General features: G+C 38.6%; 1 protein-coding gene across 1 annotated transcript; it reads right to left on the bottom strand.

The window, feature by feature from the left end:
- Positions 1 to 2901: 2901 nt before the first annotated feature.
- Positions 2902 to 55615, bottom strand: ZDHHC13 (zDHHC palmitoyltransferase 13). The gene is made up of 17 exons (XM_072969656.1): positions 55481 to 55615; positions 43687 to 43832; positions 40559 to 40681; positions 39511 to 39588; positions 38021 to 38165; positions 36495 to 36559; positions 34681 to 34843; positions 34235 to 34360; positions 30998 to 31131; positions 27775 to 27875; positions 22679 to 22803; positions 21736 to 21798; positions 20941 to 21034; positions 12055 to 12138; positions 8147 to 8304; positions 5821 to 5918; positions 2902 to 3499 (listed from the first exon to the last, which is right to left on the bottom strand). Exons 1-17 carry the CDS (start codon positions 55505 to 55507, stop codon positions 3361 to 3363), a joined length of 1869 nt encoding a protein of 622 aa, XP_072825757.1. The 5' UTR covers positions 55508 to 55615; the 3' UTR covers positions 2902 to 3360.
- Positions 55616 to 59176: the final 3561 nt, after the last annotated feature.

Genomic DNA, 59176 nt, shown 5'->3' with positions numbered 1-59176 from the left:
AACATTAAATAAATCATACAGTATGTTAGAAGGTAGTAAGTGCTATGGGAAAAATGTAGTGTAAAAAGGAGGAAAAGGGTAAAAAAAGAATATTACAACTTTCAAAATGTGGATGAGGGCAAGCCTCCCTGAGAAGCTGACATCTGAAGGAAAGCAGGGAGGAAAGGCCCTGGGGATTTCTGGAGTTAGAGCGGTCCAGGCAGGGAAAGGCCTGAGGCAGAAGCAGCCTGGCAGGTGTGTGGGATCAGCATGAGGGAAAGCAGAAGTCAGATCCTACAGGGCCCTGCAGGCCACTGTCAGGGCTTCGGCTCTTCCTCTGGTGAAATGAAGAGCCACTGGAGGGTTCCTGAGCCAAGGAGTGACAGGATTCCACCTGCCTTGTACAAGGATCACGCTGGCTGCTTGTAGTGGGGCAAGGGTGGAAGCAAGGAGACCACATGAGAGGGCCACAGTAATCCAGGCAAGAAGTGATGGTAACTTGAGACTACAGCAGCAGTGGTGGCCAGAAGGATTCAAGTCTGGATATATTTTGAGGAGAGAGCCAATAGGATTTCCCAAAAGAAATGAATCTGGGGTATTATGAGAAAAAGAGAGTTACAAGAAAAGATTCTAAGGTTTTGGCCTTGAGTAACTGAAAGGATGGAGTTTCTGATCAACTGATATGGGCAAGACAAAGAGTAGAGAACAGGGCTGTTTATTTTTTATTTACTTATTCTTAAATTATACATTTACTTTTATCTATTTTTTAAATCAATTTTTTATTTGTGCAGGTGTGGCTGGGGTAGAATTCAGAAGTTCAGTTTCAATTTGGACATGTTAAACTTAATGCGTCTATGAGACATTAAAGTGAGCACATTAAGTACACACACAGTCTGGAGTCTGAGTACGAAGTCTGAACTGGAGTTAACACTGGGGCGTTTGGGCACACAGATCATATATGTCACCATGCAATTGGATGAGATTATCAAGGAAGAGGAAGTGAGTTTAGATAAAGGGCAAGAAGATCAAGCACTAGCTTCTGGGACATTCCAACATTAAATGGTAGGGATGGAAAAACAGCAATGGAGATGTCCGGCTCTCAAGGGCAACCAGCAAGATGAGGAGGAAACTCAGGAGTGCTCTCTCCTGGAGGCCAGGTGAGGAAAGTATATTAAGGAAGTGGGCGTGATTGCCTGTCAGATGCTGCCGGCAGGTTCTGTAAGATGAGGACTCAGGAACCGACACCGAACATAGCAACATGGAGGATGCTGGTGTGCTTGACAAGAGTGGTTTACATGCAGCGATGGGGAGGGGGGATTGTCTGACCACAGACGGGTTAAAAGGAGGACAGGAGAGAGGACTTGGAGATACTGACAATGTTTTCAAGAACTTTTAGTGACAAGAGAGTAAAGAAATAGCTTATTTCTTTACTGCTCACTTTAATCTTACAGCTCCTTAACGTTCAGGCCCCTGGTCATCTAGCTCTCATCCACCTCTCCAACTTATCGACCAAGCTCCCCACCTCAAACATTCTATAGACCCAGGCTGTCATTGTTCCGACTATACTTCAGACTTTCCTGTTGTCTTCACTTAAGAGTTCTCTCCTCCTGCTGTCTTCACTCATACAGTTCTCTCCATGAGAATGCCTTTCACTTCCAACTCCCTATTTCCAAAGTTATCACTGAAAACCTTTTCTAATGCCCTATCAGCCATAAATACTTCCTTGATCACACCCCCTGAGGCTTTCCCCAACTTTTAACTCTAACAATATTTTATTTGTACCCATCATGGCTTTTAGTGTTTTCTACATTCTACATATACATTATATATAGTCTCATTTATCTTAGCTTCCCTTCTGGACTGTAAATTCTATGATTAGCATGCCCAATTAAATGTTTTATGGCTTGCAAGACCTAGCTTGGTGCTCCATAAATATTTGTGGAATAATTTTAAAATGAATGAAATGTGCTTTTCATGTTACATATCAATTAGATGTGCTGGAAGATAGAGGCTCTGGGAATTTCAATTTTAAGTAAGTGAGTCCCAGGCCCCTACCCATCCCTATGATTCTGATCTAAATGGTCTATGGATCACAATTTGAGAGTATTTACTTGGTAGGGGTTGGTGGGAAAGGAAGGGAGAGAGAGAATATAGCCAGAAAAAGTCCTTCTGTCCCTCAGATGAGAATTGGTTGTCAAGCACAATTCTGAGCACATTGCGTCCTGCTTTAAAACCCTTCATTCACTCAAAAAGTTAATTCAAATATTTATTGAGCACATACGTGTCAGGCGGTATCTAGAAGGCTGGGACTCTAGAGTGGTTACCCCACTTAGTATCCATGAGACCTTGGAGAAGATATAAACTTCTTTAGGCTTTAGTTTCCTTATCTGAAAGGCTCTGTAGAAAAAAGGAGAACAGATCTTTGAGGAACTGAGAGGTGAAACTGTAAGGTGGTTAGAGTACGACAAGTGGTCCAAAGTAAGATGGTAAACAAAACACGGCTCTGTCCTTCAGGGCCTGTAGCTTTTACCCCAAGAGCAATGGGAACCTAAGGGAGGATTTTCAGCAGGAAGGCGTCATGTCCAGGGGCATATATATGTATTACATATACATGATACACACACACACACACACACACACATGAAAAAGTTCAAGTGGAATTAGCATTTCCTCCAGAACAAGGGAAATTAGCAATTACAATCACACCAGTGTAATATTTTGAGGGTACTAAGTACAAATACTAATTAATCTTTAAGACTTCCTATGTTCAATTTTCTAAGCAAGATGGAAAATAAAATTAAATCTTGCTGTTGGTGTTAATGGTGATCTCAACTCATTCCTGGAACTGGGAATGTTTATGTCCTATATACACCTTTCCTCATTTTAAAATTCTAGAAGTGTCAAGTATCAGAAAGTCTCAACTACAAAAAAAAATTTTTTTTATTAAGTGTGAAAGCAAAACAGGTACATCTATTTAAATATTTTTTACATATTTATAGATAAAACAAAGACAAATAATTTATCAAAAATTACAAGTTTAAAGAATAGTACTATTTTGAAACAGCCAATAAAGTATCTGAAAATACCATATTTTCTCCATAATTGGTGAATATTATCTCCAAAAAAAGGGGGAACTTGCGTTTTCTTGTGAAAAATGTTTATTTTTAGATGTCTGCCAAGAAGATTGTTTAGGAACAGTCCATCTTGCTAAATCTGAAAAAGTGTAATGTCCTTCTCAAGAACTTCTGTTTTTACCAAATGGCTTTAAAAACCACCTGTGTTTTCCTTTGGGCTTAGGTGAATTCTAAATCTTCACTTGCAGACCACAGGACATCGACATAAACACAAACAAATCAGAGTGAGAGTTTTGGGCTGTCTTCTTCATACTGAGCGAAGAACTTTCTCCTTAGCTGGGTGAAAGACCATGGTGTACTGTGACGTCCAGTCTACTGCACAGGGTTTGACCAAGCCAAAGCAGCCACACCGAAAGAAATCTGCGAGGTTCTGTGTGAACCCAAGGCTGCCAAGAAAGGAAGAGAACACGTCTTACTATGCTTCCTATTAACATTTGACAAACATTCATTCAAACCATAATCATTCACTGAGAATTTACAATGTACATCCTTTGAAGATCCTGCAGGAATAGGCAAATCAGACATTTCCTTGAATTCATGGCCCTTAAGACTGAAGCTGAGTTCCATTTCTGGACCTAAATCTCTATTTTGAGATTCCTTGGCTTCTGTCCAGTGACTTAAGTCCATTTTGGGTCCCCACTCACTAGAACAGTCACTACCATCATTAAACTTCTTTCTTTCCATTCTCACTGCTCCAATTCAGACTTTGAGTATCTCAAAGGCTAGACAGGCCAGAAAAACATATCAACAAGACAGGATTCTTCTAAATTTTCTAAGAAACCCTCTAAATGTCTCTATGTCAATTTCTTCATCTTATATACTGAAGGAGTCAGGTCCTCCAAAAACCTGTATATTCATAGCCCCTCATCTCCCAATCAAACTTCTTTAAAAACATTCCTCTGTCCAGAAGCTCAAATTCAAATTCCTTACCTTTGTATTAACAGCCCTACACAATAAAGCCTCAGGACTCCTAAGGTATTGGCTCTTTGAACTCATCTATATAGACCTTTTGTTACGGCTACCCTGGCTTTATTTTTCCCACGATCACAACTAGTGGGGCTAGTCTTCTACCCTGGAACCCACACAACCCTACTCTTCCTTTAAGTCCAACCAGTTCTCAAGGCCCAGGTATGGGCCCACTCCCCCTCTGGAGCCTTCCTGACTACATGTCTTCACCATCATTTTTTTCTCCACTGAATTCCTGAACACTATCATCTATTCCATCTACAATGAATATTTATTTTTATGCATATGCCCCATCTTTCAAGTGCCTAATCCCACGCCTTAAACACATCAGAACACAGCTGTGTGGACGGATGATTGCGCCGCTGTCGCTGTTCAGTGAGTGGGCAGGAAAGTACCAAGGCTACTCAGAAGGCAGCTTCCTAGGAAGAAGGCGGACCACATGAAGTTGATGGGGTGGAGGCAGGGAGGCACTCTGGGGATTGACAGGGCCCAGCGCAAGTGCTAGCCAGTAGGTGAAAATAACTTACGGGAAGACAAGTAAGACCAGTCTTTGGCTTGAGCAGAATTTAGAAGCTAGATTCAAAGTGGCTCCAATGCTTTACCTTTAGTTCCTCCAGTAATATTGCCATTACTCAGCAACTTCCCTACATGCCCCAGCTCTCTCACCGTTAGCCCTTTATTCAGACTCTTCTCTAGGGCTTGGAATGCCCTTCCCTCCTTCCTCATCATGCCCCACACCACATCTCTCAAGGCTCAGCTTAAAATTCCACCTCTATCACAAAGATGTCCATACTTTGGTGGAGTAAATATTTTTCTGGTTTAATCACTGAGAAAGGGACTTCATGATGACTGCCAGTTTGAAACACTGTCACAAGCTTAACATTACTCTCTACTCTTCAGCACTTTGGCTGTCTCTTCCCAATTAAGTCAGTTTCTCTCCTCTAAACACATCATAGTCATATTCCAGGCTCTGATTCCCTTGTCCAGCAGCCTAACAGTTTCATCTTGCACCATGAGTGTGCTTTAAAATAGACTGCTCATGAGATATGCGGTGAGCCTTCAAATCCCTAGAGGACTCCAGGTCACCTCTGCAGCACTCCTGGCCTCTGGATCCCGATAAGTATGACAGGGAGATAAGCTTCAAAGCCTGATCGTTTGTAGCATAAGATGATGGCCTTCCTACAAATACCCTCATTTTCAGCTGAGGACAGGATTTATACAACCAATGCTCTGGGGAGAACACATCCCAAACCTGAAAAACTAGCTTTTCCCTGACATTAGTGGGCACATTTAAACACAGAGCTGTAGGAATTACTCGTAGTAGAAAGCCAGGCTGAAAATCCTGGCAAAGCTCACAACAGAACGCTTTCTACAGAGAGTTCTGTGGCCGGCTCTCTCAGCCACGTGCTTCGTTATCTCACACTGACTTCATGCTAGCAATATGCAGTCTTGTGACCATGTGGCTTGAGTGAAGAGATTCCCCACGCTGGCAAAACTTCAAAGTCACTTACTGTTTGTGCTGAGTCCAGGAGACTAAATCCCAAATTCTTACCACCTTGGGGCTCATGACCTTATCACTCATCTCCTGTCACTGAGGCGTCCAAGAAAGAAGAGGTTCAACTCTACCAGATGGCCAGTTAGAGGACGGCAGCACAGTCACAGGTGGTGACCTTAGGTTGGGAAACCCACGGCTAGGCCAGCACCTTCCACAGACTCAGAGGGCAGAGTAGGTCTCACTTACTTGTATGGGGTCCTCCTGAGGGACAGTGTCTGTTTCATATGCCTGCTCTGCTTCAGCAGGCTGGTCTTCTCATGGGAGGTCAGGCCCAGAAAAGCAATCTGAAAAAGAAGATTGGAAGGTACATGAAAAATACCACCATGTTGAGGCTCCATCACTCTTAGCAGTGCACCACAGGACACTGGCAAACATTCAGTTCTCCCTCAAAGACGACATCATCCAGCCTTCCAACCAAGGATCATGGTGAGGGCAAGGACTCAGCAGCTCTAAACTAGACTCCCCTTTGTGTATCTAGTCACTGAGCATTTTTTTTTGATTGTCTGATTATTACTAACCTTCAAGAAAGCACAGTGCATTGACTTAGAGTCATGAAATGATTGCTTCAGCCAGGGCTTATGGTCATATTTAGATTCTTAACACATTCAGTATTCAACTTTCAGATGAATAAAACAATATAACATCAGTATTAGCATAATTATCTTAACCTGTATATGTTTCTTAGTGTGTCTTTGAAAAGCACCAAATAAAAAAGTTAATCTGAAGTGAAGAACATTTAAATCCATAAATTTGTGGTAGGGTAATACTTAAGGTAACTTAAACAACTCCCAAATGATTAAAACCCATATTATTCACTGAGATATCTCATCTAATTCTCAAAACAACCAAACATCAGGTTCCTTATATGCAAATCAGAGATTATCCAGGCATCCTCATCAGATTGTCTACGGATCTGAGATAATGTATTTAAAATATTCAGTGCAGAGGCTGATAGAGATACTAACTGGTCCAAGGCTGCACAGCTTAGAAACCGGCAGAACTGGGACAGACACCTCAGTCAGTGTGAGAATAAAACCCAGGGTCCTTGCCAGCAGTCTACAGTCAAAGTGACTCAATAACACACACAGGAGATAAAAGTCTTCAAATAACTGGATTTTATTTGACTTTACTTTCAATTCTTATATTTAGAAACTCTCCAAAACTTTGAGTCCACTTTTCTGCCTTAGAGAGTATAGACATATACACTAAAAATTAAGGATATTTTAGTCTCAAATAACTTGTTCTAAGAGTCCAGGAAAGAAGAAAAAGAATTAGAATTGATGTCTCAAATCTTAGATTCTACTTCTAACTCCACCTCCTACTGAGCCTTATGACCGTAAACAAGGAACTCAGTATCTCTTAGGCTTAGTTTTCTCATCCATAAAATGGAAACACTATTTTGGCACAGTCTGAATCTCAAGCGTTTGTGAAGCAATAGATGGGAAGGTGCTTTGGAATATGTAAAGCATGTATAAACATTAGATATTATAGATGATCACAATTAATATTAATAATGATTGATGCTAACATCCATTCTCACTATCTGAGTCTGTAGATATCAAATAGGAGATAAGGATGAATATTTAGAAACCAAGTTCAGTCAGTATTATTAATTAATTCCTTTCCTTAGAAGTTTTTTCCTTTTTCTTACTTTATTTTTGTATTATTATTGCAGAATTGGTTACTTGCCCATGAAAATGGAATACATTGTGCTTTTGTCGAGTAATGTTCTAATTATCAGAGGTCTGGCGGTAATTGGCTCATACTGATCATGGCTGTCCATTCTACGAGGGCAGGCCATAGCAACAATGAGAACTAGGTTACGCTCATAAAGGCAGGCAGGCAGGCAGCAGGGAAGGGATAGAAGCTTCAGAGAAAGCTGAAGGTGGAGGCTACCGCCTGGAGTGTGAACTTTCTAATGGTCATGACCTTCTCTGCAAGTGTAATTACCACGTCCATTGGTTAGTGATGTATCTTTCCTTCCTTCCCCACTTCTATCTACTTATGTACTGCATAATAATAAGGATAACAAACAGGGCTGGAAAAAGTGAGGGAACATAATCATCTCACATTTGCACAATTGTTTACAGTTTATACCATGCTTTCACACACCATATAACTTTATTGTATGATGGAAAAAGCCCTTGAATGGACTGTCAGAAGACCTAAGTTTCCAGCTCTCATTTTTGCCATTCACTGGGTGACCCTGAGCAACTCAATTCACCTCTCTGTACCTCTATCTATGAAATAAGGTGGTTAGATTAGATAACTCCTACACCAACAACTTATTATTCTAAACTTTAAACCATCCTGTGAGAGTAGACAGGCATTACTATCCCCATTTTATAGACAAGGAAACTGCAATTCAGGAGTCAAATGACATGACTAGACCCACAAAGTGACAAAGGTGGAATCTGAATCTAAGTCTTCTGATCTGAAATTCAAGTCTTTCTACCTCACTCTGGGTTATTAGAAATTTACTCAAAGGCATTGTAACAAAAGAAATAAATACCTGAAAGAGCTGATTTATTAATAAAAATGTTGACCATGAGAAATGGAAACTTGCCAACATGAAGATATATAAGACCCAAGGGGAACAAGCCACAATCTGATTGAGGTAGGTCCACAGTCCATCTTCTTTGAATGTCGTGGCACAATGATTTGACCAATCTGTGAATTCACAAAAAAGGAACCCATTATTTAAAAAGGCAGCAAACCAGCTATCATTCTTCACAAAGATTAAAACCACTGCAGTTCTATTTAGGAAATAGAGAAAGTAAGACATGATGGCATAGGTCAGAACTCAGCTTTAAGATTTTATCTTTCAAATGCTAGCTCAACAAAGATTTAAACAAAAAAAAGGCATCTGTTAAGGCTATGATAATATCGTGCTGGTAGTTGGCAATGAAGTAATAAAAGCAAAAAAGGTCCATAAAACCATCAATAAAATCAGCATATTCAGCATAAAATGCACTTGCCATAAGTTAATTGTTTAAGAACTTGGTAACTGAGAGTGATTATTTATTTAATAAATATTTGTCCTAGAAAATTATCTTATCCATGTTACGGCAACTTACGGGTCAATTACAGAACTGAATATAAACCTTTATCAAGGGTTCAGATCAACAGGCCATTGCTGTGGGCACAAAAAATCCTATTAGCACCTAGATACCATTGGAACACAACCTAACAACATTTACAGTTACTGAGTGTACTTCTGCATTGGTATCGTAATTAATCCCACAGCGGGAAAAAAGCCAGGTGAGGGAACTCATGAGACAAGACACCCCTAAGAAAAAGATAGAGAACACGATTCATATGGTCTCAGCTCAGTTTCTCCCCAGGAATATCTACTTATATACCAATCAACAGTGAGGCCTTCACTATGGCCTTCATGATACTGACCCCATAACTCATGCAGCCAAGAGCAGCAGTAAGGAGAATACAGGTAGGAAGCAGCAGAAATAAGGGGACAAGTTTTCAAGGTTAAGTAAAATCAATGAATTTAAATAGGTATCATGGCCATTCATAAAGGACAAATTATTCTTGAAATTAGAATTGCGTAGATTTGCACCTTGAGATTTAATAAACGTCTCTGATAATTTGGTAAGTAGTTTTAGACACTTTCCCAAAGTAGCACTTAAGAGCTCTTGGGACAGGAAGAAAATGAGTCTATAACTTTACTACCAATTGTCTGTCCATTTAAGCCCTAAAAATCTTTTTTTTTTTAACTTTTTGAGTCTCATCAACCATTTCTCATGAATATATACCAGAAGCAATCTAAGGGCAATCATCATAGAGTAACAATTAAGGTAAAAAAAAGCTAAGGGAAGTTACACTGTCTTTAGAGCTTCTCACTAGGACAGCAAAGAAAGATGCATTCCATGTACCTGATATGACAAAAAAAGAATATAATTTCCAACAGCAGGCAGAGAAAACAGCTGCTGAGGGGGAAAGAATATCTACTTTCAGCTCATGGATTTCAACTGCTCCTTTCTGAGAATTTTTTTGATAACACAGCATGACTCTGAAACTGGAATTTTCATAGGACTGATTTCAGATTTATCAAAGATAGGGCTGCAAATGGCCACATATACTCTCTTATGCAATATAACACTTTAATATGTATTAATAATACATTCTTATCAGGTAGTCATTGGCTAATGATATCTCTCCAGGTCATTTTCATCTTTAAATAGCTCTGAAAGTTACCATGTTTTTTCTAACAATGATCCAAAAATCTTTCTCCCTGTAACTTGCAGGATGCTGACACTTTGAGTTACTTACTGCCTATCCTGAAAACAGACCTCGCAAAAGAGGAAATGGATGGAGGCTGCACGGAGCCAGAGTAGCTGGAACTGTATCACACAGGGAGGCGGGTGTACAGCACCATTCTAGCACCAGGAGCATTCATGATAAACAAAGAAGGTAGTATGACAGCACAGCCTCTCTTTAGGAAAATGGGGCAAAAGTTCCTTTTTCCTATCTGTGAAATAATGATAAATGACATGATGTCCTCATTCAGTGTAAAGAAATACTGTCAGAATATAATGGGATAAAAGTAACAAAATATGTTCAGCGAGTCTATACAGTTGTAAGTGAATATACAGTGGGACTGTTTCTAAGAAACAAAACATAATGTAAAAATTGGTTGAGAGTCAGAGAATAAAGGCAAAGAGGAGGAAGGAACAAATGCATGCAACTTGGAAAGAATGAATGTGATGGAAAATTACTTCTGTCCTTATCAATACAGTCTTATGCTGGACATAGACAACAAACAAAGGTGACTATTTTTAGCAAAGAGAGAGAATGGAGAGAGACAAGAGTGTGTAAAATCTGGCTCCTCTCCCCGAAGATCAAGTCCAAGGGACAAGTGGGTCCCTGAGCCAGCTTAAAAGGGTTTTCCAGGAATATGCTTATTGTCTGGCCTTAAAAGGGCAGCTCTTTCAACAGAAAAAAGCATTGTCAAAAAATCTTTTATTTCTTACTACAGGACATAACCTAAGAGGTTTTAAAATTCCAATGCTCAGGAACACTGATGGCCTTTGACAAGAACTGAGATCAGGGATCACAACCTTCTGACTCAGGCCCACTGGAGATAGTGGCATTTGTACTGAGCTACAAAAGCTTTCCCTAGTGATTGGAGACACCTAAGGTATCTGGTGGGAAAGGGGCTGACAAGGTAACTGAGGCCCTCTCCATGTCTTTGGAAGGGCTAAAAATAGACCATTTCCTAAATATTAATTAACAATCTCTAAAAATGAAACCCTAAACAAAACTTGTAATACTGGATTTTTCTGGGGAGGGTAACTGGGAGGTTAGGGGACAGCACCGGGGGAATTATCTTCCAAAAACTAAACAAAATTTAAACTAGAGAAAAGCCAGTGGGTGAGGGGCTGGGCGGGGATGGGTGTTTAAGGAGCAGTAGGGTTTGGGATGCTAAAGGGAAAAGAAAAAATGTACTAAAAAACTTCTGACGTCTTTCTGAATCATTCCAGATTTTAGTTCAAGCAATAGATTAGTGTTCTACTGGCAAAATTTAAGACTTGAGCATAACAGGAGGGTGGATGGAAACAGATTAGTAGTGAAGCCTCTGCCTCTAGAATACAATTCTCCTGAAAGTTTAATAAATAATGAGCAGTTAAATAAAGTCAAAATAAACTACAAGCAGTGTGAGTTTTTCCAGTTAGGTAACCTAGTCCAAGGTTTGAAAAGCAAAGTCATGCAATTCTTCAGAGCTAACCAAAATCCTTCCTGCTTCAATTTAAACCCTGTTCTTAGTCGATCACCTTGGAACAGCTCAGTGTCACTCCGTGACATGAGATTCCTCAACGCCCTTTCACACTGCTACTGAGCAGTTTCCTTTCTCAGGGATACAGAATAAGTATCTAATGTTTTCTTCCAAGTTACTATTTCCAACCTTTGACTAATTGTTCTAGTTTTCCCATCAGGTCTTGAGCTGTGACTTGATATTTGTTAAATGGCACGAGCTTTCTGAGTTTTGTTCCTTAATTACTGTGACCACCTCCCTCCTCCCTCAACCTCTCTACTACCATTTTTTACCCCTATTTTATTTACTTATCACTTCCATTGCTTTATACTTGAGCAACTGATTTTTACTCATTTCAAAGTAAAATGGGGGATAAATCTGCACTTACCTTAAACAAATCTCTATTTTTGACCAGTTCTCAAATTTATCAAGGTCACTTCAGAGTACAGTCTCTTCCAAAGTACTGACAACTAACCTCTTCTAGCATTTCCTGCAGCTCCCCAATGCTGAGAGTCTTACAGGCATCCATTTCATTTTTATTAGGCATGGTTTATAGTTACCCAGCCAGAATGTGACATATAAGGGTTTACAAGAAAAAGTATGTGTGAGTGTGGGTGCATAAACTTGCTATAAGAAAAATGTATACTTACAGATGAAAGATTCATATATAATCCAGTCACACACAATGGAAAGGAAAAATAAGAAGAATATGTAATAGTGATGGTTGCCAAAACCTATATCAAAAAGAAAAACAACATATTTAATACTTTCTTACAACAATTTTCCAGATTAAGACCTTATTAACCACTTCCCTGTCAAAAATCTCCACCAAAGTAAAAAAGAAATAAACCAATGTTTTGCTTTTAAATACTACTAAACCAAAGCCAAACAGCTCTGATATGTCATGCTCAGCTGTCCACGTTAACTGAACTAATAGTTATTTACCTACTTCCTAAAAGAAGACACTTCTTCTGGACAGAACAAAGTTTACTAAGCACATATGGCTCTAGGATGGCCTATACAGGGCTGGAGGGAGGGGAGCAGGCAGGATTTTGGGCAAATCATACACTGTCTCTTCCTTGCTTCCATGTAACAAGTTTATGTAAGTAAAACTTCTGGACATCAAGGATTGACTTGGTCTCAGGAACAGACAAAATGAATATGAGGGGCAGCACTAAACAGATACATTGCAGGAGACTGGACACAGCAGAGGGGCAACCTGAAGCCTGGGAAAGGTCTATGGAAGCAAAGAAGGGGTGAGCCATGCCCCCTGTGGTACGTGCCACACTCTTGATGCCGGAGATGACAGCACTTTGATGCTAATGACACAAAAGCTCCTCAGCTACCATCATGTTCCCACTTTCTCCCGAGGTAGCAAAGCCCATCAGAAGAAGCAATTGGACTCAGGAGACCCAGATTTATGAATGACAAGCTGTGTGACTACAGGTATGTCAGTTTCTCTGATTCAGTGTTCTTATTTGACACAGGGGGACAAAATCCCTTCTACTTCACAGGCCTGTGGCAACCAAAGCAGATGATGCATGTGAAGACCCCATGTAAATGCAGTGTGAGAGAAGTGTGTGGTCTCATACTATTGTTTCTCCACTGCCATTCAAGGCTGCCTGTTACGACACCAATCATCTCATCTTTACGGTGGGATAGGGTCCATGAAGCCTGGGGGCCCAGGAATGATCTCTTCACCTGTCCTCTAGGAACAGTAGAGAACATCAGAATGCACTGAGGAAACCTGTCTGAGCTGATGAAGCCTTTTGTTCATCAGGATTATAAAAGCATATTCTCTCCTGAAGACCCATGACATAGTTCCTCTGAAGTTCCTCATAATAAAGTCCCAGCTGTACTGCGACGGGTCAGAGCAAACCCAGGGCTGCAGATCAGGACAAAGAATATTCCCTGGGCAGAAGGCAATCCCCAGATCTGCTGTCTCTGATTCTAGCTCCTACCTGAGCCTTGGAGGCAAGTAGAGAAGGTGAATGAGGGACAAGACACAAAATATGGAAAAAACTTGCTATTTGGAAGACTGATGCTACTAAAGTGACCTCAAGCAAATAATCTGACCTTTTATATATTTACAACTCTAAAATGGAGAGAATACCAACCTCTGATGATCAAATAGGATATTATATGTGAAGGTGCTTTATAAATGCTAAAATACTAAACAAATGACATTAATTATTATTATCAACATCAACAATCAGTTTTTTCACTTCCGGGCAAGATGGCGGAGTAGAAGGACGCTTGTAAGTCACCCTCTCCCACAAATACACCAAGACCCACATCTACAGACCCACTCAGCCAACCAGAGCACCTGCGGAACTCCAACAGATCATCGCCCTCTTCAAAAGATAAAGACGCCAAAAATCTGGTAGGAGAAAAGGAAAAAAGAAAGAACAACAGCAAGGGACGGGTCCCACGGGGAGGGAGCGGCAAAGGAGGACTGGCGCTTGCTCGCTGGGTCTCCCCTCTCCAATTGAGAGGCCAGCAGGACAGAGGGGGAGCCTCCGAGGCTCGGATCTGTACAGAGCAGCCCTTGTCTGACAGAACTAAGTTAAACGGGCACAGAGCGTCCCCCCAACACCCATCCTGAGACGCGGGCCGGCAGCGGCAGGCAGGGCCAGGCTGCACAAGCCGGGTCGAGGACGGGGGCGGCTGCACGGAGGCAGCTCCAGGGGACTGCAAGGGGCTGGGCGCCGGGTCTGTGGGTGTACAGGACAGAACAACCTGGGCCCTCCATAAAACAGCAAGGTTGCTGTGCTCTCGGGGGAAGGGTGCATACCCCCATCTCTGAAAACCCGCGGAAACTTTTCAGGGGAAGAGGGGCGGGGCCCAGGCAGAGCCGCCATATTCTCCGGCGCTGAGCACCCAGGCGGGGGCAGAGGCGAAACCTGCGCCCGCACCGAAGGGCTTAGCAGCCTCAAGGGCCAGACTGAGACGGGCCTACAGCCCTGGGCAGATAGGGTCCTTTCATTCTGGTCCCCCAGAGAACTTGCTCCACAAAGACAAACAAGCAGCTGGCTCTTGGCTCGGAGCAGGGACGAGGCTGCCCCTAGGTCTTCCTCAGCCCACCCGCGGAGCGCGACCAGGGCGGAGCGCCGGCGCAGAGCGCGCAGCCTTACAGAGCAGCGGAGCTACCGGCGGCGCAGGCAGGGGGAGAGCGGCCCCCCGCCTGTCGGGCAGGAACACAACCCCTGACCGAGGTGCTGGGAGGGGGCACGACCCGCCCTCCTGCCTGGCCAGTCTGCAACATCTGACTGCGGCATCCGGAGGGGCAGTGACCCGCCCGCCCGCAGCAGAGGAGAGCTGCATCTGACCCCGTGTTAGGAGGAGGCGCGATCTGCTTGCCGACAGGTGCTGGGAGCAGCACAGAAGAGGGCGCCAACGGAGGGCCTATGAAAACAAGCTGAGCTTCCAAAACAGGAGGAAGACAGAAGGACATCACATTAAAAGCACACACACTCCAGGAGAACACCGACAACCCCCCCCCCCTTTTTTTTTTTGTTTTGTTTTTGTTTGTTTTTTTGTTTTTTGTTTTTGTTTTTTTTTTAATCTGTTTTTACCTGTTCTATTTTCAATTACTCTCTTAATTTTTACTTCTTAATTCATTTCTATTTCTCTTGGGTTTTGATGTCCTGTTATTGATTAGACACAGGCTTCAAACACATATATTCATCTCCCCACCCCCCCTTTTTTTTTTAAGGGTTTTAAAAGGACGTCTCCACCCGATTAATACGCTGCTTCAACCCGCTCTTCTATTATTCATTATACATTGTTTTCAAACCCTCTTTCTCCCTTCTTTTAAAAATCTTTCTCTCTCTCTTTTTTTTTCTTTTTTTTTTCCTAAGTTCTATTCCTAAATAGGCATTAGATAGATAAAATCCTTAAGATCCAAAATAGACAACTGATACTCCATAAACCACAGTGCCAGAGAGGTTTGAGCAAGATGAAGAAGCAGAGAAACCTTTCCTAATTAAAAGAACAAGAGGAATCCCCTGAAAGAAAGCTCAATGAAATAGACATCGATAGCCTACTAGGATCAAGATTTCAAAAAAGGAGTGATCAAATTGCTGAAGGAATTAAAAGAGATAATGCTTAGAGAAATAAAATATGTCAAAAATGAAATTGAAGCTATAAAGAAGAGCCAAGCAAAATGGGAAAACTCATTGACAGAGATGAGGAATGATCTAACAGCTGTGCAAAGCCGACTAGTTAATGCAGAGGAACGAATTAGTGATCTAGAAGACAGGGCAACAGAAAGCACCCATTCAGAAGAACTACAAGATAAGCAAATAAAAAATAATGATAATAGCATAAGGGACCTATGGGATAATATAAAGCGTCCCAATCTTCGCATAATAGGGGTCCCAGAAGGGGAAGAAGGATCAAAGGGGATTGAAAAGGTTTTTGAAGAAATCATGACTGAAAACTTCCCAAACTTAAAGAAGGAATCAGATATACAAGTACAGGACGCTCAGAGGGTCCCAAACAGGAAGAACCCAAATAGACCCACACCAAGACATATCATAATCAAGATGGCCAGAGTCAAGGATAAAGAAATGATTCTAAAGGCAGCAAGAGAAAAGCAAAGAGTGAACTACAAGGGAACCCCCATAAGGCTCTCAGCTGATTTCTCTACACAAACACTACAGGCCAGAAGGGAGTGGCAAGATATATTCAAAGCCCTGAATGAAAAAAAGATGCAGCCTAGGATACTTTATCCAGCAAGGCTATCCTTTAGGATAGAAGGAGAAATAAAGAGTTTCACAGACAAAAAAAAGCTGCAGGAGTTTAGCAACACTAAACCCATGCTAAAAGAAATATTGAAAGGGCTATTCTAAATAGAAAAGCAGCAGGATGCTACAGAAATGAGAAACGTACAACTGGAAAGGTGATAACTCATGAATTACAAATAAAGAAAACACGAAATTATAAAAGAAGACATACAAATCACTGAGAGAGGGAGGCAGGGAAATATAGAATTTTTTTTCTTTCTTTTTTTAAAATTTTTTAACAGTAGGATGGGTTTGAGATCATGTTATTATCAGTTTATTAAAAACGGGTATAGGTTAATAGATTTACAAAAAAGGGTAACCACAAGTCAAAACTTTACAAGGGAGTCACAAAAATTAAATAAAATCCATGATAATACAAAGGAAAATTACCAAACCACAAAAGGAAGAAGAAAGGAACAAAGAGGATATACCAATTCAACTGCAAAGATAAGTTCAAAATGGCAATAAACACACATTTATCATTAATTACTGTAAATGTTAATGGACTAAATGCTCCAGTCAAAAGACATAGAGTGGCAGAGTGGATAATAAAGCAAGAACCTTCAATATGCTGCCTACAAGAGACCCACTTTAGGGAGAAGGACACATATAGATTGAGAGTGAAAGGATGGAAAAGGATATTCCATGCAAATGGAAAAGCCAAAAAAGCAGGTGTTGCAGTACTGATTTCAGACAAAATAGACTTTAAAACAAAGGCCATAAAGAAAGATAAAGAAGGACATTTTATAATGATTAAAGGAGTGATACAAGATGAAGATATTACACTCGTTAATATATATGCACCCAATATAGGAGCACCTAAGTACATACAAGAATTACTAACAGAGATAAAGGGCGATATTGATGGGAATACAATCATAGTTGGAGATTTTAACACTGCATTAACATCACTAGACAGATCTTCCAGACAGAAAATAAACAAGGCAACAGAGAAATTAAATACTACAATAGAAAAACTAGATTTGGTGGATATTTTCAGAGCTTTACACCCCCAAAAAATAGAATATACATTCTTTTCAAGTGCACATGGAACATTTTCCAGGATCGATCATGTACTTGGACACAAAAGAAACCTCAACAAATTTAAGAAGATAGAAATTATCTCAAGCATCTTTACTGACCACAATGCCATGAAACTGGAAATCAACAACAGAGAAACAAAGGAGAAAAAAAGAAAAGCATGGAGATTAAACAATATGTTATTGAAAAAACAATGGATCAATGAGGAAATCAAAGCTGAAATTAAAAAATACCTTGAGACAAATGATAATGAAAGCACAACCACTCAAAACCTATGGGACACAGCAAAGGCAGTGCTAAGAGGGAAGTTTATAGCGATACAGGCCTTCCTCAAAAAAGAAGAACAATCTCAAATAAACAAGTTAACCCACCACCTGAATCAATTAGAAAAAGAAGAACAAAAAGCCCCAAAAAGCAGCAGAAGGAAGGAAATAATAAAGATCAGAGAGGAATTAAATACAATAGAGATTAACAAGACCACAGAAAAAATCAACCAAACCAAAAGCTGGTTTTTTGAAAAAGTAAATAAAATCGACAAACCTCTGGCCAAACTCACAAAGAAGAAAAAAGAGAGAGCACAAATTAGCAAAATAAGAAAGGAAAATGGAGAAATTACAACAAACAAAATAGAAATACAGAATATCATACGAGAATATTATGAAAAACTATATGGAACCAAACTGGATAACCTAGAGGAGATGGACAAGTTTCTGGAAACATACTGTCCACCAAAACTGAATCAAGAAGAAACTGAACACTTGAACAATCCGATCACTAGAAAGGAAATAGAAATAGCAATTAAAAACCTCCCTACAAATAAAAGTCCAGGACCGGATGGCTTCACCGGGGAATTCTACCAAACATACAAAGAAGAACTCATACCAGTCCTTCTCAAACTCTTCCAGACGATTGAAAAGGAGGGAATACTCCCAAACTCATTCTATGAAGCCACCATCACCCTGATACCAAAACCAGGCAAAGACACTACAAAAAAAGAGAATTATAGGCCAATATCACTGATGAACATAGACGCCAAAATCCTCACCAAAATTTTAGCAAATAGAATCCAACAACACATAAAAAAGATTATACATCATGACCAAGTGGGGTTCATCCCAGGGACACAAGGCTGGTTCAACATACGCAAATCAATCAATGTAATACATCACATCAACAAGAGAGGACAAAAACCACATGATCATCTCAATCGATGCAGAAAAAGCATTTGATAAAATTCAACACCCATTTATGATAAAAACTCTCGCCAAAGTGGGTATAGAGGGAACATATCTCAACATAATAAAAGCTATATATGACAAACCTATAGCCAGCATAGTTCTCAACGGTGAAAAACTCAAAAGCTTCCCACTAAAATCTGGGACAAGACAAGGATGCCCACTATCACCACTCCTATTCAATATAGTCCTGGAAGTCCTAGCCACAGCAATCAGGCAAGAGAAAGAAATAAAAGGGATCCAAATTGGAAAAGAAGAGGTAAAAGTGTCATTATATGCTGACGACATGTTACTATATATAGAAAACCCTAAAAGGTCCACAAAAAAGCTACTAGAGCTGATCGAAGAATTCAGCAAGGTAGCAGGTTACAAAATTAATGTTCAAAAATCAGTTGCCTTTCTTTACACTAACGATAAATCAACAGAAAAAGAAAGTAAAGAAACAATCCCCTTTAAAATAGCACCCAAAGTAATAAAATATCTGGGAATAAATCTAACCAAGGAGGTGAAAGAATTACACACAGAAAACTATAAACCATTGATGAAGGAAATTAAAGAAGACTTTAAAAAATGGAAAGATATTCCATGCTCTTAGATTGGAAGAATCAATATTGTCAAAATGGTCACACTGCCCAAGGCAATCTACAGATTTAATGCAATCCCTATCCAATTACCCAGAACATATTTCACAGAACTAGAACAAATCATAATAAAATTTATATGGAACCATCAAAGACCTAGAATTGCTAAAGCATTACTGAAGAGAAAGAAAGAGGCTGGAGGAATAACTCTCCCAGACTTCAGACAATACTATAGAGCTACAGTCATCAAGACAGCATGGTATTGGTACCAAAACAGACATATAGACCAATGGAACAGAATAGAGAGCCCAGAAATGAACCCACAAACTTTTGGTCAACTCATCTTCGACAAAGGAGGCAAGAATATACAATGGAATAAAGACAGTCTCTTCAGCAAATGGTGTTGGGAAAACTGGACAGCAGCATGTAAAACAATGAAGCTAGAACACACCCTTACACCATATACAAAAATCAACTCAAAATGGATTAAAGACTTAAACATAAGACAAGATACAATAAACCTCCTAGAGGAAAACATAGGCAAAACATTATCTGACATACATTTCAAAAATTTTCTCCTAGAAGAAATAAAAGCAAGAATAAACAAATGGGACCTAATGAAACTTACAAGCTTCTGCAGAGCAAAGGAAACCAGAAATAAAACAAGAAGAAAACCTACGGAATGGGAGAAAATTTTTGCAAGTGAAACCGACAAAGGCTTGATCTCCAAAATATATAAGCAGCTCATACGACTCAATAAGGAAAAAATAAACAACCCAATCCAAAAATGGGCAGAAGACCTAAACAAGCAACTCTCCAAGGAAGACATACAAATGATCAAAAAGCACATGAAAAAAAATGTTCAATATCACTAATTATCAGAGAAATGCAAATCAAAACTACAATGAGGTATCACCTCACACCAGTCAGAATGGCTGTCATTCAAAAATCCAAAAATGACAAATGCTGGAGAGGCTGTGGAGAAAGGGGAACCCTCCTACACTGCTGGTGGGAATGCAGTTTGGTGCAGCCACTATGGAAAACAGTGTGGAGATTCCTCAAAAGACTAGGAATAGACTTACCATATGACCCAGGAATCCCACTCCTGGGCTTGTACCCAGAAGGAAATCTACTTCAGGACGACACCTGCACCCCAATGTTCATAGCAGCACTATTTACAATAGCCAAAACATGGAAACAGCCTAAATGTCCATCAACAGGTGACTGGATAAAGAAGCGGTGGTATATTTATACAATGGAATACTACTCAGCCATAAAAACCGACAACATAATACCATTTGCAGCAACATGGATGCTCCTAGAGAATGTCATTCTAAGTGAAGTAAGCCAGAAAGAGAAAGAAAAATACCATATGAGATCGCTCATATGTGGAATCTAAAAAACAAAAACAAACAAAAACAAAGCATAAATACAGGACAGAAATAGACTCATGGACAGAGAATACAGACTTGTGGTTACCGGGGGGGGGGGGGGGTAGAGGGTGGGAAGGGATAGACTGGGATTTCAAAATTGTAGAATAGATAAACAAGATTACACTGTATAGCACAGGGAAATATATACAAAATGTTATGATAAATCACAGAGAAAAAAATGTGACAATGAGTGTGTATATGTCCATGAATGACTGAAAAATTGTGCTGAACACTGGAATTTGACACAACACTGTAAAATGATTATGAATCAATAAAAAATGTAAAAAAAAAAAAAAAAACAATCAGTTTTCCCAAAGTGTAAAACAACAGAGATAATTCTCTGGCAAGGAAGAGCTACAGAATGGACCCCTTAAAATGTCTTTCCATTTTTTCTGAGTCACACCCATAACTAAACATAGCTAAACTTCAAAATGGCCTATGAAAACTTGACTCTCTCACCAATGCACCGTCCAGTCCACAGGCAGTGTTGATCGTATCGAGCCACACAGGAGTTACACACATGGCAATGGAGTGACCTTAACGGCTTCCTGATCTAAGGGGGTAATTAAGAGAAATCCAAGCAAAAATCAGAGTCTCAAAGTGGTAACAAATCACAAGCAAAATCTTATTCCTAAATCGTAAAGACACTGGCACAAATAATCCTAAATAGAGCATCAGCTCACATAGAGGCTCTGGAATGCCTTATTACTGTTTTCTTTCACATGTATCTTTTAATGAGACCAACACTAAAGGGGATCTGAATTCCAGAGCCTACTGACACTGACTGAGGGAAATGAGGCAGCACCACAGAGCAGAATGAGAATTGCACCAAGGAAAAGGGAACCCAAGTTACATTTCTGGCTCTGCCAAAAATCTGGGGAAAGTTATTTCTTCCCTTTAGGCTATGAATCCTCAGTTGCTAAATTAAAGGTTTCAATAAGTGGTTTCTAGGGTCCTCATGAACCTCTAACTCCAAGTTAGTTCTAACATATGCTTCACGGCAGGACAAAGCAAATAAAACAAAGACATTAACCACAGGCAATTTCAAGACATTATAAACATCTTTCTCCCATATATTCAAGGCAGAAAATTGTTGACAGTAATGCAAAAATTAAAAAAACAAATTTTACACCTGGTAAAAAGAAAGGTGTATAAAGATACCATGAAGACTTGACAAATGCTTACATGGGCGATGTAACCAAGAATCTGCTTTTACTATGGGAAAAACAAATTATAAAGAAAAGACTCACTCACAAGACATGATGTACAAAATGTTCTGAAGTCCAGAGAGCCGGTCTCTGCGAGAGTGATGATATTCTGAAAGACATCAAGTGTGAACTTAATGCTTGCGTTTTACTGGGGAATGGATGATGCCTGGTTATATACCATTCTCACAGCTCTCTCCAAACTGAGGTAGCTAGAAAAGCAATTTGGAAGGCTTGCCACCTTATAATTCTGTGCTTGAAATATGTGACTTTTCAAGGTTGCATTTTCAACCATAGCCAATAAATTAGAATGTACAGAAACTACACCCCTACTTCTCGCCATGAATGGTAACAATCTCCCAGTCCTAATCTGCTAGAGAAAAATAAATACACACATATACACTCATAAAGAGGAAACAAAAAACACCTGTATACATCAGAACTAACGGTTATAAGCACCAAAGGCACAGCCTTTCAGTAACATTAGCTTTAAGTAACAAAGAAGACAACAGAGCCTCCCCAAATTCTAAATGTTCACGAGCAATGGAAGACACACCATATCATCTGACATCTTCCTCACATCCAAGGAAAAGAAGGGGCATCTCCTTAGCCAGTAAGGAGAAGGACTCCCCTTAGCCCCTGCCTAGATACCCTCCATGTGTTTGATGGGGGAATTTAAGCTAAAAGATCATTATATAAGTATTATTACAAAGAAGTAGGAGCTTATATCTACTGATGGAAATTGTATCTGAAAAAGCCTTGGTAGGATATTAATGTAATAGAAAATAAAAATATTTTTTAAACTTTCATATAAATAAGCATGACAGAGGAGAAATCTCATTTGCTGATTTAATCAACATTCATGTCACATCTATTAGGTGCCAGGCACTGGAGATGCAGCCCTGGCAAAAACCAACATGGCTGTGACCTTCCGTAGTTTACATGCCCTCCTATTTTAAAAAAAAGTCAGTAATATTACAAAAAAAACTCACCATTTTCTTTTCTTCTTCAGAAGCCTTAGTGAAGCCTGGATCAGTGGCCCAAGTCTTGTAGAAAAAGTAGAGGAAAGCTGTTATGCTGAAAATGAAAACAAAATAGACAGGGGTGCCTCCTAGATGTTAAAGCCAAGTTAAGGAACATATCAGACTTCCAGGAAAAATAGCATAATTATGATGTAAGCAAATTTTATCACTGGTGCCTAAGAATCTCTTTCTCTACATTCTAGCCTCACCTTCCCTTATGTACACACATCCCTACCCTCAAAGCTGGCCCTATCCTATGTTCTAATCCTATAGGAATTGGCTCATAGTTGGCTAATAATTAATCTCTTCGCATTAGTTGAAACTCATAAAATGTTGATAGGAATAGTTGCAATATATGAAGAACCTCCTAAAAACTGAAAAACCTTCCAGATCCAAATAAGTTAATTTCTAACGGTGTAACTGTGGCTTTCCTGTGAGTATCTAAAACAATATTTTCCGATCATTTCACCAAAATCATTAAAAAAAACCCCAAACCATTTAATTCAGAGATTCCAACTAAAAATATTTCCCTATATATTAGATAAACGCTTGCAAAACTTTCCTACTGTAAAGTTTATAGTAACTTAATCCTTGTAATTGTATTAGGCTGAGTTAATCTAGAAACAAAAGAAAATGCTCTCCTTGCAAAGTGATTACAGATCAAATATTATCTGGAAAGGCAGATATTACGGACAAATTAAGATAAAATGATTCAAGGGTAAACATTACCCACTTTGAAGGGTTTTTGAAGTGGTACAAATTCTTTGTATAGGAAGTAAAATTTTGTTCCAGGGGAAGATATATGGATGTACAATAGACCAATACACCACGAGTAAACAGTTCTCCTTGCCCAGTTTAAGTCATTATTGACACAGTAACTGTATCTGCCTTCCAAGGTGTTGCTAAGATGTCTTGTGCCAAACTTCAGAGTGGAAAAGGTGGCCATAAAATACACTCTAAACCCTTGCTATTCAAAGTGTGGTCCATGGACCCATGCACATTATAGTTTGAAAAGCACTCCTCTAATCCACAAAAACTAGCACAATCACATCTGGTTCAGGGAGGCAGGAACAAATCTTGTTGGTTTAGCTTATCAGTTTATCTGCAGGTGGACCTGCAGGGGTGTAAGAAAGAGATAGGCTCTGAAAAAGTTATGTGAAATTGAAATTTTAATTACCATAAAATTCTGATCAACACACATGACACAGTGTCAAAAATATATTCAGTTGAATCATATGATAATCTCACATTGAGTGGACTGAATTTGGGGCTCCTGTTCTGAATAATCTTCAAAACAAATCCCACGAGAATCCATGGACTCTCACCTTCCAAGTAAGCTGCATTGTACTACATTCCTTCACAGAAAATCCAGACATTCATTGCTTCCATGCCCTTGCTTTGTGTGGTTCATTGCCCTTAAGTGCTCCTGACTTCACCTCATTTACTCCTAAAACCACACTTTCAGGATGTCCAAGTCCTAACTGCCTTCAAGGCCTGACTTATACCCTCCCTCCCCTTTAGGGCTTTCCTGATTCCCTACGGAAAAGGATTCTCTCCCTTCCCTGCACCTAAGAATGGTTATTCTACGGCACTTAGCCTGGTTACAGTTATTGTGGACACTTCAGCCTCCCCTGTTAGCTTGTGACCCTTCTGAAGTTAAAAAATTTCTTGACATGGATCTAAAATCTGCCTTTTGGTAACTTGGACTAACTGGTTTTCCTTCTTTAGCTCCTTTTTCTACACTGTAGGTGTACATTATAGCTGTCTTATAGATATACCCTACAGAAACTGATTCCTCTTCTGTCCAATAAATTTTGAGTGCTCATTCTGTACAATGCACTGGCTTCCAAATGACAGGCTTCCAAACGCTAGAAATCAGAAGGCAGAGCTCACACCTCCATGGTAAGCAGCAGCATCATTCCTCATACAACACGGTTTTCTGGGTACGTTTCTCTGTTCCTGCTCACATTTGCCATTGTCTCTTTTAAAAGAACAGAATTTGAAACACAGCAATTTTTTTTTTTGCTTGGACACTCAAATTCTCCTTATCTATCAGTGGACACATTAGCTTCCTTGAAAGTTGCAGCACTACCCACACTGAACTTGTAGTCAAAGCCCCCCGGCTCTTCTTCACTTGACCCAAAGCTATGTCATTCTCACCACAGTGTGTGTTTCTACACCCTGATTCTCTGAAACCCAGTATGTAAGACTTCACATGTATGCATCCTTCTTAAACTTAACCCAGTTATAGCTGGAATCAAAAATGTAATATTCAGTGGTTCACCATCTCTTTCCTGAATCTTAATCTTACTTCCAAACTCATCAGTAAGGTCCTGTCTCTCTCAAACCCACCTCATAAAAACCAAACACATTATTGCTGAACATACAAAAAGAAACTGAAGAGCTAAACTAGAGCTGCTCGTAAAATTAATTCCAACATGTAGCCTTCCCCACAGATTTTATTCATATGAGTAATTAGTAACAATAATAAAACAATAGGAATTATTTACAGAATGCCAATTATGCAATGGGGACTATGGTCAGCACTTCACAGACATCACAGCATAGTAATCCTTGCAGCCATCCTGTGAACTTGCTGTTAACCCCAATTTACAGAAAAACTGAGACTCAGTGAAGTTTTTTGCCCAGTGGTATATAACTTGTAAGAAAAGAAGCCAAAGCTCCCATTCATTCTGTCTGATTCCAAAGACCATACTCTAGGGACACAGTGCCCCAGACCCTCTTCCCATGATGGGCAAGGTGGCTGTGGGAATGGAAGCCTCATGCAACCCAGACCTGGCAGCATGGGACAAGATTAATACACATGCTCAGGATGGGTCATTCCAGGGCAGGACCTCAGTGCACACCCACAGCAGTTCAAACAGAATTTAACATTCAGCTTGAAAAACACTGATCTGATGGTGCCACCTACTGACCAACATGCTCTCACCAGCAGAAGACTCATGTGAGTACTTGGATCACATGGCTTTATGCTGTTTCATAAGAGTAAAATACCCCTCCTGTCGACTCCAACATCTGAAGATGCTGTCTAGCTGTGGAAATCAAATCAGCTCTTCTGATGTAATGGCATCTTCACAAATAGTGAACAGCAGTAACATCAACTGAATACTAACTTGAATATTAACTGAATATCTCTGTAATTGAAGTTTTGCAACTACAGTGGAGCTACATTTTTGTTAATACTGATGCTGCGGGGGGGGTGGGAAGGGATAGACTGGGATTTCAAAATTGTAGAATAGATAAACAAGATTACACTGTATATAGCACAAGGAAATATACACAAAATGTTATGATAAATCACAGAGAAAAAAATGTGACAATAAGTGTGTATATGTCCATGAGTGACTGAAAAATTGTGCTGAACACTGGAATTTGACACAACATTGTAAAATGATTATAAATCAATAAAAAATGTTAAAAAAATAAAATAAAATAATACTGATGCTGAAAATCTGAAATAATTCAATGCAAAAACTACCTCATTTTGTGCAAATTCAGAAATAATGTGAGTTGCCCAAATATTAAAAATTCATCAAGAAATACAATTTTAAAACCATACTTACTCCATTGCACATGAGTTGGCAAATAAAAATATCACCTAGCCCTCTATCATGTTGATTACCCTAGCATTTACCAACCTCGGCATTTCTACAAGTGATCAAGTATTTTTGTATCACATAATGATATCATCCCAGCCTTTAATAAGTGGTGGTAGCAAGGCTAGTGCTTAAAAAGCTGCCCTCAAGTCAATAATAACAAGACAAAGGTTAAATGTAATCAAAATCTTTTGAAAAAAGTCAGGGGACCTCCATGTCAAGTTATGCCATTCATTTAGACATTTAGACTAGAGGAATCTAAAAAATATTAGAGATAATGCTCAGAATTAAAAAGCATCATCAAAGTAAAAGCATGCTATCGTGACAGTAGATGTATGTATGCACTCTGAGAACCACATGCCTCTCTCCCTTTACATTTATTCCTATGAAAAAATATGCTTGAATTGAGTGTATGCATCTCTCTCCTAAACAGTATTCTTTATTTTCAAATGTGTCATATCAGAAAGAGAAATAACACAGAATTAAAGGAATATGCTTTAAGGTACATATCTACCACGTCCCTTCTTCTCCTACCTGTAAGGAAAGCAAGGCTCTAATAGCTTCCTAGGGTCCCTGGAAGGGGAGAAAGGAGCCCTGAAAGAGGCAGGAATCTCGAAAATTGGAGAAAATTCCTCCTTCCTAAAGGGAGCTACAAATAGCTATAAACCAAGAAGTAACCCCTATCCTCACTTCTAGGTGACTGGGCTTGGCCAATCCTAAAAATACAAAACACTCCTAAGCTAGACTTGGCCTGGGGACCCTCCTTCTCAGGAATAAGCCAATTCCTTACATTTTTTTTTTAAAACCATGGGCTGCCATCCATTAATTAATAGGTCATGAAAGAATTAAGTGGGCTATGACCAGCATTTTTAAAAAAGGAAACAGAATAGGATAAAGTAACAAAATGTCAGAGTAAAGCACACATTAGGATTATTATTTTCTGAAACTTGTTTCACATATGTTTTGGGTGGCAATGCAGATCTATTTTTACTGTGCATTGACAATCACTGCCTTGGATAACAACACTGCACTGACCGTTGCTAAGGAGGACACATTTCCTCCAATATTCCTCCCTCACAGGTCATCTTACCCAGAAGATTCATGAACCAACTATAACTGCTGACCAAGTTAAAAGAACCGTCTGACCTTAAAAAGAAAATCAAGGCACTACAACAAATTTCTATGTATCTAAGTAAAACAACTAATTATATTTTTCTTTCCTATGAGTGATAAATACTAGACACCTGCTGTTTCCATAGTGTACTCTGAGATCATTTTCAGAATTGAGTAGATTCTCAACATTAAACATCTTTAACCAGAATCATTAAATGAATATAAATTTGACTTACATTCCCTGGATTTCTTCTAATATCTAAATTTCTAACAATGGCATTATTAATTTTTAAAAGCAAAGGGAGATATGCATTTAAATTTAAGCTTGAAGGATATCAGGAAAGAATAAGATAAGCCAAGTCACAAATATCCAAAAAATGGAACTTAGCAGAAAGACTGTCGGTAAGTACACAAGACTCTTATAGGTGACCAAGAACCTAAAAGAAAAAAGGAGAAACATAGGTATTAGTGAAAACAAGTATGAATCACATTAATTTTAGTTCTAAATCCCCTTAAATAATAATAGTAATAATAATGATGCCCTCACATAACAGCATTCACTTACTGAGTGCTACGTGCCACTTTCCATGCGGTAACAGAGTGAACACCATCATCACCCCACTTTCCTTGTGAGAAAACCGAAGCACCACGACTCTCAAGTGAATGCTCTAGCTCTTTTTCTGAAGCTCCAATGGTGTCATAGTGAATATTCTAGTTCTTATAACTAACTCATACATTATTTCATTCCCAACAACTGTATATTTTCAATGAATCTTTTATTTATATTGAAACATCATACTTGTATTTCTTTTTGGGGAGCATATCGTATTTTCAAATACTCCAAAATGCAAAAGTTTAAAGACTTAGGAGATTCACCTTCACTTTTAACAAGCTTTGTTCTAGAGGCCAGAAGGATATTTTTGAAATACACTGATGCACACAACCTTGAGCACTTTCACCCCGTAATCAGCTGGAGAAGCAGACACTCAATATAAAAAGATACGTAAAGCCTAACGGTGACACAGTCATCAAACACCACCCATCTCACCTGGGTCACAAGCAACTTGGAAGCCCACATATAACTTACTCAAATGTTTAACGCCATAGTTTAAAAAGAAAAAAAAAATCTGCCTTTCACATTAAATACTCAATATAGCAAATCTATGCATGAATATAGTTTGCCTGGATCTATTTTAAAATTTATACCAGAAAAAAACAATGGTTGATGATGGATATGACAGGGTTTTTAAAAAGCTATCAAGACCATAAGCACAATTATGGTGAAATAGTATTTGAGAAAAACTAAAGACCCCGAACCTCAGGCACCCAATATGCCACCAGGATAGGCCACAGGAGCCCACGTGACCTCCATAGCATGGCCTGTCTGAGATTGTGCAGCAAAATGTGTTTGACCTAATTAAGTGGTGCAGTGAACTACCTGGTTGGTAAGAGCCTGCTACTATGGCCTGTCTACCTCTGATGGGTGTCACATAGCAGCCTGGATCGATAAGCAACCTCCTGTGGAGCCTAATAACAGTGGAAGTTTACAGCTGCTCACCTTTGTGAAACTGGGACTCTACAAAGTGGGAGAGAGGAAAGCAGTATGGATAAAGCTACCATATGAATCTGTCTCTCATTTGAATTGTGCCTGTATGCTAAGCCTTGTGCAACTCACAAACCAAAGTTTCCATGTAAGTTTGTAATAACGTGGGTTTCTATTAAACAAACAAAATTTCAAATGCCCCTATCTTAGGTGAGTAGATATTGCTAGTCTTTGCTTTCTCCCTGCAAGAAAAAGAAAAAGTGATGATTGTAATTTGGCTTCTAATTTATTTGAAGAACAAGTCAATTCAGTTAGTGGAAAACAAATGAATATCTCTAAGTTTTCTGAATAGGAGGCAATTTTAGGCATTTTGCTATTTTTCAGAAATTTGAGCTTTTATTTAACATTTTAATTCTAATTCACTTCCAGTCTTCTGTCCTGTTCTTGAGTGACCAAGGAGTAAAATTCCTCTAATGCTTTGTCTTCTGTTATGACAAAAGCAGCTCATGCTTCTACAAAACGCTGGTAAGCAAAAGAAGGACTAGGAATACTATAATTGACCCTGAAGTGAGCAACACTCCATTTCCTTTTAGTCTTTTCTAGGCATCATTGTCGTTGCATTCTCTTTCACTCAGTGACTGAAAATGTTCAACAGGAGAGACAAGTGTCCTGCTCGTTTGGGCCTCACACTGTAGGAAACGGTGACTAAGCGTCATGAAGAAAACACAATGGAGTGACCCGGAAGAGCCAGTCAGGGACATTGGAACTGAGGCCTGAGTGACATCTCCCGCTGGGCAACAATGTGGTATCAGAACACTTCACACAGGCACAAGTGAGAACCAGGGCTCTGGGTGGGCATGAGCTTGATGTGTTCTAGAAAGAGAAAGAAGCTCAAGGGCAGTGAAGGGAAGAGATGTCAGAAGGGAGGGAATGAATCACATAATACCTCACAGGCAAGGAGTGTGGGTTGCATTCTGAGAACAGGGAAAAGTCACTGGAGGGCTTGACGTAGGGAGAAAAGACAGAAACTGGTTTGCTTTTTGAAAAGACCACACTGATTGCTAGGTGAGGATGACCTGTAGGGGGACAAGAGCTGGAGTCAGGAGACCAGTTAGGAGGTTGGTCTGGCTGAACAGACGGAGATCACAGACCAACTGAGGTGGAGCAGGAAGGCCTTGGTAATGCGCTGGGTGTGGGAGGTAAGGAGAAGGGTAGAAGAGAGGAGGACAGCAATCCGAGGGTGACACCCATTATTCCCGTGAGGAACTGGATGCCACTCTTCTGGGAAAGGGAGGCATGAAGAAGAGATTGGGGTGTGATGCGATTATTGAGCACTGTGTGTCAGCCAGGGGTCTACCACGGTATACATATAAATCATGAAGCAGGCACTGTCACAATTATCATCCTCATTTTATGAAGATGAAGAAACTGAGGCACAGAGAGGTAAAGCAACTTGTTCAAGGTCGGACGGCTGTGTGGTAAAGCTTGACTTGACCCCAGGCACTCTAACTCTTAACCAGTGACTATATATAATCTTGCATGAATATTGTCCAAAAACTAGAACCATACCATAGTTACTATTTTATAACTTCTTATGATTTAATTAAGTTGTTTCAACTAAAAAACACTAAGAGTAAAAATAACTAGCTCAAAATGAATTTAGGTTTAGAAAAGGAAACAACAGAATCTCTGAAAAATGAGCAAAAATACTTCAAGATGTCAAATAGTTACAAAAATCTCCCCATTGTTCACCAAAACTAACAATTTAAAAGGTGAGCTAGGTAGGATATTTATTTTCCACCAACTGTCAATTCATTTGAATTACTGGATTACCCAATTTGCTTCTAGTCAAATCATATGCCACCAAAGCCCTTCCCTCTCACCCTGAGGATATTTCTATGTGATAAGTAGCATTCATAGTTTAATAAAAATATCTGATTCCAGCTAACTAATAATAGAAATAAGCACTCAAATTGGAAATGCGATAATCAGCCTTACAAAGACTAATATACACACCTTGGAAACAAAGATGTCAGAAAAAACAATGTTACTAGAAGAGATCCTTTCAAAAGCCAAGAATCTGAATTGAAGTCCAGTATGTACCCAACGGCCCACATGGTAGTCACAGAAAGCATCAGCAGCAGGAAGAGCTGTTAAGAGATTCAGAATTTTGAAGGATTAACTTTACGGATTTTTATCTCCTGAGACTCTAATAATAGTTCAATAGAAGAGCTACTACCTAAATATATTATACAATAACAATTAATACAACAGCAGAATACAGTTTTTTTTTCGAAATTGCTGATTGACAAATTTGAAGTGTGAGAAATTCCAAATCCTGCAAACAATCTTCTAAAAGCCTTACATTTCATAAAATGTGGTTTAAACATGTTTTGTTTTGCTTCCTTCCACTCCAAGAAATGGCAATCTTTTAAGAAAAGTGTTCATGATAGCTGAGATTTAAAAAAAAATAATTTCTTTCAAACAGCATTATATGTAAGAAAGCATAAAGCAAGACAAAAAGACCACACAAAAATCAAAGCACCCAAGACTCAAAGGAGAGAATACAAGAGTTCCAACCTGGGTACCAGATGGGGCCATCCCCTAATAAAGAAGGTTAGAAGGAACAACTGTGCAGAAAAGATGAGTTTCATTTAGGGCATCTGGAATTTTAGATGCCTACTGACTAGGAAACAGCCAGGAGTCAGAAAAGCAGACCAACCATGCAGAAGAAAACTTGGTATTCATTAGTGTACAGGTGGGAAAGTTATGAATGAACAACGTCCCGAGGAGTGTGTACAGGTAGAAAGGGACAGAATTTTGGCCAGCAGAAACTTTTAAGGGGAACAAGCTACACCCAAAAAGGTAAGTAAGAAAGAGTGATCAGTGCGAGCAGAAAGGCAATATGAGGGCAGAAGAAAGGTTCTAGTAAAGCCAGGGAAGAGAATTTCAAGAAGGGAGTGGTTCTCGCTGTTAAATGTCACATGGAGGCCAAAGACTGAGACACATCCTCAGGATGCTAATAATTCAGGTTTATTCTAGCAAAAATAAAAGAATGAAACACCCACAGACCATCAGTGGGGCTATCTGCATTGAAGCCAGGCGCCACACCTACACACACCTACACAATGCAGTCCCTTAACTGCAATACACATGACCCTGGAAGCAAGCAGGGCTCTTGCAACAGCAAAGGAGGAAAATATATTTGCCCTATCTTCTTCAATTTTTGCTTTTCAAAGCCCTATTCTGAAGATGGATAATTTCCCATGATATCAAACCTTTAGTATGCCTCTAATTCTAATTTGCATAACAAAATGCACAAGTTTAGATTTTTTTCAAAAGGTAAACTTAGAATCTATAAGCAACATAATCTCAGAACACAAATAAGAATTAAAGGTGGATCTCAAAATTTTAATCCCAGATATAACATTCAAAGATAAGCCACACAGTGTACTCATTCAACAAATATTCTAGCGCATACCCTATACTAGGCACTGCTCTAGGCACTTGGAACACAATGAACTTACAATCTTTATTTCATGGAGCTTAAATTCCAGCAGGGGAAGACAGACAAATGTACTAAGTGAATTTTATGGTATATAAAAAGCTGGATCACGCAGGGCCTTGTAAACTATTGTAAGGATTTTGGCTTTCATTCTGGGAGAAAGGGGGAGACATCACAGGACTCTGAGCAGATGAATGATAGCATGTGACTTACATTTTAAGATTCATCTGGCTGCTCTGTTGAGAAGACATCAGAGGGGAGTAGGGGCTGGGAGATGTCAGATAGCTGCAGAAATCCGCATGAAAAAATAATGGTGACTGGACCAAAGTGCCATGGTGAAGTAGTGAGGAGTGTCAGATTCTGGACATACGCCGAGGGCAGAACTAGCCATTATGTTTTTCTGATGGACTGGATACGTGGTATGACAGAGAAAAGGCAAAGATGACTGGGGAGTGGGATGTGCTACCTACTGAGATGGGAAAAGCTGTACACAGAATAGATGGAGACAAGGGAGAGATCAGGAGCTCAGTTTTGGATTTGTTATGCTGACAATGTCTAATGGACAGTGAACTGGATAGATCAAGTAGATAACTGAATATACAAGTCTGGAAAGGAATGAACTACAGATAACTTTGAGAGCTGTCAACATATAGATGGCTTTTAAAGCCATGGAAGCACATGAAATCACCAAGGGAATGACTACATTGAAGAGAAGTCCAAGGACAAAACCCTGGGGCACACTACCAATAAGGGGTGGGGGGGGAAGCAGGGGAGTTGGCAAAGAAGGCTGAGGAGTAACTTCTCTCTCTCTCTCCCTCTGCATACCTAACTGCAAAACAGGTGTAGTATTCATGATGACCCTCTGCATAGAAATCTCATGCCTGTTAATTTAGAATCATTCAGGTAGGGGATTGTATAGCTTAGCAGTACAGTGCATGCCATGCTTAGCATGCACGAGGTCCTGGGCTCAATACTCAGCACCTCCATTAAAAAAAGAAAAGAATCATTCTGAAAGTATAACTACTAATTATTATCAGATAAGATGATGCAATATATCATGCAATTAATTCAATACCCCATTTTACAATTTGAATTATACTCCCTGTTATGACTTAGATTGTGTTGGGCATTCATGAGAGTAAGTTGAACATCCTGACTTTTTCTATCACTCCGTTCACTTTTAACTTTAGAAGAACACCACCCAGAAGAACTGCCAAATTAAAAAAAGAATAAAATTGGGTTTCATCTCTCGGAATTCAAATGTTTTTTATTTAATGAAGTAACACCATATGCTTGAAGTTTGCAATACTGTGATTTTCAAAAGTCTAGTTCCTCACAATTCTAACAAAACGTTTTGAATGTTACTATCTTCCCTTTGAAAAAAATTTTAATAGGAAAAAGTTCTTTAAGAAAAGTTCCTATTAAATTTCTGTGCAACAAGGTATTTTTCCTTTTGCTTCTCTAAGAATCTAAATCATCTGTGTTTCAGTTCACTCATTAACTACATGTGGAAGTATGCCATGATATTCACAAGGTAACATGTGGCTTTAGAGCCATCTAGCTAAGGACCAACAATAAATTGCCAATGAAAGTGCCAAATTTCCAACTTTGGGTTATGGGATATATGGAAAAGATTTTATCAGGAGATACAATGCAGCACTAGGCCAACTCTCTGGTGCCTTAAAAAACAAAGACAAATGAACAAAACAGTTCTCACAGCCCACAGAATAGGCCCTGTAAGAAAGTACCTCGCATTTCTGCAGCCACCTCCAAAGTCTGAAGTTTTTGTTGGCTCGCATTTTGGCCTCTGTTTTTAGCATGTGAATAATGAGCCGATTTTTGTTTTGCAGAGCCATATCAAGGGGTGTTTCTCCCTAAAAAAAAAAAAAAAAAAAGAGCAATGTTGTGTCAATTTCTGGTGTACAGCATAAGGCTTCAGTCATACATGAACATACATATATTAGTTTTCATATTCTTCGATTATATTTTTGATATAGCACAGGTGATAAACATTTTATTTAAAAAATCACCAGAATCATAGGTTCAATGTATGTATTCCAAGGGCAGCAAACTATTATTGTTTACACCTATCTTGTGGTAACTGAAAACGTATGTATAGCTTATCTTTATGTTAATGTACCAGTCTTCTAACCGTAGATACAATAAACTAAGGGAGATAAAAACCTGGTCATACCTTAACATTTTGGATATCCAGGCTAGAACCAGCTTCTAAGAGTTTATCAACAGCATTAACATTTCCTGCTGCAACTGCCCAGTGGAGTGGAGTGTTTTGGTGTATTTTATCAACGACGTTTAGAGAAGGATTAAACTTTAAAAGAAATCCAGTTGGTTCTGGCCTGTCTCAAAACAATAAAATATCAAGGGGTATTAGAAAAATGAATGATTTGAAGGGTAAATGAAAACAATGACCCTGTCAATGAACCAGTTGGTAAGTATTCTGAAAGCTGAGGAACTTCCCTGTGCAGAGTTCTACTCTAGGTATTAACAGGAAAGGTGCAACCTCCTTGCTCCAAGAGATATCTATTAAATGACAGTCTGCTACATAATGTAATTTTAACATTAATACAGTAGAATAATTGCTTTTGTTTTTCAAACTTTTCCTTTCATGTTGTTCTACTGGTTTTTTTTAAACTATGAATTTAACTTTGGCCTACATTAAATGCTAAGTTATTTATCTAATTAAAAAATTAAATGTATAACATTATATTTGTAAAGATAAACCAAAAGCTAAGTTCACATTCTCTTTCCAGCCAATTATTACATACAGTGGTATAAATACTGCCCTAAAATATTTGTTTATCATTGAAAGTTATGGACTTAAAAGCAGAATTCAATAAAATATTTTTACTTCATCTTTAATACCTTCTCTTCTTTCATGACTACTCAAGAGATTCCTTTAATAAAATGATATACTACTTTACTTATTCTATCCAGATTTGTAAATGTTACACTTAACTTCAGAGTTATCACAAAAGATAACAAAATGCTTTTTGACAAAATTCTACCCCCAACCCCACCACTCCATGAACAAAAAGGAAATTGCATCAGAACTAACTCAGTTCCTAGGAAAGACGTCCTAAGTAAAAGCTGAATCAGAAATTAAGAAAACACTGGAAACGATACTGATAAAGAGCAAACTGTAGTGTGTATTTGAATAAAAGAATATCAGAAGCTGGGTAATATGGTGTTCATTAATCACATGTATGTGAAAAATAAATACACAGAAAAACTTAAATATGTAACTGATATGAACACATCAACAGACTATTTTCATAGATTAGTTACAATTAATATTTTCAGAGCAGTCAACAATGTTAGAGAATCTCAAAATTCACTGTTTTCTGGAAAGCATATTTCTCATCTAGATGTCAAATTATGGGAGCATTTAAACTTGTAGCCATTCTTGAAAAATGTAAACTAAGAACTGGAAATCATGTTAGTAAGTATATGCTATGGAATCTCTACCTGTTCTGCAAAAAAAATTTTTTTTTTTTTTTTTTTTTTTGCTGAGTAAAAGTAGATTTATTTAGAGAGCTGTACGGGGGAAGGAGGTGCTGGGTAAAGTAAAGGTAGATACACTCTCCAGAGACATAGTGTGGGCCATCTCAGAAGGCGTGTGCGAGAGAGCGAGAAGAGAGAGAGAGCGAGCGAGGAGAGAGAGAGAGAGAGAGAGTGAAGAGAGAGAGAGTGAGGAGAGGGAGAGGGAAAGAGAGGAGGGGAGAGAGAGAAGAGAGAAGAGAGGAGAGAGACCCAAAAAATTTTTTCTTATTAGCAGCTTTCAAACTTTTCCCCAAAGCTATCAGAAAAGAGAAAATTTATTTCAATGGTGCTTCTCTAACAACTCCATTAAAAGTCTATATCATAGTCACAAGATAGAAAACCTTATTTTCTTCTTCTTCAGAATGTTGTATCATTTCACATAGACAAAGATACTTAAATTGCTAGAATCAAGGGTCAGAATGAGGCAATTCAATTAAATTCACTTACCCAAGTACTTTGTGAGCTGATAACATGAGAGGTGTCTGCCCATTCAAATCTGTCATATTCACACTCTGTTCAAAAAGAAGAGTCAATCGGCCTAACTGTAAACACAGTTCAATTTCTCCTTCCTCTCTTAGTACAAGTATCATTTTAATGCATTTAACACCACCATTGTGTCTACAAGAAGGGTTCAAATATCATTTGAATAAAAGAAGTGTTCTGCTTCACATCCATAGGGTGAAAAACTGATTGATTCCTACAAAATACTTTTAAAGGGAAAATGTGAATATATGACTTTAAATGTATGTTGTGAATGGGAGAGCTAAGGAAGAGAGAACAATGTTGATAATCACCATCAAAAATAAGAGACAGTAGGCACAACATTGTAAAATGATTATAAATCAATAAAAAATGTTAAAAAAAAAGATCATGAGCAATGAAAATAAAAAAAATAAAATAAGAGACAGTAGGGACCTTAGAAGTCATCTAGTTTAGACTTTAGCTGACACACTAATTCACACTATCATCTTTTACACAAAGTCATCCAGTCTCTGCTTAAACACTTCCAGTAATAGTGAACTCTCTATCTTCTGTGGCAAACATGAAAAATTCTTTTCTATTTTCCAGAATATAGGGGGAAAAAAGGAAATCATATTTCCGTGAAGGTATGCTTTTAATAAAATAGAACATTTAACAAAATGGGCCCAGATTTGAGGTTTAAAATAATACATCAACCAAGCGGGAAAAAAAATCAATTACTGAATATTCTTATGGGCCTTGGAGGAAGGAGCCCAAAGAGAGGGAAAAAGGATGATGCCTCACACATCTTTCCAAAATGAGATCCAGGAGGTTATAATTATTCTACTCCAACTGGCTAAGTCTAAGAGAAAGTGCTTATTTAAAGAGAACACGATCATTCCAACAGCATTTGTGCAAACATGTTTCCATGCCTTTACAGGCGAGCCTACTGATACATAAACTACTTGCTACCAGAAAGCATATCCCTGGCAAGTATAGTGACAGTGAAACTCCCACTGCCAACAACCTATAATTTAACTTGTGTCATAAGTGGATGCCTCTTAAGGCAAGTCATTTTTCATGGAATTACTTTAGAGAACAATAAGAAGCGCACATTCAAATTGGTCTCCATTTGGACTCAAATAATGAAAGCCAATGACGGGTTAATTGAGTGATCTGACTTCCATTTCTAGATTCAACCAGAAGAAAAATACAGGCTTTGAAGTCACGTTTTTGAAAAACTCTGCAAATTGCTGGGATCATAATGAAAACTATTATAGGCTTACAAGTTTCAGAAACATCTATTACATGTTACTGAACTAAATGACCCATCCTTTTTGCTCCAATGAAGCTGGAAAAGCAGTATTCAATAGCTAGACCTACCGAGGCTAATATTTGAACATTTGGATATCTATAACTTCTACTTTAAAAATCAGGACAGACTACTAGTAATCATTCTGCAAATCCCTCCAGATTTACAATGGCTGGACTACAAGATACGTTTCAAAACACACCTGTCCTTTTGAGATGAGATATGCTATAATGGGCATGTGTTGAAATAATACCGCCAGGTGGATGCTGCTGAATCCCTCTCCATCGATAAGCGTGGGGTCCGCACCATACTGCAGTAATAATATGACCATAGGTAAATGTCCTTGTCTGTAAATAGAGGACAAAAATTATACTGCATTCTGTAGCATGCAAAAAAGAAAAAAAATTCAGGAAGAAATTAATATTCCTAAGACATGAAGGATCCTGATTAGATATAAAAAGTATTTCCTAACAGTACAGAGATTTTTAAAACACTAGAGATTCTCTAAATGTCTTAGATGTTCCAAACTTGGAACTATCTGGACAGTCCTTCTTGAGTGCAGGTAATAAACTTAATAACCTCCCTATCTACCTTAAACCTTACGTTGCTACCATGTGTAAATAATTTTATATAACTAACAGTAAAAACAGAAATTTAAAAACCACTTAGACTTCACTGTTCCTATTTTAAAAACAAAAAGTAAACATGAAGCAGATATACTGAAATACAAAATTCATAGGCTGCAGGTATACTGTGATAATCTTATTCTTAGGAGCTACATATTTTTATTTGAATACGGCTCATTTCTCTGTAAAGCACTGCACTCAGCAGCTTAATGGGAATGAGCTAACCCTAGATTCCTAAAAATTCTTGGTTATGGAGAAAAGATTCAATTCCTTGCCCCCAATGAACAATTATTTACTTTAGTTTCAGGTTCATGTCAGTAACACCCACCACAGAAAGTGGAGTTAAAATGAAAGATAAAGAGGAATACATGTATGTATACGTATGACTGAAACATTATGCCGTTCACCAGAAATTGACACAATATTGTAAACTGACTATGCTTCAATTAAAAAAATGGAAAAAATAAATAAATAAAATGATATAACCATTTTGGAAAAAGAAAGTTTTAAAGTATCAAGACAGGCACTTATTAACCTCAGCTTCAGACAGCCAGTACCTACCAGAGAAAAGAACTAAGTTCACAGTTCCCTGAACTATCACAGCTACCCATATGATCAAATAATAGAGATATTTATTTTTATCATAAAACATAATACACATATTTGAGTTTGAACATCATAGAGGAGCCCTAAATTAAACACAAAAACATCATCTCTGGAAACTCTGTGAAACTGTGATTTTTTTTTTTAAATGAAGGGAAAAAAGAGCGAGCCTTTCAAATGGTCTGTAAATGCAATTTACACTATGGACTACTAGCCATATGTAGCTATTTAAATTCAAATTAGTTAAAATTAAATAAAATTAAAACTTCAATTCCTTAATTGCATTAGCCATACTTCACATTTCACATGTGGGTAGTGGCTACCATATCAGACATCACAGAATAGAACATTACCATCGTCACAGAAAATTCTATTGGAAAGTGCCGGTCTGTAACATTCAGAAAATGAGTTTAAGTCACTTTTGATTTTGAACAGCAATTTCAGTGTTTAAAGAAACCTTTACCTGATGGCCCAGTGAAGAGGAGTTGAATTTAAATCTCCACCCAACTGATCTACCACAGCACCTTTTGAAATATAAAACCTGTTAAAAGCAAACATAAATAAGATTTAAAACTTTAAATTCATACTGAGAAAGAAACATCAGTTGTTCTTAATAATAGACATATTGGAAAACAGAAAATACAGTAATAACCACCCCCCCAAAAAAACACTCAGATTTCTACAGAAGTCCAAAAGATTCACACAATAGCATCAAACAAATCCCGGTGAAATACTCTTCAGCATGTAAGTAATCACTTCTGCTGTCATGAGCATTCCATTATAACTATACACCAAACATAATAACCACTCTCTGCACACGCTAACCACCTCAACACTCCTAAAATGGTTTATATTCAAAAGGCTCCTACCACAGATATTCTACATAACTTGCAAGAAGAAAGGTAAAATGATGTCACTTTTAACAGTTTAAAATTAGAATTACTATGTGGGAATGAATTCCAAAATTAAGTAGCAAAACATTAAGTCAAAATCCTTTCAGAAAAGTTAGACATTTTGAGAGTTTCAGTCTCCATTTGGGGGGCACAGATGGGATTACACTATATAAAGTGAATCTTTAAGGTAAAGAGACATTTTCTTCTGTGGTTTACAGGAATTAGTTTCATGAGTTCAAAGCTGTGCTTCATATATTGTATTACTTAAACAATACACCAGTTTATTTCCACAGAAAAGGAGTCTGCCTGTTAGTATTATGCTTCTAGTTTTCAAAAAATGTTTAATTTCATTGCCTGAAATTTATCTTTCTGAAGGGCCCTTGTGGCTTTATTTTTAATTTTCCTTTTGGGGCCCATGAGAGTCCTGGTCCAGGCGATCTCTAAGGTCCTTTTCAACACTATGATAACTAATTTGCATCGCACAAAGTTTCAAGTATTCATTTACAATAAAGGATTAGAGATGGTTCAACATTCAGACTTGCATTTGAAGAAAATAGACAAATGAAAGAGAGGTCAGAATTATAAATACACAAACAACACACATATATTCCATCTTACTTTACAAGATCCAGTCTGTTGTTAATAGCAGCCCAATGAAGAAGTGACACATTTTCTCTGTCCGGTTGCCTGACATCATATCCTGCTTCTACCAACTCTTTACATCGTTCAAAAATCCCGTATCTCAAGTAAGAGGGGAAAAAAAGGCATAATTGATATCATCAAAATAATTTCAAATATCAAAATTTCTTCCTTTAAATATATCTTTATCCAATCTTTCAGGCAACATAGAAACACAATAATTAACAAAGATATTCATAAAAAGGATGGATTGTAAAGTCAAACAATAAAAGTAAACCTGACTAATATGATAGTTTATACGTGGAATCTAAAAAAAGGACACAAGTGAACTACCTACTATTTATAACTTAGATGATTAATTTCTTGAATATGTATAAGCACATTTGACTGTCCTTTATGATTGGATTACTGCATTCTGTTGATTCTTATTTTGTGGTTGGCTTTATTCCCTTGATAACTATGAGTTTAAAAAGCTAAAGCTCTAAACTATTCTTAGAAACAATGAACAGTACATTATGTAAATTTTAAAACGGTTTTATCTCTCAAAAAAAAAAATAAATCCACTGGTTCTTGAGAAAAAAAAAAGTAAACTGGCTACCAACTGATCAGATTAATCCATTTAGAGCTGAACTTAATTTCTTAAATAAACTTTAACAATCACATTTGCCTGCCTTCGATAAATTTCATTTGACCCTCCACAATGCATCAGGAATGCATGGTGCTGATTTCCTGACTACAGTCTTATCCCTGAATCAAACAAAGCCTGTGCAATAACCTCACAAGAAGGAAGAGACTAAAAGCAAACTTGGAATGGGATAAATTCAACAATAAAATATAGACAGGTATAGGTACAGAAAAGGAAGGAATGATTAGCCCTTCCTGAAGGCTGGAACATGATATACAAGCTATGTTTTATAGGCTGAAGGGAAGGCATTTTAGGCAGAGGGAATAGCATGTACAAAAATCAGAGATGCAAAACTGCATGATGTTCACAGAAAAAGAAGCAATTTAACACCGCAGGAGCATGAAGCATAAGAAAGGGAATGGCAAGGGATGAGGTTAGAAGAGGTAGGCAAAGGCTGCATAGGCCTTCTCTGTCATACTATGCAATTTAGACTTTACAGTTCAAGGAGAAGCCGCTGAAAGTTTAAAGAGGAAAGCATTCACACTTTCAGTTCTAAGAAAGATCACATTAAGGGCAGTATGGAAGCTAATTAGAGGAGAGTGAGGCCAAGACTGAGAGACCAGTTTAGAGGCTCTTGCAACAAATACAGGTGAGAAGCAATTGGAGCCTAAAGTAAGAGAGGCAACAGGAATGGAAAAGGAGGGATAGACTTAAGAGGTTATTTAAGAGAGTTATTTAACTGACTATCAGAATGAAAAACAGAAGAGAAATATCTCTTTTTAATGCTATAATAATGGTTAAAACCATTCATTAGCACTAATTCTTCTCAACAGAAACTACTGAGTCCCATCAGACCATTTAGCATTTTCTTCAAAACTTACTTCTATTTAGCGGGACCTGAAAGTTTCAGTACACCCTCAAGTGTCAAAATCAAGCCAAGTGGCACAACTGTCTGTTTCCCACACTGTTAAATAATTGCTGCCTCACCAAAACACGTGTGCACATCTGTCTGTCTGTCTTTATGTCATTTTTTACAAGATAGAGATACCCATTTGACAATGCTAAGTGAAAATAATAAGAGAATGAATTGTTGATAATGATACCTATATTTATATTCTCCATTTTTTAAATGAAATACTCCCTTCACATGAGAAATATAAAAGGAGTATATACTAATTAGGATTTTGGTGGTTTAGAAAACACACAAACACCTATTCTAGCTAGCTCTCTTTTGCCCTTCCCAAATACTACCTAAATATCTTCCCATAACCACTTAAGAAGGTCCAAGATTGGAAGAATGTTTTAGGAAAGACATTTAACGAGTTTTTACTGAGATTTCCCGTGAATATAACCTAATATTTCATATTATCATAAAAGAGCTTTACTAGTAGCAGAGAAACACTTAAATGTTTCCATTCTAGTTAAAGCAAATAATCTATTTACCTTGAGAACACTCTCATCTTCATATAAATATAAAAATATAAACAATATCAAATTATATTCACCTAAAGTAGTGGTTCCCAGGGCCTCTAGATTTCATATAATTTAGTAATTAGAAAATTCAAATAGCTGTCAATTATTTTTTAACCAACATAACACATTAGTCTACAGTAAAGCCAAACAGGTTAACTAATCACCAAACATCTTTTCTTTTGACAGAAATTATATCAAATTAGTGCAGTAACATTAGTTTCTTTCATGCAGATTAGAAGCTCTGATGAGGTTTATATTTAATTATTAAGAAAATGGATTACTAATTAACATAGTCTGACAGACAAAATATTTCAAAATATGTTCAGTGGCAAGAGGTAGGGTAGATATTAATAATCAGTGAGATTCACGAGGGTGAAAACGCTGGAAATGACTTAATGCAAATAGCCACAAATGGAGATCTTAAGGGGGAAACTTTCAAAATACACTTCATTTTCAGCACACGCAGAACAATCCACTATCATTTCAAGTGGTCAGAAAACCTATTTCTATTTTAGTGACTTTCTTCTAGTGCACCCAGCACAACCGGTATAGGGAAAGTACTCCATAAATAAATGTTTAAAATACCCACAACACACGTGTGAGTTGATATTTTTGTATCCCACCTTCATATTTAGATTGTAGTGCATTTTAAAAGACTCAGATTTATGTTTCAAAGTCAGAGTCTAGTTTTAGTGTCATTTAAAGTCATTTATTCACTCAACAAACATTTATTGGGCACCAAATATAGCACAGGAACTGTGCAAAAGTACTGGGGTTACAAAGATGAAAAAGACATGCTTTTGCTAAGAAGCCACTCATGATCTAATGGGAGAGACTAATAGTAAACAACTAAGGTGCAGTGTGTTAAGTGCTCTGGTGTTGGTATGGCAAACATACTATCACTGGGGTATGAGGTAAGGAAGGTGTACATTGGAGTGCCAGAAACTATATACATGTTATTATAATTCAACAGAACCCTGAGATAAAACAAATCATTGGGAAGACTTACTGAGTAGCTTTCACAATGTCACAGTTACTAGAGTCCTCTATGAGAGGAAGAGCGTCTCTTGCTTTAGCAAGTTCTTGGTTTTCACGTGCACAGACTCCGTGTCGGCCAAATCCTGGAGGGTGGGGGCCATGGCTGTGATTCCTGCACTGAAGAGTAAGAGTAATTTGACAAGGCACAGTAAGAGAATTAATGTTACATTCAATTACATCAGGAAGCATTTGCTACTATCAACAATATCTATGTGATTAAATTTTTTTTTCAGTCCTAGAGGTATATTCCAGGGAAGGTTTTCATCTTAATTCTGTTCACTAGGATTAGATGCTTAATATTAGAAAATTCCAAATTATATATTTTTTCATAAATGAAGGAGACCCATAAAGGCACCAATGGATCTTGTTACTTGTAGTAGGTGGAGGGTCTTGGCTTTTGACAGTAGGAAGATTGCCAGATCTCTGTTTCAAAGAATTGTGGTGGACACACCCCAAGGATACCATCCCCCTCACCAGTGAATCAAGTTCTTGAATGTGTATAACTGGAGTCCCAGAAGAGGAGAAGGAAATATTTTTAAATATTTGACTAAGCAATGGCCAAAAGTCTTCCACATTCGGTGAAAATTATAAACCCACATCTCCGATAAGCTCAACAAACCCAAGCAGAATAAACCTCATACTTCACACTAAGGTATATCATAATCAAATCACTAAAAACCAGTGATAAAGAGAGCAGCCCAAGGAAAAAGATGTATTATGTTCAAAAAAACAAAGATAAGAATGAACTCAGACTTCTTATCATTAAGTACCAGCCGGAAGACAAAAGCACAACAGTTTTAAAGAGCTGTAAGAAAAAACTGTAAACCTGGAAATACCAGCAAAAATATTCTTCAAAAATTAGGGTGAAATATACACTTCTTCAGACAAACAAAAGCTGAGAAAATTGCCAACAGACTTATGCTACAAGCAATGATAAAGGAAGTTCTTTAGGCTAAAGATAAATAATACCAGATGGAAATATGAATCAATACAAAGGAACAGAGTGCCAGAACTACATGGGAAAGTATCTGTAATTACATGGGTAAACATAACAGACTTTTTCTCATTTTTTAAATGTCTTGGTAATAATAGAGAAACAGAAGTATAGTGCTGTAAGAGATGTTATAATAATATTTGCAGATAGACAGTGATAAAGTATATAATGTTAACCGAAGAGCAACCTCTAACTAAACTGAACAAAGTGGTATAAGTAATCAGCCAACAGCAGAGATAAACTACTTAAAAGACACTCAGTATTTTTTAAAAAGATAGGAAAAGTAGGGGAAAATGAACAAAGAACAGGGAAGAAAAAGAAAAACATACAAGATAATATATTTATACCTAACCATATTGACAATCACATTAAATACAAGTGGTCTAAAGGAAAACAAATGAAAGACAGAGATTGTTAGACTGGCTTTTTAAAAAATGAAACAGAAAACCCCACGCCATCTATAAGAAACCCACTTTAAATATAAAAACATACATAGGTTAAAAGTAAAAAGATATGCCATGCAAAAACACTAAGCATAAGGAAATGTAGTGGCTCTATTAATATAAAACAAAGTAGACATCAACACAAGAAATAGTACCAGAGATGAGGACAGACATTTCGTAATATAAAAGAAGCCAATTCATCAAGACATAACAATCTTAAATGCGTATGCACCGAAAAGGAACTTTAAAATTCATGAAGCAAAAACTGATAGAACTGAAAAGAAAAATAGTAAGATTCACAATTATAGCTGGATATTTCAAGACTTCCTTCAGTAACTGATTGAACAAGTAAACAGAAAACCATACAGCATAGAGAAAAGAAGAGAAATCAGAAAAGGATAGAAAAGATTTAACACTAACCACCAATTTGATCCAATTGATGTTTTCATAAAACACCATTCAACAATACAATATGTATTTGTTTCAAGTGTATATGAAATACTCACCAATACAGATAATATACTGGGCCATAAAACAAGTCTCAACACGCTTAAATGGGCTGAATTCATACAGAGCACGTTCTCTGACCACAATGGAATTAAATTAAAAATCAATTAACCAAAGGCTATGTGGAAAATTCTCAAATATTTGGAAACTAAACAACACATTTCTAAATAACCTATAGGTCATAGAAGAAAACAAAGAAAAATCAGAAAATATTTTTAACTGAAAGAAAATGAAAACTTATCAAAATGTGTAGGATGCAGTCTAAGCATTGTTGAATTAATTTTTAGCTTTAAATGACTACAATAGAAAAAAAGAAAAATCTAAAATAAGTGATCTAAGTTTTTGCCTTAAGAATCTAGAGAAAAAAAATTAAATCCAAAGCAGACAGAATGAAGGATACAGGAGAAATCCATGAAATATTAAAAAAAATGCAGAAAAATCACTGAGAGCAAAAGCTGGTTGTTTGGAAAGAGTAAAGTCAGTAAAAATTGATAAATTTCTAGTCAGACTGATCAAGAAAAAAGATGTCAATGACAAACAGCAGGTTTTAAAAAGGCAACATCTTTACAAGATTCTGCAAACACTTAAAGGGTAATAAAGGACTTCTGTGAACATCTTTATGCCAATAAATTCAACAACCTACGTGAAATGCATAAAATACCTTGAAAGACAGTTATCAAAATGGACTTAAAAAGAAATGGAGTAGCACTCTATTAAAGAAATTGAGTTCATAATTTTAAAACTTTCCATTAAAACAAAACAAAACAACTCCAGATCCACACAACTTTTAACTGACAAACTCTATTAAAATACTCAAGGAAGAAATAATACCAGCTCGTTCAGAAGACAGAGGGGCTGCTTCCCGGCTCATTTTAGGAGGCAGCATTATCCTGATACTAAAACTAACAGACGTAACTCTAAAAACTGAAACAAAGCAAGGATGCCCACTATCACCACTTCCAATCAACACTGTACTGAAGCCCTACATAGAATAATAAAGAAAAATGCATATAGACTAGAAAAGAGGCAAATCCACCTTCATTTGCAGACAACATGATCACATACACAGAAAATCCTAAGGAATCTTTCAAAAATTTACAACAGCATCAAAAATATAAAATGCTTAACATTTTATACTATATTCGGTATTTTTAGCTGCATTCAAGGGGGAGGCTCACATCAAATATCTAGCAAATCATTCTGAGAGATCAAAACTGGCTTATTATTTTATAATCCCATCTTGTTCTTTACCATAAAGTTGTTACCCAGCTTTCATCCACCTTATTCATCAGACCTGTCTCTGAATAACTTATCATTGTTTAAAAAAAATTCTCAAAGGAAAAATACATATTAAGAATAGAAAATTGAAGATATTTGAAATAATGTATCTACACCAATTCTCCAGGAATTCCAAAAAAGATTTAAGAAATGATAGTTTCATAGAAATAAGTCTACAACCCCTCAGTGGGTTACACTGAAGGGGCAAATACTAATTTTTTTCTAAGTTACCTTACAATTAAATTGACTTTGTGGTAATCTGTGAATTTCAACACATGTATAGACTCATGTAACCACTACCACGATCAAGATACAGAACAGTTTCAACTCCTCCGAAAACTTCCTTGGGATATTCCTTTTCAGTCATGCCCTCCCCTTATCTCAACTCCTGGTAACTGCTGATAATGCTCTCCATCACTACTTTTTTCTTTCCGAGAAAGCTACATAACGGAATTAGACAAAATATAATCTTCCACAACTAGCTTCTTTCACTCAGCATAATGCTTCTGAGACTCATCCAAGTTGCTGCATGTTATTAATAGTTAACTCTTCCTCGCTATATAGTATTCCGTAATATGAATGTATCACAGTTTATCCATTCAAACAACCCATGTGGGGTTTTTTTCCAGCTTTTGGCAATTGTAAACGGAGCTGCTATAAACATTCACTTTGTGTGAACATATGTTTCCGCTTCTCTAAGAGTGAGACTGTTTGGCCATCTGGTAAGTAGATGTTAAATTTATAAGAAATTGCCAAACTATCTTCCAAAGTGGCTGTACCACTTTGCATTACCACTAGTAACATATGACAGTTCCAATTGCTCTGTATCCTCTCTGGCACTTGATATGGTCAGTGTAATAGATGTGTTGTAGTATCTCATCATGGTCTCAATTTGCATATCCCTAATGGCTATCGGGGCTGAGTATTTTTTCAACTGCTTGTCATCTGTAGATCTTCTTTGGTGAATTGGCTTTATACCCACTTTTTAATTGGGTTGTTTTCTTACTGTTAAGTTTTGAGTTCCTTATGTCATATATGCTAGACATAAATCCTTTGTCAGATACGTTGTTTGTAAATAATTTCTCCCAGTCTGTAGCTTATCTTCCCACTTCTGAAGTCTCTTCCATAGAGCAAAATTTTTTTAATTTTGATGAAGTATAATGTATCAATTTTTTTTCTTTTATGGACCATGCTTTGGGTGTCACTCCTAAGAACAGCTGTCACGGGATCACAACTCCTCTGTTCAGAGAGGACGTTCTCCTCCCTCAGAGTTTCAGGCGCTTGTGCTGCCAGAAGACCCCTTTCCTGCTCCACTAACCTAAACTAGAGGGCTTCTCCAGAAGTGCTCTCTGTCTGCAGGGCTCAAGTCCAGGGAGGGGAAAGGAGGGGGGAGTCCCAAATGGAAAAAAAAAGGTAAATTAGCTCCTGGTTCAGTGGTTTTTTTCAGTTCTGGTCCTCTCCCCCACTCTACCTGCTGCAACTTACATTTGAGAATCTTTATATAGACACTACCTGTATTCCACCCAGTGCATTCAGTGGGATCGACAGGGTGGAGTGTGCTTTACTCCAGTTTACTCATAGCCAGAACCACAAATGCTTTTTTTTTGAATAGGTTAGTTCTGATTAATTTGATAAATTCAACCTCACTACATGACATTCTTATTTTACACACACACACACTCACAAACAGCTAAAAATATACATATAGGTAGTCAGATTAAAATATAAGAATATTACTTTAGGATTCTTTCCACCATATCACAGTAACTACAATTACATCCAACTGGAAGGCAGGGGTCAAGGAAAGAGGTGAACCATACTAACAATTTCTAGAGTGTCAATAAATAGCAGATGTTGCTAAAATTGAGCAATCAGTCTACTTTTTATATAAACTTATTTTTCTAAATTATAAAATGATTCATATCCATTTTAAAGCTCTAGCAATACAAAAATGAATGAAGAGTTGATAATCAGGATTCTTTCCCTTCCAATCTTGCACCAGCAGAGATACTATTAACAGTTTGGTGTGTCCTTCCTCATTAAGTGCATCCACTTTCAACATATATAACATTATACTGTATACATAGGTGTTTATCATTTTCTTCTTATATTTATTTAACAAAACAATGGGGTCCAATTATATAATTATTCACCAACTCCTTTGTCTCACCTAACAATACACCATGTACAGCCCCGCAGGTCAGTAATAAGTAACAGTTGAATGTTATTCCATTGTATAGATCTAGCATAATTTATTCAACCATTTCCCTGCTGTTAGACATGTAGGATGATTTCAGCATTCATTTCTATTAATAGCCCTATAATTAGCATCCTGTACATTCTAGAGGATTGATTCCCCAACGCAGGACTGCTAAGTAAAAAAAAAATGTATTTTAAACATAAACAGATATTGACCAGATACCTTCCCTAATTCACACTCCCAACAGCAAGTATTTAAGTGTTCGTTTTCCCTACAAACCTCCCCATAACTGAATACTATCAACTTTTGACAATCTTGCCAATCTGATGGCTAAAAAATGGCACCTTGTTTTTCATTTCCATCCCTAGTTGCTAATGATCCGAGTTTGTTTGTTTGTTGTTCATTGGCTCTTGTGCTTCCTCTTTTGTGGAGTGCCTTTTCAGTCTACCATTTTTCTAGTGGATTGTGTATCTTTTTCCATTTGTATGTTAGGAAGACTAAGCCTTTGTTTATATATAGATTTTTTTCATTACAAAAAAATGTGCTGAATTGTACAGATAAAAATTGTTGCTTCTCATTACGCCTTAAGGATATCAGCTTCATTTCTCATACAGAAAATTGAGGAGGATTATACATTTTAATGTAAAGAATATCCACAATTAAAAGCATTCATATATTTAGCAATTAATTACTGTGTATTTATGATGTACAAAATATTATGCTAGAAACACAGAAGACATGAGTGTACATCTTCCAGGGGTTTAAGTCTAGTGAGGCAGATAAGTCAGAGACAAAGAGAGTGAAGTGATAATGGAAGCAATACATGATTAAATGGCAAAATAGGTGGCAAAGATGAGAAAACAGAAGGTACTTTCTATTCATGTCATCATTTTTTGCCTAAATCCAGATCAAAGTAAAACCTAAAAATGATTATATAAACTCAAAGCCTGTTTTCAAAGTCAATGGTCTCCGAAGTGAGGCAAGTGCACTCAAGGACATATACAGTGACCTATTAGGTAATAGAAGAACGTATTAAAGCTGCTATGATAATGACTTTTATCTTAAAAAAAGGGGGGGGGACCACAAAAATGTATAAATTTGGCTTCTTTAAGCTTTACTAACTTTTAGCACTGGCAGCCTCACTTGATGTATGTATCAAGCAGGTCACTCCTTATGGTCCATTTACAAGGTAACTTGGGGGCAGGGCAAAAAGTCCACAACCCAGAGGAGATACAGTGGGACCTTCAGAATATTGCAGTATACATCAGGCTAAGGAATTTTCAAGGTATATTATCTAATTTTAATTAAGTTACCCCTCCCAAAATGAGCAAGTGGCTTAAACTGAGTACTATAAAGAAGCCATGAATTGAAATAGTAACAAGAGTATAAGTACAAGCAGACAAGAAGATGGCAGAGCTGACACTTCTAGTCATAGCAGGTGCTCTTCACTGGCCACATGAAGTAAAAACAAAGACAATGTAATGTGACCTAATAGAAAGACAGCCGCCCTCTAAAAAAATTCCCAAGTATCAAAAAGGCTGATTTGAAGCAGACATATTTACTACCTTTAATCCAGAATCTTACCATGAGTATACAGCGAACAATTCACTACCAAATACAATTTAGAAACATACTGTCAAATCTTACAATAACGTGCCCCATGACAACATGAATTTGGAAAATGGCTCCTTGCTTCAGTCCCTAGGTACATAAAACAGAGGGGACCTGAACTTTTTACATCCCAGCCAGTCATGTGACACAGAATCATCCCCATCAATATGTAAGTTAAAGTGATCAAGAGCCAACAAGGGACAACAAACTGCAGTCAGTACCCGGATGATCTGAACTGTGCAGCTGGAGGCCTGAGCTCCCAGCCGGCTCAACAGTGCAGGCATCACTCATCACTCCCTTAACCTCCCAATACATGACTTTAACAAAAGTGAAAATTATAAGTCCTACTTTTCACATTAGGTGGGGCTTTACTCTAAGGGTGCAAGCTCAGAACTGCCTTACTGATAAGGATCCACAATCAAAAAGGCTTAGGGACCACAGCTCTAAGCTATGTCCTTTGCCCTAGATTTCACTCCCCTCCCAAAAGCCTGCTACAAGAGCTACAGGGGAGAAAGGAGACAACCTCCTTTGGGGGGCGGTCACATTAAGATGTCTAAGGAAAACAACCATACATTCCCATCACAAAGATTAAAGCAAAGTCTGTCATAATACTACACTCTTCTTAGAAATTACTCTCTGGTTATCAAAAATATATATATGCTTTTCTAAGTTTTCTCTAGCTGTTTCATTTTTACCATGCTAAAAGGTAAACTCCTTGAGAACAAGGCCAAATCTCAGATTTCAGGTTGGTTGTACGTAATCGCCTACCCTATTTTGGGCTTCAGTTTCTACATTTGTAAAATGAAAGGAGCGGGTCAACACAACTATTAAGGTCTTTCCAACTCCCTGTTGTATGGTTCTGAGAGGAGCTGTTACAGTAGTCTCTTTATTGACACGAACACTGGTAAAGATGTCACTGCATAAACACATATCCTTCATGGCAATGAAAGTAAAACTGCTACCAAACTGCCTACAATGTTAAGATAACAAAATAGACCAAGCAAATTTTCATGACACCAGCAAACTCATAAGAGTTTTCATTAATCATTCATTCAGGGAAATGTAAAAAACACCTACTAAAACAGCTACTGTGTACCAATCAGGGTACTAGGTAATCTGGGACAAAAGATGAATAAGATAAAATTCCTGCCACAATCCATTCATTCATTCATCAGCTATTTACTGAAATGCCTACTATATGTCAGGCACTGTTCTAGATACCTTGATACAGCAGTGAACACAACAGACACGATCAAAAAAAAAAAAGAGGGGGAACAGCTTAAATGTCCATCAACAGATGACTGGATAAAGAAGATATGGTATATTTATACAATGGCATACTATGCAGCCATAAAAACCAACAACATAATGCCATTTGCAGTAACATGGATGTTCCTGGAGAATGTCATTCTAAGTGAAGTAAGCCAGAAAGAGAAAGAAAAACACCATATGAGATCGCTTATATGCAGAATCTTAAAAAAAAAAAACCATAAATACAAAACACAAAACAGACTCATAGACACAACTTGTGGTTGCCAGGGGGATGGGGGGTGGGAAGGGACAGACTGGGATTTCAAAATGTAGAACAGATAAACAAGATTGTACTGTGTAGCACAGGGAAATACATACAGGATCTTGTGGTGGCTCACAGCGAAAGAGAATGTGACAATGAATGTATGTATGTTCATGTATAATTGAAAAATTGTGCTCTACACTGGAATTTGACACAACATTGTAAAATGACTATAACTCAATTTAAAAAATGTTTACAAACAAATAAATAATTAATTAATTTTTTTAAAAAAAGGAGGGGGGTCAAGAATACCAAAATAGACTTGTAGCTAACTGAATATTCTCCTCCACAGGGAGACAAAAAGCAGAACATTGTAAAAATTATATATGAGAGCTACGGATACACCCATGGTGATTTTTACAACAAAGCCCCCAAGTTCTTTGCTACTTCTCCATCAAGAGGAGAAAGTCTATATCCCTTCCTCTCAACTCTGAGTTCTGTGACTGCTTCAGTAATAAAACACTGCAGAAGTGATGCTCTGCCAGTTTGCAGACTCAGCACTTAATAAGTAGCAGCTTCCACTTTCTACCTTTTGAAATGCTCATTCTTGGAACTCAGCCGCCATGCTGTCCAGATGCCCAGGCCACATGCAAGTGTCCCTGCTAAAAAGTCAGCATCAACTGCTGGACATGTCAGTGAGGATACCACCAGATGACACCAGACCCAGCTATCAAGTCATCCCAGATGGTGAGTCTTTCTAGCAGAGGCTCCAGATGTGGCAGAGTAGAAACAAAGCATCCCTGCTTTCCCCTGTCCAAAATCCTGACACACAGTCCATGAGCATGACAATGGCTGGTTTACACCACTATGATTTGGGATGGTTTGTTACACAGCAATAGATGACTGGAACATAGTTAAGATATAAGAGATCATATATTTCTCACATGGAAATATAGAGAATCAAATTATTTTTCTAAGTAGTAAACAAGTACAGTTAAAGTATATTGAGTTAAGTGAAAACCAAGATCTAGAAAACCATACTTAAACACTGATGAGGGTCAAAATCCTGACAGATTATCAAATGAAACAAAGAGAGAAACAAAGGTCTGACAGCCATTAAGATTTCTCATTGCATTAGCAGAAGTACTAGAGTTAAGTACCCATCAGACAATTATTTATATAGTTTGTTAATGGTATTAAATGCTGAGAAGAAATATAAAGCAAGGAAGGAGACTAGGGAATGTTGCTGGTCACAGTGATGATGGGAAGGGAGGGCTTGCCACATTGAGGTGACATCTGTGTCAAGACCTTACAAAGGCTGGGTAAATAAGCCATGCCGGTATATGAGAAAAGAGTGCTGCAGACAGAGCGAATAGTAAGTACAAAGGCCATGGGGCAAGTGGGGCCATGGTTTACTGACCAAACAAGAAAGTAGTAAAAAATGAGCTGAGAGAGGAAACTGGGGACCAGAGAGTATGGGCAGATTCTGGCAAAAACCTATCAGCACTAAAGCTGGAATCAGGAAACCAGATTCAATCAGAGCAGGAATGTTTTTGTCTGTTTTGTTCTCTGATTTATCGTCAGCACCTGTAACAGTGCCTAACATCTGGTAGAGCAAATGAAGTCTTGCTCTGTCACTTAGCAGCTATTTGACTTTTAACAAATGACTCCGATTTTTTCAGCCTCAGTTCTAATCTCTCAAACTGGAGTAATAATCCCTCTCCACCTCACAGCGTTACAGTGAGGATCAAGAAGATGGAAGTATTTTGCAAACTGTAGTGCACTGTAAACAGGTAAGATCTTTATTATTGAAAAAGTTAATAGTAATTATTGTTATCAACAATGATCTCTCTACCTTGCCCCATTAATTTCAACCTCTGAATCATTCTCTCCCTCCATCTGTCAGGGAATTTAGGCAGGGCAATCCTCCCTTCAGCATGAGGGAATGAACTTTAAGCACTTGAAGGCTTCTGTAAATGAATGGCAGTAATTAAGATAGGATAATTACTCCTACCAAATTTTCCTTGAAACTCTCTGAAAGGATAAAAAAAGACAGTTTCCCTTTGAAGATTCTACACCCTTTTATAATATCCAGTCTGCTTGCAAACCTTTTTTATTGTATCAAAATCCAAGAACACCTGACAACTTCTCCACCTGTCTTGTTTCTCACTTAAACTTACATCAGACTGTTGAAAGAACGAAGGGAAAGGGGGAGTGTGAGGAATGCTCTCAAGATTGGAAAGGTGTTTTTTAGAGGCCAACTAATCCAATCATCTCAAATTGCTTGAATTCCACTAGGGACAGAAAATCTACTACCTAACTCACTCCAACTGGAGACAGCTTCAGTTTTCTCATCTGTAAATGGAGATATCGTCCTCTTAAGGATGCTTCAATTCTGGAATCAAATAATGCATATAAAAGCATCTGGCATAGGCTAAGCACTTATTAAATGTTGGCTGAATCTGAATATTCACGTATTTAACAAATATTAAGCGAACTTCTATAATATGCCAGTCAGCACCATAAGCAAAATGGACAAAAATCTTGTTCTATTGGAGCTAACATGTACATCAGATAACTTCCCCTATTGGTCCTTTCTGTTTCCTCGAACTACATCTGGTTTCTATTAAGACCGCCTACGCAGACTAGAGTCCCTTGGGATTTTGCAGATAAAGATAACATGCTCCCCTTTTCAGCCCCCTTTCTCCAGCCTAAACTGCCTCAAATCTTTCGCGTAAGCAAGGATGTGAGAACAAGGGCTGAAACAGGGCTAGGTGGGGCGAAGGCGGGTTCCAGGTGCCACGGCAGAAAAAGAAACCAACAGAACCTCACAGACTCCAGGCCAAGGTCAAGGCGGGGTGGTCCAACTCAGGTGTGTCACCTAACACCTCTTCCAGGAACGGCCACGCTCCCCTCCCAGGCCCCACAGCGGTCCCTGCCGCGCAAGGCGGGTACCGGCCCCAAGGGGGGCCCCGGCCCGCGGGTGGAGCCTAGAGGGCCGGTATGGCACTTATCAGTGTGCCCTCTCCTTTTCTTCCCGGTCGTCTCGGAGAGAATTCCCTGCAGCATTCTCGGTTTCCAGGCTTACCCCGCCCTAGACCCGGCCCCGCCGCCTCCGGAGGCCCCTCTGGGAGCTACCTCACCTCCACGCCCTCCCTCTCCTCACAGTCGCCGCCGCCCCCTGGGCCCCCGGGACAGCCAGCGCCCGGCCGCACTCACCTGCGAGCCCAGTCCTGGCCCCTCCATCTCCCCAGTGGTAGCGGCGACCCGGCAGAGTGGCGGCCGCTGTCCGCCGGCCAGCCCGCCTCACGCCGCCTCTATTCCCACTTCCTGCTCGCGGCCCCGCCTCCGCCGCGGCCCCGGCTTGCGCCCTGCGCCGTCAATCGGCCTCGGGAGAGCCAATCCCTGACCTGTCCTCGGCTGGGGGCAGGACTTTCACGCGGCCGAGGAGGCTAGTGGGGAACCGCGAGTCGGAGGCCCCGCCTCCGGCCCGCCCCCGCCGGACGCTAAGACTGCTCGCCCAAGTAGGCGTCCACCTGTCCTACATGCCTCGTCCTAACGCTCGTACAGGTCCAGAATTAGGCTGTTATTCCAACGTCAACCACCCTCTACTGACAGCAATCCGGACTTGGCTGCTTAATCGCTAAGATGACCTTGTGAAAGTCTCTTACGTTACCTCAATTTCCTCATCTGTGAAATGGGGAAAATAAATGTACCTACTTCACAGAATTGTCAGAAAGATTACATGAGAAAAAGCATGCAAAGCCCCTCAACCAATATTTGACATAAGAAGGAATCAATAAATGTTAACTATTAAAACGTTTGCCACTCTCCACTCCTGTGATCTTGGGCAAGACTTTCACCATCTGGGGCTCTGTTTCCTCACACAAAACAGAAAATAGATGAGTTTCTCCTCTCAGGCTAGAGGAGAATTGGGCAAGAGCTCCCCACCCGCACTCCCCAGGCCTTCTTGTATACTGCACTGAAGGAGCTGGCCTGAGGGACAGCTATGAAGCTAGAAGGCTTGGTTTCTGCTCTTGGGAAAATCTAGTGGGGCAATGGAAACAGAAAACATTGGAGCTTTTTCTAGACCAGCACTTAATACAGTCTTTGTAATTATTCTTTAATGTATCTGTTGACAAACCAAATCTTTGGAAGTTAAATTGGAAAAGAATTGAAAACATTATGACTCCCTTGTTCTATTAAAATAGTTCTAAATCATAAAATATGTGTCTAGAAATCACATAAAGTGCTGGGTTTTCCTATGATAAATACTGTAATACAATGTAATTGTGAATTTTTACTATTATTATTATTGTTCTTTTATAGTGCCCCTGCCTGTTGGGCACACCCAACCCTGAATGCCCCCAAAGACCCATGTCTTTGAGAGTGGGACCTTGTTGTATCCAGCATAACAATGGGACATGGAAAATGCTTGGCACAATTTTATTAAGTGGATGGGTGGTTGGATAGGTGTGTCATCAATTTCTATGATGCAAGGAAGGACAAATTGAGTGACAAATAGAAGTGCAAGCAAACTTCCCTCAAGAGCGAGAGGAGCAAGCAATTAATTTGGACAGGCTCGACTGAAACACTGGGCAAGGCTTCACAGAGGAGCAAGCCTTTCAGTGTGGTCATTTTACTTAACTAACAAGAGCTCTGTGTATCTATCACTTACTATGTATCATCACTCTGATGGTGTTTTTGCATGTAGTATGTCTCATCTGTGAGATGGGTGTTATTTTCCCCATCTCCCAGAAGGAAAAACTGTAGTTCAGACCTATTTCATAAACCCCAAGTCACTCAGCTGTCATAAGTAGTAGAGGATTCAAACCCAGGGCGCTTACAGCGTAGTGCTTTGGCTGAGGTGGTTTGATTGTTTCACTTTCAAGGACTGATTTAAAAGATGTTTTTTAACTTGAGGCTTGAAATCTGCTGTTTCAATCCTTCTTCATTGATATCCTAACATATCCCAAGAAGATTCGGAACAATTAAATCTCAACACTCTTCTCTTTAGCAAGATTCCTGCCTCCCTCTGTTCATTTGTTTCATGCCTCTACTGAGATAATTAAAATGGGGATAAGTGTCTCCATAACTAGTGGCTATATGAAAGCATACCCATTGAGCCCTCAAAGTGTGATCATTACCTCTCATCTTTGAAAATGCCTTTGGCTTGTAGACATACCCCTGGAGAATAGCATGATGGGTAGGAACATGCTCTTGGAGCTGAATCCAAATCCATGCCTGTGTCCGAATCCCGGATCCAGCACAGAGTTGCCTGATGCACTTGGGCAGGTTGCTCAGTCTCTTTGTGTTCCAGTTTCCTCATCTGTAAAAATGGAACAATAACAATGCTTACTTCACAGGGCTGTCGAGAGAATTCATTGAGCTATTGTACAGAAAGTACTTACAAGAGTGCTGGTACGCAATAGGCACTACGTAAGGGTTGGCTGTTATCATCATCATCACCGTCCCCAGCAGCAGGGCTAGTTGCAGAGGGTCCCAAGTGGACCAGCTGGATGGTGTCGTGGAAAGGCCCTAAGGCATAGATTCTGCAGAACTGGGTTCCCATCCAAACCTTGCCATTATTTACTGTGTGTATCTATTTGCTTAGGGCTGCCATAACAAAGCACCATAGGCTGAGTGGCTTAAACAATAGAATTTATTTTCTCATGATTCTAGAGGCCAGAGTCCACGATCGTGACGCTGGTAGGGATGTCTCTTCTGAGGCCTCTCTGCTTGGCTGGCAGATGTCTTCTTTCTGTGCCTTCACGTCATCTTCCCTCAGTGCATGTTGTCTGTGCCCTAATCTCCTTTTATAAGGACATTAGTCATAATGGAGTAGGGCCCTGTCACATGACCTCATCTTAATATACCTCTTTAAAGATCCTACTTCCAAATACAGTCACACTCGGAGGTACTAGGTGTTAAGACTTCAATGGAGGAATTTGGGGAGGAGGGGAACAAATTTCAGCCAAAAACATTGTGTGACTCTGGCAAATCACTTTCCCTCTCTGTGACAGTTTCCTCATTTGTAAAATGGGCCTGAGTACAGCAGCAGGAACACTAACCCTAACCTCGATGGTCCCTCAGGGATCAGGAAATGTCCCCAGCTGAGACTAAGCTCTACCTCTTCAATCCCTACAGCACTTTTTTAACATCTTTTTTAGATGACACTAATTTCCTCGTTCTGCAAATATATACTGAGTTCCTACTATGGACCAAGCACCATTCAGCACTGGAGATTCAATATATGGAACAAGACAAAAAAACCTATCTCCTGGCTCCCTGGGTCTTACTGTCCAGCAGCAAGAGACAGACACTAATCAAACAGGCTTCCAAATACTGATCTCTTAGGTAGTTCTTGGGTAGATCCTCTTTCCTCTACTTGGCGGTGGGCTTCTGGTGCACATCAATCTTTTGTCCCACGCCATACTTTGTACAAGTCTGGCATGTGGTAAAGCCTTAAAAGAAGTGCTGTCCAAACAACTGGACGAATGAATGAATACAGCTCAAGTGATCGTTTACAAAAGCAAATCAAAGGCAGTTCAGCTCCATAAATCACTCTAAGAAGTGCTGACTGCACAATGTCTAACAATTCCTGGCTTTGAAAAAATTTCCACATTAAGGTTTACTAATCTCTGCTGTTACACTACGGGCAGCAACTGATTTGGTTCTGACTGAACTTTTGATTCTGGCCTCGTTTCTTCCGTGGCCCTAGAAAGGAAGGACAGGGGGCAATTTTTTGTTTCTGAAATGGAGGTTCAATTATTTCAATGTTGGCACCAAAGTGACCCTTTAGAATGTTAAAAAAAAAAACAAAACACACAGCATAGAGATTCACACAGACACCAGGTAGGAAACCCCAAGACTCCCTGGTCAAGCCAGCAGGGCTGGGGTGGGGATGAGTGCTTG

Source organism: Vicugna pacos, chromosome 10 (genome assembly GCF_048564905.1).
Source record: "Vicugna pacos chromosome 10, VicPac4, whole genome shotgun sequence".
In the NCBI taxonomy this organism is placed as follows: domain Eukaryota; kingdom Metazoa; phylum Chordata; class Mammalia; order Artiodactyla; family Camelidae; genus Vicugna; species Vicugna pacos.
The sequence above is the reverse complement of the archived record's forward strand: the minus strand, read 5'-3'. Positions and strand labels throughout refer to the sequence as shown.

What these genes read in the sequence shown, in the direction of transcription:
- ZDHHC13 (XM_072969656.1), bottom strand. Translation starts at nt 55,507, where the DNA reads ATGGAGGGGCCAGGACTGGGCTCGCAG. An exon ending in TCAGCTCACAAAGTACTTGG is followed by an intron (nt 34,844 to 36,494) that starts GTAAGTGAATTT and finishes GTTTTGAGACAG; the next exon opens with GCCAGAACCAACTGGATTTC. An exon ending in CTGAAGAAGAAAAGAAAATG is followed by an intron (nt 21,799 to 22,678) that starts GTGAGTTTTTTT and finishes GATGTCTTTCAG; the next exon opens with AATATCATCACTCTCGCAGA.